The sequence below is a fragment of the Vicia villosa genome, linkage group LG3 (assembly GCF_029867415.1).
Source record: "Vicia villosa cultivar HV-30 ecotype Madison, WI linkage group LG3, Vvil1.0, whole genome shotgun sequence".
Taxonomy (NCBI): domain Eukaryota; kingdom Viridiplantae; phylum Streptophyta; class Magnoliopsida; order Fabales; family Fabaceae; genus Vicia; species Vicia villosa.
In genome coordinates, this window is record NC_081182.1 from 170,531,605 (window position 1) to 170,603,693 (window position 72,089).

Consider the following 72,089-nt stretch of genomic DNA (forward strand, 5'->3'; position numbering starts at 1 on the left):
TATTTACAGGCAAGAGAAAGAACAACATCTATAAGATTGATCTTTCAGATCTTGAGAAGCAGAAGGTGACTTGCCTTATGTCTGTTTCTGAAGAGCAATGGGTCTGGCACAGAAGATTAGGACATGCTAGTTTGAGAAAGATTTCTCAGATTAACAAACTAAATCTGGTCAGAGGACTCCCAAATCTGAAATATAAATCAGATGCTCTTTGTGAAGCATGTCAGAAGGGCAAGTTCTCCAAACCTGCATTCAAATCTAAGAATGTTGTCTCTTCATCAAGGCCGTTAGAACTTCTGCATATTGATCTGTTTGGACCAGTTAAAACAACATCTATCAGAGGGAAGAAATATGGATTAGTCATCATAGATGATTATAGCCGCTAGACATGGGTAAAGTTCTTAAAACACAAGGATGAGTCTCATTCAGTGTTCTTTGAATTCTGCACTCAGATCCAATCTGAGAAGGAATGCAAAATCATAAAGGTCAGAAGTGATCATGGTGGCGAATTTGAGAACAGATTCTTTGAGGAGTTCTTCAAAGAAAATGGTATTGCCCATGATTTCTCTTGCCCTAGAACTCCACAGCAAAATGGAGTTGTAGAGCGAAAGAATAGGACTCTGCAAGAAATGGCCAGAACCATGATCAATGAGACCAATATATCTAAGCACTTCTGGGCAGAAGCAATAAACACTGCATGTTATATTCAGAATAGAATCTCTATAAGACCTATTCTAAATAAGACTCCTTATGAATTGTGGAAGAACAGAAAGCCCAACATTTCATATTTTCATCCTTTTGGATGTGTGTGTTTTATTCTGAATACTAAAGATCATCTTGGTAAGTTTGATTCTAAGGCACAAAAATGTTTTCTTCTTGGATTTTCTGAACGCTCTAAAGGCTACAGAGTATACAATACTAAAACATTGGTTGTAGAAGAATCAATCAATATCAGGTTTGATGATAAGCTTGGTCTTGAAAAACCAAAGCAGTTTGAGAATTTTGCAGATATAGATATTGACATATCAGAAGCTGTAGAACCAAGAAGCAAAGCTCCAGAAGCTGAAAGTCTCAGAAGCAATGGATTAGAAGATCAAGTTGCTGCATCTTTAGAGAATCTCAGGATTTCTGAAGAGCCAACAGTCAGAAGATCATCTAGACTTTCATCAGCTCACTCAGAAGATGTGATCCTTGGAAAGAAAAATGATCCCATCAGAACTAAATCATTTCTAAAGAATGACAATTAGAAGCAGTGATCAGAATCAGAAGGTGTAAAGTCTATTCAGAACGACACAACTGTCATCAAGTAATTTCTGATGGTGAACACGTGTCTGTACGGTTAGTAAAAAGCGTGAAGAATCTGATGGGACGCCGTCCTAGGTAACTGTGTTAAATCATTTCATTTACCATGATCTCTCACCTAACGTCACTCATCATTTAATGCAATTGATTTCTTTTGATTCTGTAACTGTTCATTCTCAAAATTTTATTGCATTCTTTTTCAAATCCGTCTCTATAAATACATTTCAAATCATAACGTTTATCTTTTTCGCTCCCATTCTCTCTTTCTTCGTGCATGCACTTTTGCAATCTTTTCAGTCTCTTCTCAAACCCTAAGCGCAAACCCAGAAAGTGTTCTTCAAATTTCTGTTCTGTTTCAATGGCCGCTTCATCATCTCACAATGTTGGCTCATCTGTCCCTCTTCATCTTCAAGAAGAAGAAAATCAGCAAATCACTCCGGTTGTTGCCTGCTCCATTCCTAAGAAGGACTTGGAAGTTATTTGTGAACTCATGGTAGATTTTGATAGCATCGAAGAACATGAATATCATCTTAAAGAAGATATCATCTTTCAAGGATGGACTTCATTGTTTGCTGAGTTCTATGGACCGGTCTACCCAGATCATGTTAAGGAGTTTTGGGTGCATGCAGTTGTTGCTCCTAAATCCATCTTGTCTTTCGTCCATGGGAAGTTTGTAGTAGTGACTGAGAACAACTTAAGAATGATGTTTGATCTGAGAAACCCTGAGGGTGCTTTTGAAATTGATCAAAGGGCTGATTGGGATGTTGTGTTGTCTACTCTCTACACTGATGTAAATAAGACAAAGAATGTCAAGGACATGAAAGACCTCTACAAAATCTGGACCAAGATTCTTCTGGGGTGTTTCTATCACAGGAAAGGAACACATGCTGCTGATTTTGTCAATAATGAGCAGAAATACATTCTGTATTGCATTGCCACTAAGAAGAAGGTTGATGTTATCTACATTATCTTCAATCACATGTGGAATGCTGTGAGGGATTCCAGAAATGCCTTCAGAGTGAAAAATTGTACTATTATTCCTTTTGGAAGAATCATTACAAACCTTGTGGTTCACTCCAAGATTGTTGAGAACCTGGAAACTGAAGGTACTACCAAAGACCTTGTTGTTACCACTGGGAGTTGTTTGAATGCTCTCACCTTGAGAAAGATGAAGGTGATTGATTCTATCATCAAAACTCCTCAACCTCTTTCTGGAACAAGAAGCATAAGAGACCCTGTTCTAGCTGACTTTGAAACCTTCTTCAGAAGTGAAGTACCAGGAGTCAGAACTAGGTATTTGAAGTCACTGGAAGAAGATGAAGGAGTAAAAGATCAAGAAAAAGGTGCTCCTGTTAAAGTAGGCCGCAAGAAAACTTCTAGGGCTGCTGCCTCAGAAGATGTTTCAGAAGCTGCTCCTCAAGCTGCTGAAAAGAAGGAAAGAAGGACCAAAAGAAAATTTGATCATCCTTCTGATAATCAGGTGAAGGTAGTTCAGAACGTAGCTGCTGCTACTGTTAAAGAGGTTGTTCCAGAAGAAGTTATTGCTGAAGTTGTTAAGGTTGTTTCAGTTGAATTTGAAAAGAATAAGAAGGAGGTTGCTGATAAGAAGAAGAAGAAGAATTCGAATAAAAATGCTGAAAATGTTAAAGTGGTTGAGAAGAAGAAAATCAAAAAAAGGAAGCTGATAATTAATGACTCCGATGAAGACGAGGCTGTTCAAGAAGCTGTGAATCAGCAAGTAGAAATCTTGCAAAGGCCAACAACTCAAGCAGTTGAAGGTCAGAATGCTGTTGAAAATAAGAAGGAAGCTCTGGAATCTGCCAGAAGGAGAGAAATCTCTCGTGGTAAAGCAAAAATTGTTGAAGAGCAGAAGAGTAAGAAGCAGAAGAAGCTTGAGGCTGTGTTCGAAGCTGTTCAGAAGGTATCCAAAGGTATACGTCTCTCTGAACCTGATTCTATTCCTGCTTTACATTCAGAAGTTGCACCAATAGCTGTTGCCCTAACCCCTGAACCAGATAAAGCCCCATCAGAATCACCCATCAAAGTTCATGTTCTCACACCTCCCACTTCTCCTGTAACCAAAATCCTTACTCCTCCTCCTTCACCCATTCCAGATGCTCCCATTCCTTCTCCTCCACCCTCAGCTAACCTTGCTTCTGATAAGGTCCTTGATAATCCTGTTTTGGACATACCACCCCTACAAACTCTCTTTCCACCACACACAAATATATCCATTTCTCAACCTCCTCCCCATGCCAACTATGAACCCATCCCTTCCACCTCTCAAAACAACCCATGTGTTTCTGATCTTCCAGACTCTGCATCACTTGAGCAATTGCTCCGTGATTGCAACTACACTCCCAAGCCTCGTCCTGAAGCTGAAATGGTAGTGTTAGATTCTGACAATGAAGCAGAATCCTCTTATAGGTTGGATAGAGAGCCTCAACCCTATTCTGTCCCTGACCCTGTCTCTTCAAGAACCAAAATAAAATCCCGCCGTTTATACCCTATTGGTGTAATTTTTGAAATGGTAAAGAGGAATCTCCAAAGAATCTTCGATACTATCAGAATCGCTGAAAGTTCTGGCCTAAATGACGTTGCTATGCAAAAGTTCTGGAGAATCTTATGCAGAAAAGCAGATGCTTATTTTATAGAAATTCAGGAAGCTTGTGTAGAAGCTTCTCCACGGCCTCGTGGAATTCTGAGAAGTTATGAAGACTTCTGGTTTGCTCGTCTCTAAGGGAGATATATCTTTGAGGAGAAAAGGTTTGTGGATGAATTGGAAGAACCAAGAATTGATGCTGCAATGGAAGCTAACCCTTGTAGGGAAATTGTGGTCTGGAAACCTCAATATCCTGTTCTGCTGGGAGACTTCAGGACTCTATTTGAATTTCTGAGGGAAAACCCTTCTGTAGAAGACCCAAGCTTGGTCATTCCAGAAGTTGTTGACCCACCAGAAGTTGAAGGTCCTTTGCTCCTAGGAATCTTGCTGCCATTCTTCAGGCACTTGAGAATGGAGATTCTGAGGTTCCTGTTGCAGAGTATGGAGATGCTTCTATGCAAGAAGCAGATGCTGATCATGTTGCTGAAACAATTTCTGTTGAGGAAAATCCTGCAAAAGATCTAACTATGGAAGCTGTGGATCACAATGCCATTCCTGTGAATAGAAGTTGTGAAGCTTCTTCTGATGAATCTTCCCGTCTTGCAAGGACTTTGGCAGTTATTCAGAAGAACCAGGATGATCAGAGATCAATCAACGCTGAGTTTCGTGCTTTCATGGAAAGGCAGAATGAGAGCAACAGTGGGATTCATGATATGCTGGCCAAGATCATGTCGAAGCTAGGGTCATCTTAGATTGAGTCTTAGTTGTTTTTTCTCTTTTGCTTTGCTGCATCTGTTTTTGCATCTTCTTTTGCCCTTCCTCTTGTACTTCTGAACCTCTGTTTCTATGAGCTTAATGACAATTATCCTTTTTTTTCTTCTATGTGTTTGTCTTGTTTTTGTTTCATCTAAATCTTTTATGTTTTTGATGTTATGACAAAAAGGGGGAGAAAAATGAGATAAATGATCTGATTTATTTTATCAGTTGCTGGGAGAAAGGCTCCACATTTCTAACAGAACTTGCAAAGTTCTATGCTTTTGAGTGTTGTCTTGCAGGAATTGAAGATCCTCTTTAAAACTCAACATGAGAAGCAAAGAGATGAGGAAAAGCAATTCTATAAAGAATCAAGCTCTTGGAAATTGAAGCAAGCTGAGTGCTATAAAGCTTCAAGACCTGAAGCAAGAAGGAAGAATGTTCTGATATTTTGATGATAGAATATTCTCTTCATTCTTATTCTTTATATGTTCTGATGCATGTTTTTAGTTACAAAATATGCTCTGAAACATTTTGTGTGTGTGTTCTGATACTTAATATAAAATTATGAAACACATTATATGATCTGATTCATTCATGCTGACTGTTGTCGTTTAGTTTGTTCTGTAACATTTCAGGATGTAGAGATGCTCTGATGATGATCTGGTACATTCAACAATGTTTTGATACAATCTAACATGCAATGATTCAAGAAGAAATTCAAGCTCTGAAGCTGTCCAATGGAAGCAAGAATCAGAAGCTATGAATATTCTGAAGATCTAGGAAATTCAAGTTCTGAAGCTGTCCTATGGAAGCAAGAATCAGAAGCTGTGAATGTTCTGAAGATCTAAGCATATGTGAACGTCTCTACTGAAATACTCAGGGAAGTCTTTTATTTATAAAATTCTTCTAGTATTTATTTCAGGGGGAGATTATTTATCTCAAGGGGAGATTGTTAATCTCAGGGGGAGACATATTCACACATTGTCTATATGCTTATGCTATAGCTGTGTAATTGTCCTTAGCCGTCTGTCCTTTCTGATCACAAATTCATATCATTTATGTATGTTTTTGTCATCATCAAAAAGGGGGAGATTGTTAGAACAAGATTTGTTCTGATCAATATTCTTAGTTTTGATGATAACAAGGATATGAATTTTGTATGAGATAACGTGGTACTCTAATACTATGCAATTTCCGTTTCAGGAATTATACAAAGAGTATGCACAAAATCAACGCAAGAAGCACTGACTCAGAAGGTTCAGCATGCAACATCAGAACGTGGTCTGGCAAGACATCAGAAGATGGTCAAGCAGAATCAGAACATGGGTCTATGGAAGCATCAGAAGAACTTGAGATCAGAAGCAGAAGCACTGAAGTTCTCATGGTATCACGCTCAGAAGCACTTCAAGGTCAGAAGACAAGAAGATGCTCTGCACCAAGATGTTTGACTCTGATGATATTCAAACGTTATTTACACAAACATCATATAAGAAGCAAGTACTAGACTGGCAGGCTACGCTGACTGACAAAAGGAACGTTAGAAGCTATTAAAGGCAACGTCAGTAGATACAGCGGAAACAAGGCTCGAGGTAGTTGACAAAAGAGTGAAACATTAAATGCAATGCTGTACGAATTACGCAAAGCATTAAATGCTCCCAACGATCATCTTCTCAAGTGCCTATAAATATGAAGTTCTGATGAGAAGCAAGGTTACGAATTACGAACTCTGAACCAAAACTTGCACAAACGCTGTTCAAATCAAAAGCTCTCAAACTTCATCATCAAGCTCACTACATTGCTGTTGTAATATCTTAGTGAGATTTAAGCTTAAACTTAAGAGAAAATCACAGTTGTAATAATAGCTTTATAAGAAGCATTGTAACTCTTAAAAGAATTTGTTTACATTAAGTTGTAAGTTCTAGAGTGATCAGGTTGTTGATCAGTATACTCTAGCAAGTCTTAGAAGTTGTCTAAGCAGTTTGTTCCTAGAGTGATCAGGTTGTGATCAGGATACTCTAGAAGACTTAGAGTGTTTCTAAGTGGAAAACCATTGTAATCAAGTGTGATTAGTGAATTAAATCCTCAGGTGAGTTAAATCACTCCAAGGGGGTGGACTGGAGTAGTTTAGTTAACAACGAACCAGGATAAAAATCTTTGTGCAAATAGTTTTTATCTTACAAGTTTCAAAGCTACACTTATTCAAACCCCCCCCCCCCCCCTTTCTAAGTGTTTTTCTATCCTTCAGTTACGTGAAGGGAAGGTGTTAGAACCCCTCACATCCATTGTACTTGATGGGATTCACGCTTGTTGTCTAATCTATGTGTGTGTAAAAGAAACTATGTCTAAAGCTAAGCTAGGATGCATGTAAAAAGAAAGAGAAAATAATGTAGAGAAAAGAGAGAGTTGTGCTCGTTTGGGCCCTACCCCAATGTCTACATATCCTTTTCGGGAATCACAGCGCCGTAGTTTGGCTAACTAGTTTTGTTTGTTTTGTGTTTTTTAGGTGAACAGTAACATTCACATCCTACTGTAGCTTGACCTTTGGAGGCTTATGCAAGGGAGGTAGGAAGGAAATAAAATGTCTTAAGCGCTGTGAGGCAGAAGAAAAAAGAAATAGTTTGGTTTGTGTTTTAACATGCATGGAAAGATAACCTAAAGCGCAAGGTAAATCTCTACATATGTTAGCATGAAAAGGGAACTCTACGCTAGGCCTAGAAATCTTACATGGAAAACGCAAAATTATAGAAAACAATCGAGCACCACTCAATAAGCAAACAACTAACCATGGTCTGGGTACCAAGGTAGTGACCTAGGAATAGGGGGTGCTTTAGCCAAGGGGTCATATCAACCGAAGCAAAAAATAAAAAAATAAAAAGGGGGAGCCTTATCCAAGAGGGTGTAACAACTGAGGCAAACAAGCTTTCATGGGAGGAATAAAGGGATCAATCACTTGTGCGTGCGTGCACAAAGCAGCAATGTCGGTCGATGCAAGCTAGACAAGGCATGGGGATCCGATTGCAATATCCTTTTCCACTTGGCAAACTCAATAGCAAAATCGGGGGACGAGTTCAAAAGCATTAGCGTGTAACGCGAGCTAACTGAACGATTCGATGAACTGATGGGGGTCAATTGTGGACCCTTCCTACTTGCCTTCTGTCGTCCTCGGTTTTTTCTCGTGAGATACGAACTGACTCTTCTTTTATTTTTAGTTTTGAAAATCAGAGAGTCGCCACCGAATTTTATTTTATCCAATTAAGGAAAGGTTTATAAAAGAAACAGAAAAAGACCTTTAAGAGATTTTGGGTTCGGAGGTAGGTTATACAAAGGGAAGGTATTAGCACCCCTTTGTATCCATGGTTATCCATGGGCTCTTAATTGCTTAGCTCACTTGTTTGGTTCATTTGTCTTGTTTTGAAATGCTTGTATGTGGTCTTAAAATACCTTTGTAAATTATATTTGTAATGATCCTTGTGCGGATGTATACAAAGTGTTTTATCTTTCGAAAGATGTTTTGAAAAAAAGATCTTTAATTTCGTAATGATCCTTGTTTGGATATATACAAAGTATTGTCTTTTTTGAAAGTTTTGTTTTGAAAAACCGTGATATGTGAAACATTTGTTGTTTTGATTTGAGCAAGCAATTAGGAGATCTACCCTAAATTTATAAGGTCCTTTCCCATTTTTTTTAGAAAATTCTCCTTTGACCGGATGTAAACAAAAGTTTGAATTTGTACTTGAAACAGTAGAATTTGATTTTGAAAAGAGTAACAGAGTGATTACCCTAAGAGGTGCAAGTGTGATCGTGTTCTGATTCAGATATTTTTTGTCTTTTTGAATTTAGTGATCTAGCGCTTCAGTTATTATCTTTGACATACACGCAGTTTTATATGTATAGAAATTAAAGTGCGGGAATTTACTTTCCGCATTTTACATTCCCGCAGTTTTACATTCTACGCTATTACATGGCTTCGGGAGGGGGATTACAATAATAATCGGGAGCACGAAAACTAAAACCCTAAGCTAAATTATTACATTACTTGTGCGAGAATTAAATCTAAGCTATTACAAATTATTTACTGGATTTTGAATAAAGCAAACAAATTACGTTGAAAATAAAATCGAGGAATGGAAAGGGTGGATGATAAAGGAAAAATAAAGTTTTGAAAATAAGATAAAAATCCTAAGTCTAAGTTTATTTTAAACATAAGTTATTTTTTTTTATGTTTTTAACTAAATTAAAAGTCTAATTTAACCTAATTAAAAGACTAAATGATAGAAAAAAAAATCTAACCTAATTTAATTAAATCTAAATTAAGTCTAAACTAGTTGTCAATTAATTTTAAACTAAAACTATTTTTTTTTGTAATTTTTGGAATTGATTTTAAGGTTATACTAAGTTAATTAAACTAATTAATAATACTAAATACATTAACCTAATAAAATAATAATATTTATTTTATGTTCAGAAATTAAGTGATAAAATATAAAACCTAAGTCTAGAAGAAAAATAATTTTGAGTGATTTTGATTGGTTGATATTTAATTAAAAGTAAAAAAAAACTAATTAATTAAGATGGCAGGGGGTGTATTAAGCAGTTTGGAAATTGAACTGAAATCAATTGTTTTTGCGTTTGGGCCTTTAAAACGTGGGGTGTGAAGAGCAGACGCGTGCAGGCCCAGTCCAACAAGCAAATTTATTTTCAGATTTTTAAACATGTGGGCCCCATAACTTAAACCAGAGCCAATCACATTATGTCTTTTTGCCACGCGTGCCTTCAGTGCTTTGACTGGCCAATGAGAAGACTGGAAGGAGCCACGTGAGCGAGTCAATCCCCCTTGGACTTGTTGACCGCCGGAACAGTGTTTCCGGTCTTCTTCTCCGGCTAGGGCATCCCTCCACCTGCAAAAATAGGTCAAATAAATACCAAAGAAGGACCCTACCCCCCTAAATCGAGGTCTGGGAATCCGCTGGTGGTGTTAGTTTGTCTTGAAACGGCATGGTTCAAGAGATTCGAAGAAGAATATGAACACACGGTTGGCAATGGCAACCTATGTTCTGGACGTTAGAGCTCTCATGCTAGGGTTCAAACCTGACCTAATGATCATTATAAACTCAACCATAACCGTTAGACATGATAACAACGCATAAATGGAGAGTTTGAATTCAATGAAAGTTTACCAAATCGGAGAGTGAGGGAGCTCGAGTTTCAGGTCCTTATGAACTTGGCTATTGATCCAAACTTACTCAAACAAGTCCCAGGAGATGATTTACGGACTTGGTTTGCTTTGAAACTAGCTGTAAAATCAAACACGAAAATTAAAGTTTCTTTGTGATTTTTTTGAAATATGGAGTGACTTTGTGCTATGCTCTTGATGGATCTTTGTGTGTGTGTTGTTGCTGAAGTGTTCTACTTCATTTATAGGCCATGGAAGTGCTGCAAACTTAAGCTATCAAGCATTGATTGCTTTTTGAACTTTTGATTTTTTAATATTAAAAATCTTGAATTCTTTGGCCATGGCTTTGAATTTCTTCCTCCCTCTTTCTCTAGGCCTGCCATGTACTTCCATGCTGCAGAGTTGAATCAATTTTGATGGCTTTAGCTTAAGAACCAAGCATTGTATCATTATCTTACACCATTTCTTTTTTAATTTAACTTTATATGTAATAAAATTAAACTAAAAAAGAAATAAAAATGTTATGGGCCTTAGTTTAGTCGTGGGAGGCCCATAGCATCATTAGAATCATGTTTGGATCATGAAAACTTGGTCTCTTTTGGAAAAAAACATTTTTGATCAATGTTGGTTTCATGCATTTTCCCAAAAAATAGCCAACTTCAACAAGGCATAAATCCCTTAATTTTGATCATATGAAGGAGTTCTTGTACTTTTTAGAAACCTCAAGATGTCCTCTACAAGCTACTTTGGAAACTTTTTTTCACTTGGAGAAGTTATCTTGATGTTATGGCCTTTGACAAAAAACCACTTTTTGTTGACTTTGAAAATGACCTGTAATGTCTGAGCTCATATTTTTCAAATGGTGAATCCAATGACCATGGGATCAATTGCATTTAAAAGATAATTGAATTTCCTTCAAAACAAGCTTTGGTTGGAATTTTTTGAATGAACGAGGAGAGATTTATGGCCGGTCAAAGTTTAGTTGACTTTTTAGAAGAAAACCCTAATTTTGAAACTTAGGGTTTTGTTGATTTCTGATCTTTTCTTTATGAATTATGATCAACCATTGATCAAATGATGAATATTTTGACAAAATATGGATGTTGACAAAAAATTTCATTTTTGACTGTCTGTTGACTTTTCGGTCAAACTGGTCGTCTGTTGACTGTTTGAGCTGCTGACTGTGCGTCTGAGCGAATTGAAGTTTGAAAATTTGTCTGGTGGTACTTTGAGACATATGGAGGTCCATGAAATCCCCTTGAGGTCTCAAAAAACTTGTTCTCCTGAAAAAAACAAAAACCCTAGTTAGGGACCGTTTGTGTAGGAGACAGTTAAGCGTACCTGATTTTTGTGCAGTGCCGAGTCTCTGCTGATCATGTGATTATCAGAAGACTTCTAGAACAAAAACCTTGGAATTTTGAAATGCAAAATATTGATTTGATTGATGGTACAAAACACGGAGAATCGTGCTGTTAGCGGGTTTGACTGTCAACTGGCTGTCCGGGCATTAACGTAACAGTTAAAGTGAAAATTCAACAGTTAAAGTTAATTTTTTCTTTTTGTTTTTTGTTGTGTTAATGGTGAAAATTTATTTACATGAGTTGTTAGAAAAACACAAAACATAATAAATAAATAAATAAAATATACTGTACGCGAACAAAATTACCGATAATTATCTTGAAAAATATTTAATGCACAGAAAAATAAATATTTAACTAGCAATAAACACACATAATATTATCTTGATAATTAAACGACAGTACGACAGATAGTACGACATTTAATACTGACAGTACAAATATTACATAATATAATGAATAGTACGACAAATAAAATAAACAGTACATTATTCGAAAGCGAAAGATACGAAAAACTTTAAAAATGATGATTAAAAACTCATGCTATAAATAGCAACATATAAATGAACAGAAGTGTAAGCAACCCAGGTCCGCATTTTTCAGGACTATGCAGACAGAAAAAGGACATGATCACCACCAAGACAGTGATGACCATAAGAAAACACGTATCCATCTACTTTGCCATTTTTGTCGGGGAAGAAGAGAAAATAATTATGAGGTAAAAGTTTGAGAAAATGAGTTGAAATTTGATGTGAGAATTTATGGAAAAAATGAGAGGTATTTATAGAGTGAAAAGAAGGATAGAGACGTTGGGGAATGAAGGGATTCCGTACAAAAAGGAAAATTTGAGTGGTAGTAGGATTTGAAAGAAAGTGTATGGTAGGATTTGAAAAGAGAGATGTATAGAATAAAGTTAGGATTTGATTTGAAAGAAAGAGATTTGAAAAGAAAGGAAGAGATTTTGAAAATAATAGAAGAGATTTTGAAAATAATAATATAAGAGATTTTGAAAATAATAATAGAAGAGATTTTGAAAATTATAATATAGTACAAAAATTAGTGGGAAACAAAAACTAATAATAATTTACTTGTTACCAGTACAGTCTGAATCCCGGACTCTGCGCCTGCAAAATTTAATTCTGTACCAATTGCGTCAGTACTATTTATCTGCAAATAAATCTCAAATAAACAGCGTGTGTGAAGTGATAAACAGTACTTGGCGTTTGTGTAAGAATAAATTCAACAGCGAACCAAAATACCGTATAAGAAAAATTCTAAAAACCGAGTATTCATAAAATCAGGATATTTATGAAATAAAATCCAAGATTATATGAAACTCCCAATTTTTTAGACAGAAGTCTGTTGCCTCCTTTCTGAAAAAGATGCGGGCGAATTTTGGGGTATAATAGTTGCCCCTATTCAATCTTCTTAAACCTGAGGAGACTGATTGGAATATGAAGGTAGAAGATGATTGAATATTTAGATGCCCTAAAAATTTGCACTTACCTCCACCGGAAGTGATGTTGGAAATTGCATTTTAATGTTGTCTGAGAAATGTTGTTGGCAGATCGAAACATTACCTGAGATGGGCTTTCAGATGCCATCTAGCGAATATGTTGATGGTTTGTTCATCAGAATGAATCCATTGATTATATCTTGATGAAGGATTTGAAAACCTCTGCGTTGACCGTTTCAGAACCGTCTGAGGTTACCACTTTAAGTCTTGGAGGCTGATTGTTACAGAACTGTCCAAAGTTTTTCCGCTTTAGATTTTGAAAGTTGATCTATGTGGAACCGTCTGAGGTATCAGCTTTAGATCTTTGAAGGTTGATCGTTGTGGAACCGTCTGAGGTATCCGCTTTGGATCTTGAAGATTGACTGCTTTAAGGAACCGTCTAAGGTATCGACTTAGATCTGAAGGTAGATTATTAAGGAACCGTCCAAGGTATCGACTTAGATCTGTGTTGCTTGTTTTGAGTTGATAGGTGATTTGAAAAGAGAGATCTCTTCAGAATGAATCTTTGGCTCGATTATATCTGAGAGGAATGTTCGTCTGAATAGAATCCAAGAGAACACTGCATGTGATTGAGAATAACTTTGCTGAGGATATTCGTCCACCTGAAAAAATCAAGTTAGTAACATGCAATGTCATGATGCATGTAATGTATATGTTGAGACTCTCAATCTAAATGAGAACCGTGCATGTTATGTATGTGTTTGTCACGAAACATTATATGCTATGTATGAATATGCGTATGATGTATGATGTATGCAATTTAGAGCATATCAAACTTCTGGTTGGGAAAATAAATCCCTGCTTGCTATTTTGGAAACGAAGGCATTGTGATTGTTGATGATCTTTGCTATCTTGTTCGAGTACACTCAGCTGGGGAACTTCCTTACGGACCAGGGTGTTATGTTGAGGGATCTTTGATTACCGCTTGGGGATGAAGGTAACTTGAAGGTTCTGATTTTGATGTACACTGAATGGGAATAAGAAAGATGCGTAATCCTCCGATGCACTATTTGACCAAGCCTCGGTGTGGAGGATCATACCTTCTGGGGATAGTGTCCTTGTGCAGCCCTGCTGGGGAATAAGGTTTCTCGAATCACTTTGTTGGAGAGAAAAATCTCATTGGGGAATTTGCTGAGAAATGCATCTCTGTTGGGGAACTTTTTTCTGATGTTGGTTTCGGGATGATGTCCAGATGATTGGGACATTACCTGAGTGCTATTCCTGTTTTTTTATAAACATCCATCATATTCAAATGCATATGTTCATTCAAAATTGTCATTGGGACGCTTACGTATTCAAAACAGAAAAAATAGAAACTTTGACTTTAAGCATGAGCTGTATTGATTTTGAAAGAGAGCCATAATAGGCGGATTAGTACAAGGAGACAAAAATCCTAGTAGTAGGAAATTGTCATAAAACTTTGAAAAGTACTTATAAAGGGAAATAGCTATGTGAAAATAATCCAGTCAAGTTTCAACTCTGCTATTGCCAATCTGTCTTTGAGTATCTCATCCCTCACTTGTTGGAAGAAAGTGATTGGACTGATTGGTGCCTTTGATGTGTTGAACCTTGAAGGTGAGTAGGTAGCCAAACGGGACATAGTGGTACGCTTTATTCCCTAACTTTTGCCTAGGCTGCCTTTGCAGGTTTTCAGCCTACCGGGATAATTATTATTATTTTTTTAGTCTCTAACTTTTTCCTGGATCGCCCTTTCAGGTTTTCAATCCAGCGAGACGCTCATTTTTTTTGCCTAAGTCGCCCTTTCAGGTTTTCAACTTAGCGAGCTTTTCTTTAAGCGAAGTACTTTTTGATTATGTTTGCATTTACAGGGTGTGGGAAATCTTCGCCATCCATAGTGGTAAGCAACATGGCTCTGCCGGAGAATACCTTCTTGATTACAAATGGTCCCTCATAAGTGGGAGTCCACTTGCCCCTGGGGTCACCTTGTGGTAAAATGATGCGTTTGATAACCAAATCACCGGTTTGATATGCCTGACTTTTGACTTTCTTGTTGAAGGCTTTGATCATACGCTTTTGGTACAACTGACCATGAGAAATAGTTGCGAGCCTCTTCTCATCAATCAAGTTTATCTGGTCCAACTGAGTCTGAATCCAATCGTCTTCGTCTAGATCAACCTCTTTCATAATCCTTAGGGAAGGAATCTGAATTTCAATTGGAAGAACTGCCTCCATACCATAAACTAAGGAGAATGGAGTTGCCCCTGTTGAAGTACGCGCTGATGTGCGATAACCATGAAGAGCAAAAGGTAACATCTCATGCCAGTCTTTGTAATTTACCGTCATTTTCTGGATGATCTTCTTGATATTCTTGTTGGCAGCTTCCACCGCGCCATTCATCTTTGGTCGATATGGAGAGGAATTATGATGTTTGATCTGGAATTGCATGCAGAGTTCAGTAATCATCCTGTTGTTTAAATTTGTGCCATTGTTTGTGATGATCCTTTCAGGGATGCCATACGGAAAAATAAGATTATGCTTGATAAACCGGGCCACAACATTCTTGGTGACTGAAGCAAACGAAGCTGCTTCTACCCACTTTGTGAAGTAGTCAATAGCGACTAGGATGAAGCGATGTCCGTTGGAAGCAGTAGGCTTGATTTCTCCAATCATATCGATTCCCTACATTGCAAAAGGCCAAGGAGCCGTCAGAACATTTAATGGGATTGGAGGTACATGTACTTTGTCGGCATATATCTGGCATTTGTGACAAGTTCTGGAGTGATGATGGCAGTCTGTCTCCATGGTAGACCAGTAATAACCTGCTCTCAGAATCTTTTTAGCCATTGTATGTCCACTTGAATGAGTACCAAAGGCACCATCGTGTATGTCTTCCATAATCTGTTCTGCTTCCTTCTTGTTCACACAACGAAGCAAAGTCGAGTCATGATGCGTTTGTACAGGATTCCATTACTTAGAAAGAATTTGGCAGCAAATCTCCTTAGAAACTTTCTATCGTTAATGGATGCCCCTTCAGGGTACTCCTAAGCTTCGAGATATCTTTTTACTTCATGGAACCATGGTTTTTCTTCCACTCCTTCGGTATCAATCTCATTGCAATATGCTGGTTCATCCTGTCTGTAAATGGTGATCATTGGTGCCTCATTGTCCCACCTGACTTTGAACATAGATGACATGGTAGCTAGGGCATCAGCTAGTTGATTTTCTTCGCGTGGGATGTGTTCAAAAGTGATTTCTTCAAAGTAAGGAATCAAACTTAGCACATATTCTTTGTATGGAATTAAATTCGGGTGCTTCGTGTCCCATTCCTCTTTGACTTGATAAATTACAAGGGCCGAGTCCCCGTAGACCTCCAGGAACTTGATTCTTAGATTGATTGCAGCTTTGAGACCCAGAATACATGCTTCATACTCGGCTATATTGTTAGTGCAGTTGAAACATAATCTGGCAGTGAATGGTGTATGTCCTCCTGTAGGAGAAATGATCACAGCTCCGATGCCATTGCCAAGCGCATTAGATGCTCCATCAAAAACCATAGTCCATCGGGATCCTGGCTCGGGTCCTTCCTCTGGTCCTGGTTGTTTGTAGTCATTAACTAGCATAATATCTTCATCTGGGAAGTCAAAATTCAACGCTTGATAATCATCCACTGCTTGATGAGCCAGATGATCAGCTACCACACTTCCTTTGATCGCTTTTTGTGAAGTGTACTGGATGTCATACTCTGTTAAGATCATTTGCCATCTTGCTATTCTTCCGGAGAGAGCAGGTTTTTCGAACACATACTTGATAGGATCCATTTTGGAGATCAGGAAAGTGGTATGGTTTAGCATATACTGTCTTAGTCGGCGAGCCGCCCATGCTAAGGCACAACAAGTTTTATCGAGTAGTGAGTATCTTGTTTCACAATTGGTAAAATTTTTGCTAAGATAGTAGGTTGGATGCTCTTTTCGGCCAGACTCGTCATGTTGCCCCAGTACACACCCCATTGGATCTTCTAACACTGTTAGGTACATTATCAGAGGTCTTCCTTCAACTGGTGGTAACAAGATTGGTGGTTTTTGAAGATATTCTTTTATCTTATCAAAAGCTAGTTGGCATTTGTCGTTCCATCTTTCCACTTGATCTTTCTTCAACAATTTGAAGATCGGCACACAAGTAGTAGTCATATGGGCAATAAATCTGGCGATGTAGTTCAGACGCCCCAAGAATCCTCTGACTTGTTTCTCGGTACGGGGTATGGGCATTTCTTGAATGGCTTTGACCTTGGCAGGATCAACTTCAATACCCTTGCTGTTGACGATGAAACCTAATAGTTTACCGGATCTTACTCCAAAGGTACACTTGTTCGGATTCAGTCGCAACCTGTACTTCTTGAGTCTGTCAAACAGCTTGTGCAGATGACCCAGATGTTCTTCTTCGTTGTTGGACTTTGCAATCATATCATCGACATAAACTTCTATTTCTTGATGAATCATATCATGGAACAGAGCTACCATTGCACGCTGATATGTTGCTCCTGCGTTCTTTAAACCAAAGGGCATCACTTTGTAACAAAAGGTTCCCCATGGTGTTGTGAAAGTTGTTTTTTCCATGTCTTCGGGCGCCATCTTGATTTGATTGTACCCTGAGAATCCATCCATAAAGGAGAATACTTTGCATTGTGCAGTATTGTCAACCAGTACATCGATGTGAGGTAAAGGGAAATCATCTTTGGGGCTTGCTCGATTCAGATCTCTGTAGTCTACACACATTCTGACCTTCCCGTCTTTTTTAGGCACAGGCACAATGTTAGCTATCCATGGAGGATAACTCACAACTTTCAGAAATCCAGTGTTGAATTGCTTCTCAACCTCGTCTTTGATCTTCTTGGACATATCGGGCCTACTTCTTCGCAGCTTCTGCTTAACTGGGGTACTACCTTCTTTGATCGGCAGGCGATGGACCACAATATCCGTGTCGAGACCAGGCATATCTTCATAGGACCAAGCGAATATCTCAACGTAGTCTTGTAACATTTGAATCAGTCTTTGCTTGACACTGTCTTCTAGATCAGCCGCTATCTTGACTTCTTTCTTTTCTTCATCACTGCCTATGTTGATAACTTCAATTGGCTCTTCATGCGGCTGTATAGTCTTTTCTTCTTGTTCTAATAGCCTTGCAAGTTCCCTAGGTACTTCACAATCTTCCTCACTTTCGTCCTCAGTTTGGTAGATCGGATTTTCAAAGTCATGACTGGCAATAGCAGAATCGTTATCAACAGGATCCAGAGTGAATGTGAATCTGCATTTATTATGTGGGTGTGTGTAAGAACACATAGCTATTTGAAAATGAATAAAGTAAAGAAAGAAACAAAAAGGATCACAAAATTTGAATATGCAAACGTCCCATGATTTTATTGAATGAACATGATCATGGTATGACAAACCCTTATAAAAAGGACCAGTGTGCTTCGGGTAAGGCACCTGGCTTTTAAGTTCATGGTTCGATAGTACATGAACCATTTTTATATTTGAACATATAAACAACGAAAACAGGAAATTGCATTTACTCCTGATCAAAGGAGATCACATCTTCGGCTTCCCAGTTGTTCAATCCATTGTTGTGAGTAGGGAATATCCAGCTGCTCCAGTTGCAACTGTCTTCTTCGTCTTCCACAGCATTGACTTCTTTGGTGGTGAAATGAGCTGTTGATCCTTCAGGATGAGCAAGATACTCTATTGGATACGAGAGCCCAGGCTGAGATACCTCTATTGGCTGAGCGAGATACCCGATAAGATCGTCCCATCCAGTTGGGATGATGTCTTTGAGGGAGACTTATGCATTCTGGGGAGACGTGTACTGCATCAGAAAATCATTCTCGTTATTTGGTGTCTCCCAGAATTCTTCAGGAGCGACAGGGCTTGTGAGTGTCATATTATCTTTGAAATGGTTGTCCCATCCAGTTGGGGTGATGTCTTCAATAGTGATCTGCGAGCTCAGGGGGGCGGAATACTTCACCATAAAGTCATACTTGCCACTTGGTTCTCCCAGTGTATCCCAGACTTCTTTTGGACTAGGTGGACTTTGGTATTGCTCAGTAATGGAACTTGTGAAACTTTTGCAATCTTCAAACTGATCACCCCATCCAGTTGGGGCAATGTCTTCAATGGCAATAAAAGAACTCTGAGGTGCAGTGTACTTTACTAGAAAATCATACCTGCCGCTTGGTTCCCCCAAAGTATCCCAAACTTCCCCTGAAATATGTGGAACTTCATTTGGATATTGCTGAATAATATGGTTCAAGATCATTCCATCGTCTCCAATAGCATTCACTCCTTGGCTGATGAAATGTGACATTAATCCTCCAGAACGAGGACTTTGATCGTTCTTTTGAGTTCCATTAGTATAGCCCAGACCTAGCTTATCGAACTTGTAAGGCACATCAAGGAGTTGTCCCCATACTGTGCAACCACCTTCTTCGATCACAGCTTTAGCATCTTTGAGAGAAGCCATAGTTGGAGTTATTTTTGTAGCAGGAGTAGCAGAAATATGTTTGGCAGCAGAGATAGCTGGAGGGACCACCTCAAAAGATTGGCAGGGGGTTTCGATGAATTCGCCGTCCATCTCAACATACTTGGAGTTACTCAGGTGGCTAACCACATATTCTTCTTCGCCATAAACTGTGACGACCTTGCCTTTTACCGGATACTTTAACTTCTGATGCAGGGTAGAAGTTACAGCACTTGCCCCATGTATCCAAGGGCGTCCTGGTAAACAGGAGTATGCTGGATGAATTTCCATCACGTAAAAGGTAGAATCAAAGACCTGAGAGCCCACTCTGATTGGGAGCTTAATTTCTCCGTATACTGTTCTTGTTGACCCGTCGAAGGCTCTTACCACAACATCGCTTAGTTGTAACACAACTCCTTCGAAGTCAAGTTTTTCCAGTACTGCTTTTGGTAACACGTTCAAAAAGGAACCGTTGTCTACCAGCACATGAGACAGAGTGGTGTCGTTACATTCAATAGAGATGTGTAGGGCTTTATTGTGATTTTTCCCAGCAGGGGTTAAATCAGCATCAGAGAAACCGAGACCGTTATTCATTGTTAGATTGGCAACACAATTTTCAAATTGATCGACTGAAATCTCCTGTGGTACATGTGCAGCTTTTAGGAACTTCATCAGGGCCTTGGCATGAGCTTCTGAATACTTTAGCAGAGACAGCATTGAAATCTTTGAAGCAGTGTGCCCCAGTTGTTCGACAATATTGTAATCACTTTTGCAGATGATTTTCAATATTTCCTCCATTTCTTGCCTCGATGGGTCTTCAACAGTGACTTCCACCGGTATTTGAACTGGTTCAACTAGTGGTTCTTTACCTCGAGCGTTGATATCTTGATTAGGAATTGGGACCTGGACTGGATTAGTAGCAATATCTGGAGTAATTTCTGGTGAAAAGATCCTTCCACTTCTCGTAATTTTACTAGTACCCACAATATTATCAACAGTTGGAGTAGTAAAATTCATGGTCTCTTCAGTCAAGGTGTCTTGCTTAACTCCATGGACATAAACATTAGTATCATAACTCCACAGGACAGCTTTGTCTGAGGAGTATGGAAATGGAGTCGGACTGGTGATGATTACAGATGCCACTTTGGGTGTAGCATAAATTTTGAAAGGAACTTTGGTAGGGATTTTCAATGGTATGTTAGAAACCACTGAGACGTCCCCTACTCTCATCCCATTTGAAAAAACTTCGCATAAATCGTCCATAGAAGGGAGCCTCTCAAACATAATGATACGACGATCCATCCACTTTTGAATTCCTATTTTCAGATTCTCACAACCATTGGGTAGGTGTGCACAATAAAAGCAATCAGGGTCACAACCTGGAAAGAAACCAGCTCGTATTAGCTTTCTTTTGACTTCAAGGAGCGGAGTTGACAATTCTCTCACATCATAGATATAAACAGTGTCTATGATAGCATTAACGGTCTTGTCGTGCTTTGGAATAGGTGCAGTGATGACATTTAGAGTCTCTGGAGGATCGAATTCAATTTCCCCAGCATCTATCATGTCTTGTATTTTATTTTTCAGGGCCCAACAGTGATCTGCGTCATGTCCTGGACAGTTAGAATGGTATGCACATGTTGCATCGGGGCGATAACTCGGAGAAGAAGTGTTGACATTCTTTGGAGGGTCTTTTAATGTGACCAAATTTGCTTTTAACAAGTGCTGCAATGCTTGAGAGATTAGCATATTGATTCTGGTGAAATTTCTTCTTGGTGCATCTGGTCGACGCGTATACTTTGGCGGTTGATCTTTTTGAGGTGCAGATGCAGAGATCAGAACAGCCCCTACAGATTGGTGATGCTCACTTTTGCGACTTTTCTGACTGTGCATTGTATTGACTTTATTTCTCCCACTGATGGGCCTCTTTGTAGTACCAGAGGAGGAGCCTATTTGAATTTTTCCACTTTGAATGCCGCTTTCGACACGCTCTCCAGTTAATATCAGGTCAGTGATACCTGACGACGAGCTTCCCAGTAAATGACTGTAGAAAGGGCCAGTTAAAGTACCCATGAACATGTCGACCAGCTCGCGATCAGATAAGGGTGGTTGAACTCTTCCAGCTAAATCTCTCCACTTTTGTGCATACTCTTTGAAACTTTCTTTTGGTGCCATAGTCATGCCCCGTAGTTGAGTACGGGTTGGTGCAAGGTCAGCGTTGTATTGATACTGTTCGTAGAAAGCAGCAGCCAGATCTTCCCAAGTGTGAACTTTTGCACTTTCCAGTTGGTAGTACCACTCAAATTGTGTACCTGACAGACTTTCATGGAAGAAATGAATCCACAATTTGTTATCTGCCGTATGAGGTAGTATCTTCCTCACATAGGACCTTAGATGCAGCTTTGGGCAAGAGACTCCATCATACTTTGCAAAGACAGGAACTTTGAACTTTGGAGGGATAACAATATCTGAGACGAGTCCAAGATCATTGAAGTCTAAACCAGGTATTTTTTGTATCTCCATAGATTTCATGCGTGCTTCCAAGAGCTGGTATTTGTTATCACCCTGTTCGTCTTCGGAATGATAATCTTCTTCGTTAGAAGAAAGGGAGTGTTTGGCAGAACCCTGGTTGCTGTGATTGTCTCCTTGATCACCTTCACCGACTATTTCAGGGATTGGCGCCTTTTTGGACCTTCTGACAGGGATTTTGACTTTCCTCGCAAGGTGACTTAAGCCTACAGATCCTTTGGGCTTCTTTTTCTTCTTGATCATCAGGGCTTTCAGTTCTTGTTGCCCCTTTGCTAGCTCCAGAATTGCTATCTGAACTTGGGCGTTCCGTGCTTCGAGATTCTTGATGCTTGTTTCGGAATCCATCCCTTCTAACTGAAATAAACAGCGAGGAGATGAGAAACCTGTCATGTGAATCTGTTATGCAATGTTTATGAATGAAATGTATATGCAATGTTTTCAAGGATCATAGAATTTAAATTTGTTAAAAAGAAACAAACATTTATTAGTCAAACAATTTATTTCTTTTTTTTCTTTTGTCTTTCTGTTTTTCTTTTTTTTCTTTGCCTCTTTCGGGCTTAAAAGATAAAATAAGGAAAAAAAAGGATTCTTCAAGCCTCCCATGGACGCTTTCTCTTTGCACCCAGGAACGTGTTGATCTGCTGTTCTTCCTGGAGTTGTCTGGTGAGCTCCAATACTTTCCTCTCATAGTCTTAACAGTGTGCTTGAAGGTGTATCTTTCTTCTCTTAGTTGAACCCAAGATTTTTGCAGCTCTTCCAGGTCAGTTGGCATGTCCGGATGTAGAATAACTCGAAGTTCGTCCCCTTCGGCTTCTGGCTCAATAGTCACAGGTAGAATAGCGGGATATGGCATGATGAACTTCTGAGCACGAGCACACACCCATTTGAGGTAAGGCTCCATGGGAATAGAGTTCTATTGTTCTAAAGTCTTGCTTTCTACTTTGTAGACACTGCCTCACGCATGTAAAAACCTTCGTCGATATCTTTGGCAATCATCTTCGTAGTCGAACACAATGCCACGGATAATCATGTCATGAGGACCATTTCTTCGTGCATATCCGAATTGGCGCAAAGCTAAAGAGGGATTGTAAGTGATACTTCCCCTGATGCCAAGGAGTGGCACATTAGGGTACTCCCCACAATGGTCAATGAGAGTGATGTCTCTTTGAAAGACGTTGTTCCACCGGATATCTGAATGAGACAAAGACATAATCCTGCGAGACCATTGCATCCTTTGTTCGTTTCTCAACACTGATCGGGGAAGGTGTAATGTAAACCATCTAGCCAGTAGTGGTACACAGCACATAAGAGTTCCTCGTTTCTTCATAGTACGAGTGTGTAAAGAATGTAGTATGTCTCCCAGCAAAGTAGGTACCGGATTGCGGGTTAAGAAAATGTTGATAATGTGTACACTTATGAATTGGTCGGGATTAGGGAATAAAACCAACCCATAAATCAAAAGAGCAACAACTTCTTCAAAAGCTAGGTAACTTCTGTTTTTTAGTAGTAATCGAGCCTTTTCCATTAAGAACTTAGCGAGCAAACCCTTGACTCCACTCTTTGTTTCCCAATTGGACTCGATTTCTAACTTTCGTAAATGTAAGGCAGCAGCAATTATTTCAGGTTTTGGAATCTTTTCTAAACCAGTGAAAGGTAATTGATCTCGAACAGGTAACCCAATCAATTCAGAGAACTCTTCTAAGGTGGGTACAAGTTGGTAATCAGGAAATGTAAAACAATGATGTTCGGGATCAAAGAATTGGAACAGGACCCGTATCATGTCTTCTTCAAATTTTGAGGTAACCAAATGGAGTAGGTTGTTGAAAGTATTTTTGGGTAAATATTTTTGGTATATATCGTATCCACAGAGATTGGTTTAATATTACTGCCGTTCTATAGTTGTTTATTTTGAGTGAGAAAATTAGTTGGGTTTGTTTGTTTATTCTCAAGTTGCATATAACAAAATAATAATTGAGTGATAAAAAGCTTAAAGATGATTAACAATGGTAGACGAATATGTTGAGTTATAGGGTTCATCAACCTATTCCTATACAACTTATTAATTAATCCTTATTCAAACAATCATTTGAACCATTATCTTCACTTATCCTCAAATATGATTCCATGTCTGCAAATCAAATTAGATAAACTTTTACCTGTATGAGATTCGATCTCTCCAAATATCAATATGGATAATAGTAATTAAGAACGATAATTATGAAAACCCAATCACAATTCCATCTCTGCAAATTGGGATTGAATCAATATAGTAACCTAGGGCAAAAGTTAGAATCCTTTCTTTCGATCAAAGACTCCACAATGATTTAAGATAAAAACAAGGTTTCTTATTGATAATAAATTCAAACAATTGTTCATAAGAATTAATCAACGGTATTGTATATTCATAAGGTAACTACTACCTTAAACTCAACAAGAATGGTTTAGCTCTCCATAGACATGAAGAACAAGCAAGTTTTCATGGATAGATTCATCTTCATCAAGGGAATGTTTTCAATTGATGTTGAATTCTCCGTCGGATGTTGTTTGCTGTTCTGGATTAGGATTGCTCTCTTAATTTCGTTCACCAAGGATTCCTTCTTATGAGGCCTAGGGCTTCTATTTATAATAATTTAACTTTGTAACGCAGCCACCGCGCCTCGGCACGCATTGGCGCGGCGCGAACTCAAGGCAGAGAGTCTGGCGCGTCTCGCCCATTTATTGGCGCGGCTCGCCCTTTAATTCTTCTTTATTCTTTGTGATTCTTCCTCTCTAAAGCTCCACGCCTGCGTGTTTCTTAGTCTTTGCCTCTTAGCTTCAATATCTGCACAAATAACACCCAAAGTGATGCAAGTTGTTCTAAGATTAGCATCGAACCTCAAAAGTTCAATTCTAACTATAAAATCTGTAAAATTCACAAGATCTATTCATTTTTGGCTCAAAAGGTAGTTAATTTAACACATGAAATTACCATTAATTCACTCCTAACAAACTCTCCCCAACTTAGAGTTTTGTTTGTCCCTAAACAAAATTACTTACCTCAACAAAGCATACCAACAATCATGCACAAGTTTTTCAAAAAGGTTTTTCAAGTGGTTCAATTCAGCAACCAAATCGGATACTCCTCGTCTCCCTGCAAACTTAGAACATATACATGAAACAGATTTTGAAAGAAAATTACCTCCAGAAGTTCAAAACATTACACAATTGCAATTGAATCAGCACTAATCACTCACATCAAAAAGTATGATGAATAATATAGGGGTTAAACACTCATCCAAACAATTAAATCAACAAAAATCCATATCATACGTTCACCATGTTGTTTGCATCAAGTCCTGTGGAATCTGAGAATCAGAAGGTCTTTCCAGGGTTGTAATGTGGTTTAAGATCCAAAGAAAAGAAGACAAACGAGGGTTGTTCCTATTTTAGGGAAGCATCCGAATCATAAATCCTTTCCTTTTCCTTCATACCTTCAACTTTTTCACCCCTTCTTCTTTTTCATTCGTAGCTCGATGTTTCTCTTTTTATTTTCAACAATTATTTTCTCTTTTTTTTTTCGAGCTACGAATTTTTTGCGTTCTTTGCAAATTACCACCTATAGACTTACTTTTCTTTTGATTATGACTCTCCCCAACATGGAGATCAACCTGTATTTAGATTATATGAATGCTCCCCTACTTCTATGAAGGTCAAAGAGAAAACACATCACCAAATTTTATGGTTGACGGTCCAAAACAAAACTTTTTATTGAGATCAAAACTCTCAAAGATGGAATCGGCTCAAAGAAACTCTCAGATTCAAACAAATGCCTAAATCACTTCCACAGATTTCCACAAACAATGCGACAGATGGTTTAGCATGATACAAACAAGTTGAAATAATTGATGGTCTCCTGCATATAGTAAACAATGGAAAGCTTTCCTCACAATGGTTAAGGCTAAGCCGATCCAACAGAAATAGTGTACCATAAAGAACTTCTGCCAAGTATTACTAACAACCTACGTTTCATGCACACAGTAGAAGTTTGAGTTTGAAAATTCATACCTGACTCGTTACTTATTGAAAAAGAAAGTGAAAACTGAAATTTTTGAACATTCACTCACTACCACTTTCATAAATGTTGCTCCATTATTGATATTTTCATTGTTTCACTCGAGCTTTTCATTATGTTGTAGAAAATACTCATTCTAAACTGGGGATAAAACAAACAAATAATAAACAAAAAAAATGCAAAAGAGTAAATCCACCCCCAAACTTGAACTAAACATTGACCTCAATGTTTCGTAACAAGCCCGAGAGGGTTGACTCACAGAGGGTATTGCAATATCAATTGCTTCTTCCTAGCTTTCACCAGAAAGGTTCCCTTATTATTTCCTGAAATAAAAATAAACAAAACAAAATAAAACATTAGAAGCGTGGTTTGCCTCCCACGAAGCGCTTCGTTTAACGTCGCATGGCTCGACGATTCATGGTTGAATCATCAACCATTGTCTCGTTTTCTTGGCACTTTTCTTACCAATGTGAAGCCCCAAAAGTATTTCATGTTTGCTTGTTTGGTTTCTTCATCCTTAATTCTTACCACTTCAACTCGCGAGCTCTCTTCCTTCATTTGTTTTTTCCTCTCCTCAAGAGAGACAACCTCCTTATCCGTTAATTTCTTCTTCTGTGAGAACCTATCCTTGATGAATTTGACACATTTTGGCTTTAACTCTAAACCTTCTAAAAATGGGATGGTGATTTGCAAACGGCTAAACATTTCCATTGGCCGAAAGTAATGATTCTCATTCCCTTCTTTATTAAGAACTTGTAGAGGAAGTAATTCCAATGAGAGTTTCTGCTCCTTTGCATTACTACTCTTCTTCAACTCTAAGTTCATCATATTCTCTTTTGAAAAAGTTTCAACTTTTGAAGTTTCTAACTTATTCACGACTTCTTTAATTATATCCTCCTTTTTTGTTCCTTCGACTAACACATCATCTACTTTTTTAGGAGGTCTTGGATAAGGTAGCTTCATTGAGGGCTCATACTCAACTTCTATATTTTTCTTGATGTTTATATGCTCTATATTATCTTTTTCGACAACATCTTCCTTGTCATCAACTTCCTCCTCCACTCTCTTCTTTCCAACATCCTCACCAATCACTTTTACACTCCTTATAGAAGTAGTATTGCAAGTTTCTACACAAGTCGTAGGGTTTTGAAAAGTTGGGATTTGACTTACGTTTTGCTCGGTTAAGAATTGGGTAAGTTGAACATCTCGCGTTTCCCGGTTTTGTTGAATGGATAAAGAGAGTTGCATGAATTGATTCATGGTTTCCTCTAACTCAGTGGGTCCTCTTTGATAACCTTGATTATAATGTGAAAGCCCTTGTTTATTTGTCATTGACATTTGTATGAACTGATTCATGGTCTCTTCCAACTTAGATTGTCCTCCTTGTTGTTGTGGCGACAGTTGAGTGTAAGGTTGAAAGGCTTGTTGCTGATATTCATGGTTAGCCATATGATACTCCATCGTATCTTCCGGTGTGCCCCATCCGCTATCATAAAACTCATTAACTTGAGGTGTGAACTGTGACACACTTTGAAGGAGGTACTCCATTTGTTGGAATAGGATCTCGTTATGAACATGAATCCCGGCATTTATGTTTGGGTCAAACATTCCGACAAACAAAAATCTACAAAACTAGCAAACAAGTGAAATAACAAGATAAAAAAAATAAAAAATAAAAAATCAAATTTAAAAGACTATTGCAATAACAAAATCTAAAATAAAGTAACTAACTAAAATTCTAAAATAAAGGAACTAAACTAAAAATCTAAAATAAAGGAATTAAACTAAAATTCTAAAATAAAGGAACTAAACTAAAAATCTAAAATTAAGTAACTAAACAAAAAAAAAATCTAAAATTAAGTAAATAAACAAAAAATCTAAAATTAAGTAAATAACTCAAAATAATACGACTATTGCAATGCGTGCAATATTGACACCAATCCCCGGCAACGGCGCCAATTTGTTGAAAATATTTTTGGGTAAATATTTTCGGTATATATCGTATCCACAGAGATTGGTTTAATATTACTGCCGTTCTATAGTTGTTTATTTTGAGTGAGAAAATTAGTTGGGTTTGTTTGTTTATTCTCAAGTTGCATATAACAAAATAATAATTGAGTGATAAAAAGCTTAAAGATGATTAACAATGGTAGACGAATATGTTGAGTTCTAGGGTTCATCAACCTATTCCTATACAACTTATTAATTAATCCTTATTCAAACAATCATTTGAACCATTATCTTCACTTATCCTCAAATATGATTCCATGTCTGCAAATCAAATTAGATAATCTTTTACCCGTATGAGATTCGATCTCTCCAAATATCAATATCGATAATAGTAATTAAGAACGATAATTATGAAAACCCAATCACAATTCCATCTCTGCAAATTGGGATTGAATCAATATAGTAACCTAGGGCAAAAGTTAGAATCCTTTCTTTCGATCAAAGACTCCACAATGATTTAAGATAAAAACAAGGTTTCTTATTGATAATAAATTCAAACAATTGTTCATAAGAATTAATCAACGGTATTGTATATTCATAAGTTAACTACTACCTTAAACTCAATAAGAATGGTTTAGCTCTCCATAGACATGAAGAACAAGCAAGTTTTCATGGATAGATTCATCTTCATCAAGGGAATGTCTTCAATTGATGTTGAATTCTCCGTCAGATGTTGTTTGCTGTTCTGGATTAGGATTGCTCTCTTAATTTCGTTCACCAAGGATTCCTTCTTATGAGGCCTAGGGCTTCTATTTATAATAATTTAACTTTGTAACGCAGCCACCGCGCCTCTGCACGCAATGGCGCGGCGCGAACTCAAGGCAGAGAGAGTCTGGCGCGTCTCGCCCATTTATTGGCGCGGCTCGCCCTTTAATTCTTCTTTCTTCTTTGTGATTCTTCCTCTCTAGAGCTCCACGCCTGCGTGTTTCTTAGTCTTTGCCTCTTAGCTTCAATATCTGCACAAATAACACCCAAAGTGATGCAAGTTGTTCTAAGATTAGCATCGAACCTCGAAAGTTCAATTCTAACTATAAAATCCGTAAAATTCACAAGATCTATTCATTTTTGGCTCAAAAGGTAGTTAATTTAACACATGAAATTACCATTAATTCACTCCTAACATAGGTGACCGTGCTTTTCAGTGAATTGAGCATTTCTGGGAAATTCTGATATTAAGTCCTTAAGTTCAAATGGTACTATTAAGATGTTGATCCGGATATAATCTCTGGTAGCGGGAGCCATTACCTGCAACAACAGAACAAAGGTAAACTCTTTGATCCTTGAAATGATTAGTGAGAAAATGATATGTTTATGATGCTTATGATGTCATGATGTCGAACATGTGGCACACACAAACAAATCACACAATAGCCTTAGGTTTAAAGGCTTGCACGAGGTTTATATGTGATACCCTCCCCACTGAAGTTAAGTTGGTTTAAACCTGTCTTAAAATAGTATTCGGGTTCTATGATCCTTGGAGACAACATCTCAATACGGTGCTCGGACGGCCGATCAAAACATTCCTCGAGGATAACCAACTTCGATCAATTTCAAAGCTAGTCACTTAATAGGCCACAAGTCAAGTTCAACTAAAAGTTCTAAGACAAATTAGTGTTTAATGACATTTCGGAAGCCTAACATACTCCTTGATCGTTTTCAAGGGATATCAGTACATACCAAAGTGTCGCACTAACGGTGACAACCAGATCAACCATATCGGTACATGCCGTACAATTTCCTTGGTCTATTGTCACATACTTAAGGTATCTCGAGATTCGGGTTAGAATCTTTCACACAAGTAAATACCCAAACAAACCTTTGAAAAATAGAACAATCAAGACAAGCAATTTAAAACATCGAAGTGATCTAAACTCTAAGGTAACCCCTTTTGAAAACATTTTTTTTTTGAAATCCCCAGCAGAGTCGCCAGTTATGTCGTCCTCGGTTTTTTCTCGTGAGATACGAACTGACTCTTCTTTTATTTTTAGTTTTGAAAATCAGAGAGTCGCCACCGACTTTTATTTTATCCAATTAAGGAAAGGTTTATAAAAGAAACAGAAAAAGACCTTTAAGAGATTTTGGATTCGGGGTAGGTTATACAAAGGGAAGGTATTAGCACCCCTTTGTATCCATGGTTATCCATGGGCTCTTAATTGCTTAGCTCACTTGTTTGGATCATTTGTCTTGTTTTGAAATGCTTGTATGTGGTCTTAAAATACCTTTGTAAATTATCTTTGTAATGATCCTTGTGCGGATGTATACAAAGTGTTTTATCTTTCGAAAGATGTTTTGAAAAAAAGATCTTTAACTTCGTAATGATCCTTGTTTGGATATATACAAAGTATTGTCTTTTTTGAAAGTTTTGTTTTGAAAAACCGTGATATGTGAAACATTTGTTGTTTTGATTTGAGCAAGCAATTAGGAGATCTACCCTAAATTTATAAGGTCCTTTCCCATTTTTTTTAGAAGATTCTCCTTTGACCGGATGTAAACAAAAGTTTGAATTTGTACTTGAAACAGTAGAATTTGATTTTGAAAAGAGTAACAGAGGGATTACCCTAAGAGGTGCAAGTGTGATCGTGTTCTAATTCAGATATTTTTTGTCTTTTTGAATTTAGTGATCTAGCGCTTCAGTTATTATCTTTGACATACACGCAGTTTTATATGTACAGAAATTAAAGTGCGGGAATGTAAAATGCGGAAAGTAAATCTACGCTATTACATGGCTTCGGGAGGGGGATTACAATAATAATCGGGAGCACGAAAACTAAAACCCTAAGCTAAATTATTACATTACTTGTGCGAGAATTAAATCTAAGCTATTACAAATTATTTACAGGATTTTGAATAAAGCAAACAGATTACGTTGAAAATAAAATCGAGGAATGGAAAGGGTGGATGATAAAGGAAAAATAAAGTTTTGAAAATAAGATAAAAATCCTAAGTCTAAGTTTATTTTAAACCTAAGTTTTTTTTTTTTATGTTTTTAACTAAATTAAAAGTCTAATTTAACCTAATTAAAAGACTAAATGATAGAAAAAAAAATCTAACCTAATTTAATTAAATCTAAATTAAGTCTAAACTAGTTGTCAATTAATTTTAAACTAAAACTATTTTTTTTGTAATTTTTGGAATTGATTTTAAGGTTATACTAAGTTAATTAAACTAATTAATTATACTAAATAAATTAACCTAATAAAATAATAATATATTTTTTTATGTTCAGAAATTAAGTGATAAAATATAAAACCTAAATCTAGAAGAAAAATAATTTTGAGTGATTTTGATTGATTGATATTTAATTAAAAGTAAAAAAAAAAACTAATTAATTAAGATGGCAGGGGGTGTATTAAGCAGTTTGGAAATTGAACTGAAATCAATTGTTTTTGTGTTTGGGCCTTTAAAACGTGGGGTGTGAAGAGCAGACGCGTGCAGGCCCAGTCCAACAAGCAAATTTATTTTCAGATTTTTAAACATGTGGGCCCCATAACTTAAACCAGAGCTAATCACATTATGTCTTTTTGCCACGTGTGCCTTCAGTGCTTTGACTGGCCAATGAGAAGACTGGAAGGAGCCACGTGAGCGAGTCAATCCCCCCTTGGACTTGTTGACCGCCGGAACAGTGTTTCCGGTCTTCTTCTCCGGCCAGGGCATCCCTCCACCTGCAAAAATAGGTCATATAAATCGAGGTCTGGGAATCCGCTGGTGGTGTTAGTTTGTCTTGAAACGGCCTGGTTCAAGAGATTCGAAGAAGAATATGAACACACGGTTGGCAATGGCAACCTATGTTCTGGACGTTAGAGCTCTCATGCTAGGGTTCAAACCTGACCTAATGATCATTATAAACTCAACCATAACCGTTAGACATGATAACAACGCATAAATGGAGAGTTTGAATTCAATGAAAGTTTACCAAATCGGAGAGTGAGGGAGATCGAGTTTCAGGTCCTTATGAACTTGGCTATTGATCCAAACTTACTCAAACAAGTCCCAGGAGATGATTTATGGACTTGGTTTGCTTTGAAACTAGCTGTAAAATCAAACACGAAAATTAAAGTTTCTTTGTGATTTTTTTGAAATATGGAGTGAGTTTGTGCTATGCTCTTGATGGATCTTTGTGTGTGTGTTGTTTCTGAAGTGTTCTACTTCATTTATAGGCCATGGAAGTGCTACAAACTTAAGCTATCAAGCATTGATTACTTTTTGAAATTTTGATTTTTTAATATTAAAAATCTTGAATTCTTTGGCCATGGCTTTGAATTTCTTCCTCCCTCTTTCTCTAGGCCTGCCATGTACTTCCATGCTGCAGAGTTGAATCAATTTTGATGGCTTTAGCTTAAGAACCAAGCATTGTATCATTATCTTACACCATTTCTTTTTTAATTTAACTTTATATGTAATAAAATTAAACTAAAAAAGAAATAAAAATGTTATGGGCCTTAGGTTGGTCGTGGGAGGCCCTTAGCATCATTAGAATCATGTTTGGATCATGAAAACTTGGCCTCTTTTGGAAAAAAAACATTTTTGATCAATGTTGGTTTCATGCATTTTCCCAGAAAATAGCCAACTTCAACAAGGCATAAATCCCTCAATTTTGATCATATGAAGGAGTTCTTGTACTTTTTAGAAACCTAAAGATGTCCTCTACAAGCTACTTTGGAAACTTTTTTTCATTTGGAGAAGTTATCTTGATGTTATGGCCTTTGACAAAAAACCACTTTTTATTGACTTTGAAAATGACCTGTAATGTCTGAGCTCATATTTTTCAAATGGTGAATCCAATGACCATGGGATCAATTGCATTTGAAAGATAATTGAATTTACTTCAAAAAAAGCTTTGGTTGGAATTTTTTGAATGAACGGGGAGAGAGTTATGGCCGGTCAAAGTTCAGTTGACTTTTTAGGAGAAAACCCTAGTTTTGAAACTTAGGGTTTTGTTGATTTCTGATCTTTTCTTGATGAATTATGATCAACCATTGGTCAAATGATGAATCTTTTGACAAAATATGGATGTTGACAAAAAATTTCATTTTTGACTGTCTGTTGACTTTTCGGTCAAACTGGTCGTTTGTTGACTGTTTGAGCTGCTGACTGTGCGTCTGAGCGAATTGAAGTTTGAAAATTTCTCTGGTGGTACTTTGAGACATATGGAGGTCCATGAAATCCACTTGAGGTCTCAAAAAACTTGTTCTCCTGAAGAAAACAAAAACCCTAGTTAGGGACTGTTTGTGTAGGAGACAGTTAAGCGTACCTGATATTTGTGCAGTGCCGAGTCTCTGCTGATCATGTGATTATCAGAAGACTTCTAGAACAAAAATCTTGGAATTTTGAAATGCAAAAGATTGATTTGATTGATGGTACAAAACACGGAGAATCGTGCTGTGAGCGGGTTTGACTGTCAACTGGCTGTCCGGGCATTAACGTAACAGTTAAAGTGAAAATTCAACAGTTAAAGTTAATTTTTTCTTTTTGTTTTTTGTTGTGTTAATGGTGAAAATTTATTTACATGAGTTGTTAGAAAAACACAAAACATAATAAATAAATAAAATATACTGTACGCGAACAAAATTACCGATAATTATCTTGAAAAATATTTAATGCATAGAAAAATAAATATCTAACTAGCAATAAACACACATAATATCATCTTGATAATTAAACGACAGTACGACAAATAGTACGACATTTAATACTGACAGTACAAATATTACATAATATAATGAACAGTACGACAAATAAAATAAACAGTACATTATTCGAAAGCGAAAGATACGACAAACTTTAAAAATGACGATAAAAAACCCATGCTATAAATAGCAACATGTAAATGAACGGAAGTGTAAGCAACCCAGGTCCGCATTTTTCAGGACTATGCTGACAGAAAAATGACATGATCACCACCAAGATAGTGATGACCATAAGAAAACACGTATCCATCCACTTTGCCATTTTTGCCGGGGAAAAAGAGAAAATAATTATGAGGTAGAAGTTTGAGAAAATGAGTTGAAATTTGATGTGAGAATTTATGGAAAAAATGAGAGGTATTTATAAAGTGAAAAGAAGGATAGAGACGTTGGGGAATGAAGGGATTCCGTACAAAAAGGAAAATTTGAGTGGTAGTAGGATTTGAAAGAAAGTGTATGGTAGGATTTGAAAAGAGAGATTTATAGAATAAAGTTAGGATTTGATTTGAAAGAAAGAGATTTGCAAATAAAGGAAGAGATTTTGAAAATAATAGATGAGATTTTGAAAATAATAATATAAGAGATTTTGAAAATAATAATAGAAGAGATTTTGAAAATAATAATATAGTACAAAAATTAGTGGGAAACAAAAACTAATAATAATTTACTTGTTACCAGTACAGTCTGAATCCCGGACTCTGCGCCTGCAAAATTTAATTCTTTACCAATTGCGTCAGTACTATTTATCTGCAAATAAATCTCAAATAAACAGCGTGTGTGAAGTGATAAACAGTACTTGGCGTTTGTGTAAGAATAAATTCAACAGCGAACCAAAATACCGTATAAGAAAAATTCTAAAAACCGAGTATTCATAAAATCAGGATATTTATGAAATAAAATCCAAGATTATATGAAACTCCCAATTTTTTAGACAGAAGTCTGTTGCCTTCTTTCTAAAAAAGATGCGGGCAAATTTTGGGGTATAACACCTTCCAAATAGGACTTAATGATGTTTCCTTTGATGAGGTCTTATTGCACCATTGACTCCTGCAAGCACAAAAGTAAACACATAAAAATAGAGGAAGAACAACCAAAGAACAACAACCTCTGGATAAGGAGTAGAAGGTCCTGAAACCATTTGGTGTACATGAGGAAGAAGATAGCTTGAACTCCTCCCTCAACCCCAGGACCTTTTCTTGTCACATAGGGAGAAATATTTCTCTCAAGTGGTGGCATAAGAGAACCATGGAGAATAAGAGAACACATGAGCACACCCTTTCTCCCCCTTTTTTAGCCACAAATGGACAAAGAAGGCCTTCACAAAACTAGAAAAAATCAATATGCACCGTCCAAAATAACTTTGAACGCCTTTATTGTCTATGGACTGTTTTTTTTAGAAGAAATAGTCCCAATATATGCGCATGAATAGTTAAACACTTTCTAGAGTCCCTTCTGACATGTGTTTGATCAAACTGTCCATAATATTCACTTGTTACTCTGAAGGAAAACATGTCTTGAACAAAGTCTTGACATCCATTCAAACATTGTCTGCTTGCTCTTGTATTCTCAACTCATTCCAAAAACTACTTCATACAAAATACCAAAAATGGTTCACAAAAATAACCACCTATTCTGAAGCATAATCCAAATGTATAACAATGGATTCTATGAATACTCATTTTGTCCAACACAAAACAATATATCAAGACATCATAACATCACATGTGTGACATGAAAAAAATTCACCAAGTCCTTCCAAATTCTGGAGAGAAAAATAAATTCTCTTAGACAAAAATATTATCTTCCTGTGAAATCTTGATTCAAACACCCAACTTCACATGACTAGAACCAACCGTGCCTTGTCCAGAGCACCAATAACTACATCCAGTAGCCTTATGTCACGACAAGTTCTCTGACATCACAACCTCATTAGAGGTATAAAAACTCCACAAGCTTGAACAACACACAAGCTTTAAAAGAATCTGCACCCTTGCAGCAACAGTCCAAAGAAAATTAAATTTACTCCCTTTGTCATGGATAACTAGTGCTTTTGTTGATCAAAACCACTTGAACACCAAATGAAAACACATGAAAGACTTCATACTCTCATAGTGAAGATTTACAGCTTCTCACACTAGCCGAACACCTTTAGACATTGTAGAGTCAATCCTGAGTCAGATACTCTCACTCTTAGAGGGCACAATAAAATCTTACGACTTCTTCACTTTTACAGATCCTCACAACATGTCATGATTCTTAGGGGGGAATGATATCATGCACTCTACTCCAAAAATCTCAGTTTTCTTAAAAGCTTTACTCAAATCCAGACTAACCCAGTAACTCCAAAGGTTACTTGCTGCAGAAGAAAACACCTCAAAAAATATATCAGATCACACTATGTGACAACATTCCTCGGTCATTTCATTCACCAGTAATTTTTGATACTAGTGAAGTATTCAATGCAGTAGTCATGCATTTTCCAAGCACACTACTGTAGACAAGATCAGAGTATGCACATTCTAATCCATATGGTCAGAAAATGCCTCTTCTAACAATACATCCAGCCCCAAGTATCTTTTCAGGATAATGAACACAAATGATGTTCCAACATCATTTAGGACATCTGTTTCTTATCACTAAACCTAACCATTTGATTCTTGATTCATCAGCCAAAGAACTCAATATGCAGAGAAGTCCTTCAAGAAGCTCTTAAAACATACATTCTGTAGTTTATTCAGGTTATCACATACACCTGAACACCATGGAGTGAAATAAACTCTCACACACTTTCTGAAGCAAAGAATTCAGAAAGAAGATTTGCATCCACATATCAGATAAGTACCCAGCTCCCGACAAGGTCTTTACCACCAGTCACATGCACATCTTCTGCAGATCAGACTAATATCCAGCTCCCGACAAGGTATTTGTCATTAGAGGAAAGTTTCCTCATAACAAACAACCGATGATGCTTCCCTACCATAATTGTTAGCACAATTGGTCTGACTTCCTCCTTTTGTATACCACTAGTACACAATGATTCTTCATCATGCCAAATAGTCATACAACAAATCACTTCAGCGATTGGGCACACCATGCCAGATTAGGTCAGAGGCCTGAACTTAGAATCCACCATGAGCAAAACAACCTTCCTTGGTTGAAGGAGAAATTAACTGAAATGATCTCCCAACATTAGTTCAGACATCAGCCTAAAACATATGGACTTAACCATTTATCATGGATTTGGAGACAATACCCATGGAAGTCCATTCACAACTCTTTCAAGGGACACAAGAGAAATACATTAGCAGCTCATCAACCTTCAAGATCAGACCATAGGAATATGCAGTAACATGTACACCTAAAGAATCTTCTTCTTACAAACATAATATCCAGACCTCCTGTGTGATTTTGAGGTGTTAGATTCCATCCTTCTGCACCTAAAGAGGAGATTCCCTCTAACAGGTATCAGGAGCAGACTATAACAAACATGGCATCGACTGATCATCAAACAGACTGTTCAGAATAAGTTTGCTTCTCCCAATTCTTCAAGACACAAGGATGCCCTTCAATCCTTGTAAAAACAAATGTTCCATCATGTGAGGACACCATATAATTGAACCCCAACTTAAGGAGGACCTTTCTATCCAGATAACATGGAAGACTGATAAAACTTAATTTCTTAAGAACCATGATCCTTTGGTCCCTAATAAGAAAAAAAACTACCAACTCCTCCATACTACAAACAAGAATCTGAAATGCTCATCCTAGGTGATTTGGATGGCATTTCATCACTGCAGGCACCAATCAACCACTTGTCTCAGGTTGACACATCTCCATTATAGACAACCCCTTCGATGCATCTTCCAATTCATCAGAACAAGAGTTCCATGATCTCATAGACTTGATAGGTGATATCAAGTTTGAGTAAACAACCTCCATCCTGTTTGAGAGAAATACTAGTCATTATATTGAGAAAAATAAATTCTCAATACAATGATATCAAGACATTATATCTAACATCTCTTCAAGAATCTCCAACTCTAGATTAAGGATCCTTCTTCACCAACTTCTAGGAGCACCTTGAGAACAATATATTCTCCTCCTTTAATAACAATACAACTTATGGTTAGCGCACACCCACACAATACTTTCTCTGTTACAACACAAACAAAAGTTGTTCCAATTGAACAATATCACACAACTTGCTACTTTGATCTATCAGATGGCACAAAGAATCTTCTTTACATATGAGTCTTACCTCCATATGCAAGGACCTTGGCTGAGATAACAAATCTCTACTGGACACTAAATCCCATCCTTTACACTCCTAATTTCTTAGATAATAAATAAATTAAAGCAAGACATAAGCAATAGGTTGATCATCAGTCAACCAAACCACTTATCTAAGACCGCCATTGATCATCTTTCCTTCAGGTTCTTATCAACCCTATTGATAAGTTCCTTTATGAATGGACTTTAGATGAACCTCAAGTATCTTTGGCAACTTCAACAAGGTGGTTGAAAAAGTCTTCTGCTTATCACAACATTATAAGATACACCTTTAGAGAAGAACAAACCTTTCTACAACGTCATTAGGAGTTTTCTATCAGATGCAGCGGAACAAACAAAAACTCATCAACAACCTTCAGGCACAACTTTACCATCCTTGCAAAGAAACACCATAATCTAGGTGTTAACAATACAACATAGGTTTGAAAATAATTCAAACCCAAAACAGCAACTCTCCACCAAGGCTACAAGCCTGATAACAACTGACAGGAACATGACACACCCTGTCACACAAAATCAATGATCCTTCTCAAGGGATCATTCAAACAACAGTATAAATTGTCCACGTTCATACACCTTCTCAGTAAAACATCTTTTCTTGCCCAAAGTACTAGTTCTTACAACTTCTTACTTAATCCATACGCAATGCAACTTCTTACTTAATCCCTACGCAATGCAACTTCTACCTAGAAACCTCCTAGATATGAGAAACTCTTCTCACTTCCAATCACCGCAGTGATGTCTCACAATAACAATCCTCGTTACTGATATTGACGACTATTTACCAAAATATTTAATTACAAGTAACACAAGATTAAAAATAACTTAATCTTTGAAAACTTTTTTTTTAATAAGCAATTGATTATAAAGCTCGCACTAGGGGTGCAACCCTTACAAAGATACGCTAAATAGCGATCAAGAACAATACTCACTCTTGCTTCACAGCTTCGAGGAGAACAATAATAGAGACTTAAAACTTTATAACACAGTCTAACTCACAACCCGAGTGGATCACACAAACTAATTCTCCTAGAGAGTGACATAATGACTAAGCCCTAATGCTTCTACATCTTGGACCCACACTCTTTTAGGTTACAAATCTGCATAAACTTCTGGATAAAAATAGGTCTTCAATCATAACTTTCCTAATTTATCTCATTAATTAAAATGTGCATATTCTTCTTGATTCTGACTTGAATCTTCCAGACCTTTAAAATCAGCGCCACATAGGACTGCATAATATTTCCAAAATATTTTGCACCTGTTAAATCTTGAACCGAACCAATAGCTCAGCTCAAACAGTCACGATGTCGAATGAATCTGCATATGACATCTTATCCGACATGTTGCTATAGATGGTGAAACATTTCATCTCAACATATTTCTTCATAAGATAAGACTTCTTGCTCAATTTGTTCTTTTTTGCAAGTTAACTCATCCTATTTAACATATTGGTGCTATACTTAATTTACTAAAATTAATGTCAATCAACAAAATAAAGAACTAACACGCTACTCACCAAAGATGACACAAATCTCCTCTCTAGTGATGGCCTCTACTAGCAGGCGCGTCTCTATGTATCACTTCTTTGAGTTTTTAAGCTCGTCTGAAAACGGTGACAATAGATATAATATTGACTATTAATGATTTTCTAAAAAATACTTACTTTTGTATTTATTTTGAAAAAAAAATCAAATTTTGAAATAAATAAGTTAATAAGACAAATTTTAACAAATTAATTTTGAAATAAAATCTATATAGGATTTCAATATATTTTGGTCAAACAGACGGGAAGTTAATCAATTAGGTACTTAAACAATTTATATGTTTGAATTAATTTATTTCTCTTTTATTTTTAAGTGTTTCATGGGTTTTTTTACAATAAAAATAATGCTTGCGGAAGGTCAAAGGAAAACCCTAATAGCACATGACACCATATGATGCCATATAAATAGTATATGGAAGAATGTGATGGGTGAGTGTGCGTTTCTGAAATTTTTTCTGATCTTTTAAACAATGTTCCGTACGTGTCGTACTAATTGTAATCGCAGTAATCCCGTTCCATCACACTCCTGGGACAGGGTTCTGATAGGTGAATACGAAAAAGAACGTAGTAGAAGAATCCTACACGGAAGTCGACCTTGTTGTTATGATCATTGGTTACGGATACGGGGAAGGGATCGTGGGAGCAGACTGTATCTTGGGCGCTTTTATATAAACCCTCTCACGGGGGAGAAGAAATCACCATCTCAACCGGTAACTTCTTCTTCTTCTGATATCAATGAGACTGCGTCTATGTTAAACCACCACTCTAATTCTGATTCCTCCGATGCGGAGGTTGTTAATTCTGATTCTAAGTGTTTGAGCTCCATTACTACTGATGGTATTGTTAAGGCGGTGGTGAAGCCTTCAAAACATAGAACAAACAAAAGTCGTTTTTTAAAGAAGAAGAAGAAGAAACAACAAGTGTTTCCATCCACTGCACCCAAGATAGTTTTTCTGTCATATTTTAATTATTAGTATCTTAGAATGTAGAGCCATTTACAAGTCTTATTTTATCCATATGGAAATATAGGTTGAATCTCTGAGTTTAGAGTTTTTTCTTTTTTAAATCTATAAGTTTGCGTAGTAACGCATTTTGTTAGGCTCTTGTTCTCTGGTAACCATTTAGTATATAATATGTGGGTGTGTTTCTCATTATATTGTGTTCATGATTGAAGGGTTTTCGTTGGGTTTTTTATAGGTTTTCTCTGCCAGAGGCAAGTAGTCCTATTTGAGGCATACTGGTCATACAAAAAAATTAGTAACTCCTTTTGCATATCTACGTATTCTCTTAACATAAGTTTAGTGTGATTCTATATATTCTAAAAGAATAACTGAATAATATAATAGGCATAGAGGTTGTAAGACTAAGAAGAAACTTATTTGGAAGGTGGTCGTATATCGGGAAAATTACTCATTTTAATTGGAGGTATGAACACTGGCCAAACATTGTTCCCATCAGAAATTAAACTCGGTATTTCCCAAGTATCGTTCTTTGTAGGAGCTCCTTTATCACTGGAGCCTAAGTGCTTGGTTTGTTTAATCTATAATTTTTTGACTAATATTATATTAGTAATCAAATTGCTTTTAATCTAAGGGCATATGTTTTAGTGTAATAAATAATTTTCCATTGATAGTCTTGAGTTATTAGTCTAGTTTTATTTCTTAAGTTCACAGAACAAGTTACAAAATACGAGGCGAAACCTCAGAAGAAAAATTACCCACCAATTGAAACCTAATTTAAGTAAAACAAAGAGTTTTTGTCAAACTCATAAAAGTTATAATTGGTATGGAGAATATTCCCAATAAAATACCACCTCCAAATGAGCGTGTCATGGGAATTCCATATTGTCATACATGTTTACCCAGAAAAATGGTAAACAAGCGCTAGTTTCCTTTTTAAAGGTTACTTTTGCGGAATCAACTAGAATACTCCAGGACTAATTGCTTTATTTTGTTATATTATGTGTATCTGATTTGTATTAAATGCAACAATAACTTTAAAATAAAAGTAAACACTGAAATTAATGGCTTTAAAGTAAATCAAAGCAATAAAAAAGTAGTAAATGTGCACTGAAAGATGAGATATAACGTAAAATGATTGCATTAATTAAACTGGTACGCATACGTACATTCCAAAGTTGCACTCGTCACTCATTTTTGCAAAGAGATTTGAGTTTACTTGTGTTTATGTAGAAAATGCGGGCCCCTAACTATTCCTATGGAACTTGCTTAAATAGTAAAAATAAAATAACTACTACTAACGGTCGACTGGTTATCAGTCAACACGTGTCTTCGACATGCAAGATCTTCAATTGTGAGACATCCACGCGTACGTCCTGTAAGAACTGCCAGAAAACTGCTTGAAACTGCCTCTTAACTTCTAATACCTCTCGACTTCCACTTCAGTTTCTGCAGCAAAATTCTTAAGTCTTCGCATACTTTTGGTCGAACGCTGAAGCCTCTGGTAATCTTTCTAGTCGAACAGCTTCGACTACTAAGCATTACTTAGTCGAACCGCTTCGACCCAAATGGCAATGTAGATATTTAATTGAGGCCCAATTACCAATTTAGGGCCTTTTTACCAAATTGAGGTCCAATTACCAATTTTGAGCCCCAGTTGCCCATTTATTGGTAAGTCGAAATCCTAGGGTAACAAATTGCCCCCCAAGCGACTTCTTTCGACTGACTTTAGGAAAGAGAAAAGATGGCGTTTCAGTTCTTTCTTGGGTTTCGACTTTTGTTAATTCCCATTACGCCATGATTACATTTCATTTTCCCAGGCACTAATTATTACCTAAACACTAGGTTAGTGGGCTATAACTGCTCCCACTTTCTGAATCCAGTTTTCAAAGCGTTTCTTTGACATGACTTTTGATTTTACAACTTCTTTTTTCACGATTTCTAGTGACGTCACCACCAGCTTATATATATGTACAACTTCTTTCTCCTTTTTCTTTCTTTCTCCTCGTTTTACTTCTCTTCTCATACGTTTCAGAAAGAATCATCTCTTTTCCTTTAACCTTTACCCATTTTCTTCTCCTTCTTTCATACACAACAATGGCAGCTACAACCACCAACACCACTGTGTACGCTACGGGTGCGAACCCTTTAGGGTTTATCATGTCCCGTGAAGAAGAAGAACAGGGATTAGATTTCATTCCTCAACCCAACCTTTCTGAAGCCAAAGCCATCATTTGGCAGAACCAGATGTTAATCCCTTTTCAGATTACTGATAAATTAATGGCTTTCTCAGGGCCATTACCGGACCACCGTTACCACCCAGAGCAAACCACTGGTTTCTTTCCTTGCTTCCAAACCACCATGCCTGTAGCTTTCGACAAACCACGTCCCCTCGATTTGAAGTTTATGGATCCTTCGCTTAGGGTGTTTCGTTCGACTCCAGCTCCTGGCAACAAGGAATACTTGGCTTGGCTTAACAAAGTGCAAGCGAAAAAACAACAAAGATGGGAGGAATTGGGCATCTTCGACGTCATACAATTATCCAGGACTGGTCATAGAGTTTGTCCTCCCATGCTACTTGCTTCAATCTTCTTCTGGGAAGGTTCGACTAACACCTTCCACTTTCCTTGTGGAATGATGACTCCCACTCTCTTCGACGTGGCTGCCATCACAGGACTTTCGCCATTGGGTGAGATCTTCGACCCAACTCTTCCCACAGAAATGAATTTCAACTTCACAAATGCTACCATCACCAAGTATATGCAAGATCATTTTGATAAATCGACAGAAGAAGTTTCTGACGAAGAGCATGTTGCTTTCCTCACCTACTGGCTATCATACTATCTGTTTTGTCCAGGATCAGTTCAGATTGCTAAAGCTTACATACCTTTGGCTATTCAAATTCATGAAGGTCGAAGGGTCTCTTTAGGTAAGCTTATTCTTGCTTATCTTTACCATACTTTAAGCATAGCATCTCTAAGGATCAAACGTCTTCATGAAACCCCAAAGCAGCTATCTCTGTCGGGACCTTATTGGCTTTTACAACATTGGTTGAATGCCACCTTTGAGTCACATGTTGGCTATACTGTCTCTCGTTCTATTCTGGAGGTCATGTATGATAGGAGGGTCGAAGGTGTCAAACTCGATTTTCAAACTCCTCAAGATGAGTCTAACAGGCCTAACCTTCTCAAATATGTGAGATTGTTTTCGGAATGTAAAACATTCATATCTTCTATGGCTTCTTTCTAAAAAAGATGTTTTGGGCCAACTTGGTTTAAGGCTATTTTCCCTGGAAATACTCCAACCCTTCGAGCTCAATTAAATGCTATTTGGGCTGCTTTTCTGACTCCAACGCTTCTCTCTCACCGTATTGAGTCGACAGGCAAGTGCTATGGGTTTGTAAGTTATCAACCAAATTGGGTCTCTCGACAATTTGGTTTGAGCCAGATGCTACCCAAAAGCCTGTATTCCCATGACAAAGACATTTGTTATTCTGGTCGACCGTTCACGGCTCGTCAACATCTTGACTGTTTAAAGTTTCACAACAAACAATCTCTGGAACACCCAACATTTACCTTCCAAAACTCCTATTTCACCACTAAAGAATTTAGTGAGTGGTGGTCTGAATACTACCAGCTTTTTGACGGAGATTCTTTTGTCAAGAAACTGAATACTGCATTCGACAAGTTGGAGAATCAACTCACGATAAATAAGTTTTTTTTTTTCGTTTGCTTTCGTTTCCTTATTATTAATAGCAATGTTCTAATTTCAAACATTAGACCTTTCAGGGCCTGACTCAGAGGAAACTACCTCGCAGTTCGAATAAACTTGCTTTTCAGCAATCTTTCAATTTCTATTTTGATTTTTTCCATAACCTCTGGCGCAAATCTTCTAGGAAGCTGCTTGATAGGTTTCTTCCCTGGGTTTAGTGGTAGTCGATGCTCCACCACATGTCGACTTAAACCAGACATTTCATTGTAATCCCATGCAAAACAATCTTTGTATTCTTTCAAAAGTCGAATCAACTTGGTCTTTAGGTCACTTGTAAGCCTTGTACTTACATAAGTAGGCCTTTTAATGACTCCATCACCTAAGTCAATTTCCTCAAGAGGATCTTGAGCTTGCATCCTTTTTACCGATCCTGATGGATCCATTTCGAAACCTAAAGGTTCGTCATCGTATATCCCGTCAAGTCGTTCGACTTGGTGATCGACTTCTTGATTGTTTTCATTTTTTACTATCATGGCCTCAATCGTCATATTTTTCTCTAGTTCGGCTTCTAAAGCCGCTCTTTCTTTGTTTTCGGCCAAATAAGTCGTTATTCGAGCCAGGTATTCTGACTCAATGGTCATCGTCTTTGATTGTTGTCCTCTGCTCTGGAGGACTTTCATGGTTCAATGGTTCATTAGGATCTTCTTTATTCCAAATGAAACCATAATTTGGGTCTAAGTTCAGATACTTAGACACACTTTCATCAGAAGGATATACATCTTCTGCTTTGTAGCAAGGAGCTACATTTGCCAAATGCTGGTCGAAGTGTCTGCGACCACTTTCAGTTTTGTAATAACTTTGGTCAGCTTCAATATTCTCCACTATACCATCTGACCTCCAAATGGCCACACGCTGATGTAAGGTGGAAGGAACTGCCCCAATACCATTGATCCATTCCTGACCCAGGAGCAATTTAAAATTTGCCTGAGATGCGATCACCATGAAGACGGTTGACCTGACAGACGAACCAACAACTAGTTTTACTTGAATTAATCCAAGTATTCTACTTGTCTTGCCCTCATAATTCGACAGTACCATATTATGGGGTCTTAAGTCTTTATCAGACTTTCCCACTTTCTGAAGTGAAGAATAGGGCATTAAGTTTACAGCAGCCCCACCATCGACAAACACTTTGTTTATTGGAACACCATCCACTTTCGCCCTTATGAATAAAGGCTTCAAATGATACATCATTCCTCGACCTGGCCTCTCAAACACAACCTTTTGCTCTTCTACCACTCCTTTTCCCATTACATAGTAACAGACAGGTGTTTCTTCCACATTCTCGTCAGGAAGAAAATCATCTTCGTTCTCAGATACCTCAGATACTCTGTCGAACTCTGCTGGAAGTACAGAGACAATTCCACAGTCGATTAGCAACTCATCTGACTCTATGTCAAAGTTGTCGTCGACCTCTTCGTCCGACAGTGGAGAATATTCAGGCTCTTTCCTCGTATTGAGAGCCGGAGCATCATCATCAACTAGTTCTTTGATGAGTTTCTTTCCTAGGAATATTCCAGCAGCTAATCTTTCATTTGCTATTTTAGCCTGTTCTTCAGTCAACTTCCTGTGAAAAGGTTTTGACTGATAGTGAGAAAATCCTGCCTGCACCATTTTCGAACCTTCTTGTCCATTCTTGTGGCTTCTTTGGTAACGTCTCCACTGCGTTCGAGTCATGGGGTTCTTTCCTTTGTAGTTTGGAGATATGTAATCTTTTCTTTTAGATCCACTATCAGTCCAAGAACCTTCAGCATTGGTTCCATCGCATTGAATCTGCCATTCTGGGCGTTTACCTCTGAAGTTAATGGGTTTCACCCATTTGTCTTCAGGGACATCCGTCTTGGGACGGAAAGTCCTTGGTTTTTCAAACATCTTCCTGTATTCTCCAGCCCTTCGACCACTGTTTTCTCCTGCATACATGAATTGACGATTCTTGCCTCGACGAGGGTCGAACCTCACTTTGTTTGCAGCATCGACATTGAAAACAGCATCACACCTTGGGCATAATCCAACTTGGGAGTTGTTATTGTGGCATCTCTCAAGGAATTTCAAAAGACTTTCTTTTGGTTCAGGATAAACCATGTTCAAAACTTTGCTATCAGTAGCGCCGTTTTGCTTTCTAACGAAACCATCAGTAGTCTCGACCATCATCACATCAGCAAGCTCAGTATAGTGAGCCTCTTCGACTTGCAAAGGATCAGTATCAACTTGCATTAATGACTTTGGCTTTTCTCCAAACTGTAACCTTCATTCTTTCAAAGCTTTTTGCACTAAATCCCTGAAAAGGACACATTGAGAAGTTTTATGACCCAAGAAATTATGAAATTTACAAAATCCTCTTTTTTTCTTTTGTTCAAGAGGAGGATTTTTAAGTCCCGGGGGTACTATGATTTTCCCATCAGAAACCAACAAATCAAATATTTCATCACATTTTGTTATATCAAATGAATACGTTTTACTAGAAAAATTTTCATTTTTACTTTCAACCAGATTTTTATCTTTTGAAGGTTTAAGCAATTTACAGATATATGGTGGCCCTGGCTTTAATTCAGCCACGTTGACATCTCCCTCTTCGTATTCACTGTCGCTATTAGAGTCGAACTCACTTGTAGTAACATAAGCTATTTTTTCTTTCTTATGATATTTACTAGCTCTGGCTTTTTCAGCTTTTAGCCTTTTGACCTGGCGTACTCTATCTGCCAGTTGTGCCATATCTCTCAAATGTTGGGTGTCTAATTTCTTCCTTATGGAATAATCTAACCCACCTGCAGCCATTTCGACTAACTCATGTTCAGGAATTTGTGTAAAACATCTAGCTTTCAGTAACCTAAAACGGTTTAGATAGTCATCGACTGGTTCTGTACCCTTTCGCCTAACTCCAGCTAATTCTTTCAAACTAATTTTCGACTGTCCCATATAAAATTGTTCATGAAACAATCGTTCTAATTGGTTCCATGAGAACAAAGATTGGGAAGATAAGGTCGTGAACCAAGTAAATGCATTTTTCGTTAAAGAACTTGGAAAATACTTCATCTTTAGATTTTCATTGTTTGCTATTTCTCCAGCCTCTGTCTGGAACCTAGCAATATGTTCGACCGTCGACTCGCCAGTCTCACCAGCAAATTTGGTGAATTTTGGGACTTTCCACCCCCTAGGCAATTCTGTTTGCCTTACATATTCTGACAACGGGGAAACGAAATTTGGTCTATGCAAACCTACATTTATTCCATTCTGAACTAAAATTTGTTCAACTACATTAGAGATATTATTGTGTCCAATATTGACATCTTGCTGGATGTTCCTAAGAACCTGGTCAGCATCTTGATGCCTTTGTACTATTCTAGGGATCTCTTGCTCAATTTGATCTCCTTGTCCTATAGGTTCGACCCCTCTCACATTCGACCCTTGAGTAGTCGAAAGGTTTGGTTGTGGGGGCGCTCCAAAGAAATCTGCAATTCTGGCCATTTGTCCTGCCAATATTTCATAACTTTGATTCGTGTTATTTATCATTGGAGTAAAAACAGTTCCCATTTGTTGAGTAAGGGCATTCACCATTTCATGATTACTTTCGTCCATTTGTTGTCGAATTGACAACATTGACGTAGTACTTAAAGATGGCAAAACCTGGTGATTATATCCTATGCCTATAGGTCGACCCCCTGGATTTGATGTGCTTGTATCCATCATGCTGTCAGAATATAATGAAGGATTTGTGTGCAAACCTTGTATCATAGACGCGGGCATTCCAAACTGAGGGTTAAAACCTGGTGGAGGCATCATTCCATGAAACGGCGGTCGTAATGGATTCAACGGTGACCGTACATTCGTTGGTGATGATACCATTATTGCTGCGATCGATCCACCAGTATTTGTTGTTCCCACTGGGGATGAATCTGCGGCATTTTGTGGTGTTGCTCCGGTTAGAACACCTCCTTGATTTCCAAAACGATCAGAATTATTTGTATTAACTTCAGCCATGTTAGTTAATTTCCGACCACTTCTTAATATCATACATAACTATTATACTAACAAATATATAAAACAAACAGCAATTGACGAGTCCCACCGGGTGTGCCAATTTGTTTACCCAGAAAAATGGTAAACAAGCGCTAGTTTCCTTTTTAAAGGTTACTTTTGCGGAATCAACTAGAATACTCCAGGACTAATTGCTTTATTTTGTTATAGTATGTGTATCTGATTTGTATTAAATGCAACAGTAACTTTAAAATAAAAGTAAACACTGAAATTAAAGGCTTTAAAGTAAATCAAAGCAATAAAAAAGCAATAAATGTGCACTGAAAGATGAGATATAACGTAAAATGATTGCATTAATTAAACTGGTACGAATACGTACATTCCAAAGTTGCACTCGTCACTCATTTTTGCACAGAGATTTGAGTTTACTTGTGTTTATGTAGAAAATGCGGGCCCCTAACTATTCCTATGGAACTTGCTTAAATAGTAAAAATAAAATAACTACTACTAACGGTCGACTGGTTATCAGTCAACACGTGTCTTCGACATGCAAGATCTTCAATTGTGAGACCTCCACGCGTCCTGTAAGAACTGCCAGAAAACTGCTTGAAACTGCCTCTTAACTTCTAATACCTCTCGACTTCCACTTCAGTTTCTACAGCAAAATTCTTAAGTCTTCGCATACTTTTGGTCGAACGCTGAAGCCTCTGCTAATCTTTCTAGTCGAACAGCTTCGACTACTAAGCATTACTTAGTCGAACCGCTTCGACCCAAATGGCAATGTAGATATTTAATTGAGGCCCAATTACCAATTTAGGGCCTTTTTACCAAATTGAGGCCCAATTACCAATTTTGAGCCCCAGTTGCCCATTTATTGGTAAGTCGAAATCCTAGGGTAACAATACCCCAAAATTTGCCCTTCTCATTTCTCTTTCAAACTCATACAAGATTCAAGGCTCAAGGGTTAACCTAAGGCACACTCTCCTAATCAAGGGGTCCTCAAATTAGGGTTTTGGATTTGCTAAGGAGAAAGGATGTATCAAGGCCTCAAGTAAGCTTCATATTATCTCTTAGGGTTCAAATCATCTCCATGGCAAGTTTCAAGCCTCAGCTTACAAAATTGGTCAGTCAAATGCTTAAATGGTCAACAAACGACTAGTTTGACCTAAAAGTCAACTATGGTCAAATCACAGTCCAAACTCCTGATTTTTGGTCAACATCAACATCTTGAATTAATATTCATCATTTGATCAAGGGTTGATCATGATTCGTTAAGGGAAGCTCATAAATCAACAAAACCTATAGTTACCAAATTAGGGTTTATAAGCAAAAGTCAATTGTACTTTGACTGGCCATAAGTCTCTCATGCTTTATCAGAAATTCCCTAATCAAAGCTCATTCGCAAGGAAATTAAATTCTCTACAACTTTGATGTTGGGCCCAATGTCAAGAAATGCTTCCGCCTAGGAGATATAAGTCAAAACATTATAGGTCCTTCTAGAAGAACGCAAAAAAGTTGTTTTTTGTCAGGAGCAATATCATCAAGATAAAATCTCCAAATGAAAAATATGTTCCAAATTTGTTTGTAGAGGACATCTTGAGATTTCCAAAAAGTCCTAGAACTCTTCCATATCTTAAATATTGAGGGAGATATGTCTTGTCAAATTTGAACAATTTTGAAGGAAAAATGAGAAACAAAAGGACTTGAAAATGGATTTTCATGCAAATGGACCCAACTTTTTATGACCCAATCTTGTTCCTCAAGTCATCAAGGGCATCCAATCTCAAAGCCACGAATTTATGAAAATTATTTGATTTTTTATTGATTTTTATTCATTAAAAAATGATTTAAATCAAATAAAGGGAATAAAATATAAAAGATTTGTTTTGGTTTTATTTTCCAATCAACTTCAATCACATAAATGCCAAATATTGGTCTAATTTTCGTGCAAGGAAAGATTGGAAAGAGATGGCATAATTTTGGACCAATTTGGAAAGACTCCATAGCCAATTTCAATCAAGCTCCAATCAAATATCAATTATTAGAATTACTTGATTCATCTCCAATATTGTTGACCTAAATCCATATGCTATAAGTACTGAACATTCTCAGATGCAAAAGGGGGGAGAAATCTGCAGAAAACCCCTAACAGAGACACACAAAAACGAGGAATCAAGAGAAGGGGCGGAAGAATTTTGAGTCCGATTTAAGTCAAGCCAGGCGTCGTAGTCGTTTCTTTGAAGCTGCTTGGACATAACTGAATAACAACCATTGATCTGAACACACTCAAACGTATCCTAACGTTCACATTCTTGCCTCAAAAAATTTTAATTCGAGTTCAAGCATACACGCATCATAAATCGAATTTGGATACATGTTTGTGTTTATAATCTTGTTTACAATCTCCCTGTGTCGTTTAATTTGAGTTTTAATGTAGGTTTCAAGAATCACCATGGCTAGGTTTCACGAATTGGGAAATTAGGGTTTTTAATTAGGGATGATTTCAAGCCGAATCAACGAGTCTAATGAATTTGTGAGGCTTCTATAGTTGATCTGGATTACTTGTCATGTGTTTATGGCTAACGATGTGCAGGTTTGAAGGAGATAGTTTTGTAGCTACGGGTGCAAAACCATGGCTAAAGGTTATCCCTGCGCTTTATCCGTAGGTAGAAGTATCTGGTTCAGAAAACTGAAAAAAGGTCGAAGGAGATGGAGACGTGGCTTCGTTTCATTGGTGCGATTCAAATATCATGGGGCGCGCGCGCGTTTTGAAGCTGGATATCTTGGAATTCCCATATATTGTTTGACACACGAGTTGTAAACAACAATGACTAGCAGCACAGGTGGTAACGTCATACTCACCCTACCACATGCAAGACCTGGGATCGATCCCCAGCCAGGTCACTTTTTTTCTTTCTTTCTCACTTATTTTCCTACAATTTCCCTTTCTTTTTGTTTCCTATTTTTTTAATTTAATTTTCTTAATTTCCATTAACTACCACTAGAATTAGGTTCTTATTTGATTAACCATTCAAAAATTAGGATTAACATTTATTTAACAAATTAACTTTGTAATTAGTTTAGGTTATTTAAGTTTTATCTTATTTATGAAATAATAATTTTGATTTAAAATTGAATTGAATTATAATTTAGGTTAGGGTTAATTTATTAATCGTTTCGATCGAATTAATCGATCGCGATGATTAATAAATAATTATTTATTTAATTAAATAATATATTCAAATAGGTTTATTTACTAAGGGTTTTAACCGATTCGATTGGTTTTGATGATTAGTAATCTTCATAAATTCGTTATTTGTTTTAATCAAACCTATTGATTACGATAATTAACGATAATTAATTTCCTTCATATTAATAATCCATTTAAAATACAATCAATTTGTTAATGGTTATAATCAAATCGATCGATTAGGATAATTAACAATCCTTCATTAATTTATTAATCGTTTTAATCAAACTAATTGGTTGTGATGGTTAATAATAAAATAATTCAATTCCCAAAACAATTCAAATAATCTATTAAAACACATTTATTTTCAAATGGTGATAATCGAATCAATCGATTAGAATAATTAGCAATTCTTTTCAAATTATTAATTATGTTGATCAAACTCATTGATCACCGCGGTTAATGAAACACAATATAATTAGGATTGTACGCCATATTAAAACACAATTTCTTTTACAAAATTACAAATTCAAAATACCTTCACACATTCATACTAATTCTAAGGCGTACAACCCTCCCCCGAACTACGTAGACTATGATCCTCCATAAGGAGTGTCATACCCCAAAATTTGCCCACACATTTTTTCCTATTCAAATTCAAATAAAAACACAAAGCTTCAAGACACACTCTCCTAAGCGAAGATCAGAGAATTAGGGTTTGGCTTATTCAAAGGAAAATCAGCAAATCAATGGCTCCAAGGCATCTCATATGGCTCAATATATCTCACATCATCCCCATGACAAGTATCAAGTCTCATCTCAAAGAATTGGTCACTCAATTGTTCAGAAAGTCAACAGTCGACTAGGCTAACCTAAAAGTCAACTGTGGTCAAAGTAAAGTCAGAACTTCTGATTTTTTATCAAGATCCTCATATTGAAGTATCATTCACCATTTGATCAAATTGATCATGGTTCATAAAGGAAAGATCAGAAATCAACAAATCAAAAACTTTCTAAATTAGGGTTTTCATAGGAGAAAGTCAACTGAACTTTGACCAGCCATAACTTTCACATGGAACATCCAAAATTTTCCATCCAAAGCTCATTTTGAATAAAATTGGATTGTCTACAAAATTTTCTCTCACATGCCAAGTCTATAAATGCTTCATTTGAGAGATATGGACTAAAACATTATAGGTCTTTTTCAAAAATCAACAAAAAGACACTTTTTTCAAAAGAACATAAAAGGAGCATGGAAAATCATTTTGATATGAGACCAAAGATACTGGTTAGAGGACTCTCTAAGGTTTCTAAAAAGTCCTAGAACAATTCCATACCTCAAAAATTGAGAGAGATAGACCTTGTCAAAGTTTGTCGAGTTTAAGAAGAAAAATGTGAAGTAAAAGGCTTCAAAATGGATTTCTTTGCAAAGAGGCCCAACTTTTTATGGCCCAATCTTGATCCTCAAGTTATCTAAAGCATCAAGTCCAATCATCACGAATTATTGAATAATATTTGATTTTATTGAAATTTTTTATCATTTAAAAGATGATTAAAATCAAATAATCAAGAGATTTTGGAAGGGATACAATTTGGCTTTAATTTCCAAACAAATCCAATCAAATATTCATCATATTTTACATTCAATTTCGTGCAAATTGGAATTGGGATGATTGAATCAATCTTGGATCAAAATTAGAAAGTCTCATGAATTATATTTTTTCAAATTTCCAATTATTGATTTAAGTGGATTCAATCCAATTTCCTTGACCTAATTTAGTCCACTATATATTCACAAACACTCTCATGCACAAGGGGTCGAAAATATTGCTAAAGAAACCCTAGCCAAGTTCTTCAACTTTTGCAAAGATTAGGGCAAAATCAAAGTCAATTTTTCAGGTGCTTCCAATCGAAACAAAGGATATATTCACTCTCTGGAGGTTCCCAGCCACGCTTCCAGATCATTACCCAGGTTCATAGCTTCACAGAACCGCCTCAGCCACGTTGCACCGGTTTGTATGACTTCTCAACTTCAAAACTCGTAATTCTTGCATCATGGTTTGATTATATGCACATATTTTGGTTCATGATGATGATTGGGATGAGTTAGGCTCGTTGTTCGCAAGCTTTAGCGCAGGAACGAGTATCCACCATGATTAGGGCACGAAGAAGATGATCTTCGGATCTCCACATACACGCGTTTTCAGACCAAACAAATATGACCATTGGACTCGCAGCGCATCGATTAGTGGATCTGGACTTCTTTTTTTTGTTGTTTCGTTGATTTCACGCAGGTTTGAAGAACAACCCGTCGGAGAAGACGGTTGTTTCAGCCTCTCACGGTGGAGATGACAGGTTCGTCGCCGGCGTGGCACGTGTGACGATTCGGATGGCTGGTCAAAACTTCAGATTCTCTCACCATACATTATTGGCCAGTCAAAAATAACCCCCTCTCTCTCACGCTCATTGGCTAGCCTCACAAACTCAGGGCCCACTTTGACTGGTTTGCTTTGAATAAACCATTTAATGATTATTAATATATTTATTGTTTCTTGATTAATTCAATAACAGCAATCAGAATTGGCACAGTTGGCATCGTATGGAAGATGGAATCCTCATACACCTGGGTTCGATCCAGCTGTTTACATTTTTTTTTAGTTTCTTAACGTACAGATCCGGTGTTCCATCCTGTGCGTGGATTACGGTACGTCCTCGCCCCTCAACCACTTGATCTCCTGGAAGCATGATCTAACGCTTCTGAAAGCGCAGCCTCACCATGGACATTCACAGGCCTACCACACCTAATCAAAGCTGAGTATTTCTAAATTTTTTTATTTTAATTATACAACATTATTTTTTATTTGGTTTATATATTTCTTTCTTTCCAAATTCATTTTGATAAAAATCATTCTAATTTTATTTTTCTTAAAAATTATTTATTATTACTAATAGTATTACTAAATTTAGATGATTAAATAAATTAATCTATTTGTTTAACTATTTAATTAAAAATTTTTAATTGATTAAGTTATTAGGATTAGATAATTAAATCAGAAAATATATTTACCGATTTAATTAATTAGGTTGAAAACCAATAATTAATTAGTTCGATTTTATTTATTCTATTAATGACGGTTAACTTGCGCTCTAATTAAGGTTTGCGAGAATAAGTCATACACTGAAAAATATTTCTTTTTCTGTGTCCTTTTTAGGGTTGACTTTTCAAATGCTTTCCAATTACGCGCCACGCCTTTTACGAAGCTAAGTCCCGACTTTTATTTTCTTTTATTTTATTATTTAAATCTTTATTTGCATTATAATATTGTTATAGTGTTAAAAACCTTGAAAGTCAATGGACTATTTTACACTCACGTACCTGGCCTATCTTGCCTCTATGCCTTTTCAGGATTTAACCTCGAGGCTACCACGAGACTGCCAACCATATCAGATCAAATCAAAAGCTAAGTCTTCTCCATGTTTTTATTTTCTTTTTGCCTTTTTATTTAATTAGGGTAGCCCTGATTGTCGGTGAATTACTCACCCCCTTCGCGTTTATTTTTCCTTTTCCAATTTTCAGGGTCAGTCAGTCAGAGCTCGAGTGTTCGGTAACCCTGAAATTCATTTTTTTTATTTTCTTATTATTATTATTACTTATGCCAAACCCTATTACGGATCCGCTGGTTTCTTTTTCCCCTTCCCCATATCTCTTTAACTATTATTATTGTTTATATTTGTCGTGGTTAGTAATTTTAGGGAGTGATAACTTTGAATCGAATCTAGAATCACTTAACTATAAGATAAATATCTGAAACTGATCACGTGATTGGTGCACGCACGCACACTTCTGGGGTAACCTCTCTGTTGCCTGTTGCCTGTTGTCTGTTGCCTGTTGCCTTGTTGCCTTGTGTTTCTTTGTAGAATAGCCAGTCCCTCGAATACGAGGATACCTCAGCCATGTTGCCTCGATTAAAGATCATGGTCCCTAATGATGCTGCCTTCGATATACATGATCTCGACCCTCGTAAGCTGCCTTCGAAAAGGTTGAGGTATCCTCTGGCTGCCTACGAAAAAGGCTATTCTGATCCTTCCCCTTAGACTACCTGCCTCTCTATGGCATGGGTCAGTCTTATGGCGAACGATAATGCGATGACCCTTCAACCTCCAAACGAAAGGCTTCCTGCCCTCTCATGGTATGGATAGACCCTTTCATCCTGAAAGGCTAAAAGAAACCTATCATCTAAGTTTAAGGTAATTGCTCTTAATTGCCTTGCTCTGGCTAAAACTGTTTTTTTCATATTCTTTCTCATAAATCTCCAAAAGGGCTACGCTCATTTACGAGCTAAAGTCCCTACTCTTTTCTTTTACTTTTCTGAAAAACAAAGAGCAAAGCAATTAAGAGCCCATGGAAAACCATGGATGCAAAGGGTGCCTTACACCTTCCCATTGCATAATTACCCCCCGAACTCAAAATCTTTCAAAGGTCTTTCCTGTTCTTTTAGCCTTTCCTAAATTGGATAAAATAAAAGTCGGTGGCGACTCTTGCTATCCGCGACATTTCGATAAGTCAGTTCACCGTATTACAGAACTGGCGACTCTGCTGGGGATTTTTTCGAATAAAAGAGTGGTTACCTTAAAAGTTTAGGATTCACTTTAAATGTTTTCTATTTTTTGCTTTGTTTGTTTTATTTTTCTGGGGCGTTTTGGGAATTAAATGAAGGACGAATCCTATTCCCGGATTCAAGAACACTTAAGATTAGGAGTGGCATAGTCATGGCGACCTCTTTCACATATGTGGGAGATGAGTCAATATGAAGTTCACACTTGAGTTAGGACTCCATAGCATATGCACACCTTTCTCAAATGAGGGGGGTCTATGTATGTGTCTGTGGGTGCGCCGGAGCTCAAGGACCTTTAGTTACCCTTAACCCATCCTGGCCTTTAGGAACGTAGTAGGGGGACTACTCTTGACAAATATTGAGAACTAGTCGCTACCCGATGCTACAATTCAGATAGGTCCTTTCTCAAAGTATCATTGCATGGTGTGAATACATCATGTCCGAGGGTGCTTTAGAAGGGCTGACAATTCTGGATAACTTATAGAACATGTTGCTGAAATCTCCTTATCCATAGAGATACCCTTGGGAAAGACACCTGATCAGACCCCATGCAAACCTTAAGCCAAAAATTGTGTGACTTGTGTGACTTGCGTGAACTTGCCTGTGTTTGCTACTAACCTTCGTTTCCTTGCAGGTTTTGTTAAAAGGACTTGTTCGCCCTTACTGTCTCACGCTTTGCCTAATGAATTGCATTCGCATAACATCATGACATCATGACATCATAAGCATAACATGATTTAACTAACCCTTTCAAGGATCTTAGGAATTTAGGGCGCACAATTTCAGGTGCCTTTGTCAAAGACTGAATTCCTATCAAGGGGCAAGAGGATTTATTTTCCTCTGGCCACATACCTTCCAATTCAGAGACTCGATACCTATCAAGGGGCAAGAGGATTTATCTTCCTCTAGCCATATACTTTCAAATTCAGGAGATATCCCGAATCAGAGGCGATGACCCACTCGATATGGTGAGCTTGATTCTCAAAGAAATGTTAGAACAAGATTTGTTCTGATCAATTATCTTAGTTTTGATGATAACAATAATATGAATTTTGCTTAAGATAATATGGTACTCTAATCCAATGCAATTTCCCTTTCAGGAAATATATAAAGAGTACGCATAATTCAGCGCTCAGAAGCTTTGTTTCAAAGGGTTCAGCATGCAACATCAGAACATGGTCTGGCAAGACATCAGAAGATGGTCGAAGCAGAATCAGAACATGGGTCTATGGAAGCATCAGAAGAACATGAGATCAGAAGCACTGAAGCTCAGAAGATGGTATCACGCTCAGAAGCACTTCAAGGTCAGAAGATCAGAAGATGCTATGCACCAAGCTGTTTGACTCTGATGATATTCAAACGTTGTATTCACAAACATCAGATCAGAAGGAAGTACAAGTGGCAAGCTACGCTGACTGACAAAAGGAACGTTAAAAGCTACTAAAGGCTACGTCAGTAGACACAGCGTGAACAAGGCTCGAGGTAGTTGACAAAAGCGTATAACATTAAATGCGATGCTGTACGGAACACGCAAAGCATTAAATGCATTCAACGGTCATCTTCTCCAACGCCTATAAATATGAAGTTCTGATGAGAAGCAAGGTTAACGATCCTGAACAAGATTATTCAAAAACACTTGCTGAAACGCTGTTCAAATCTAAACTCAGAATCTTCATCTTCATCAAAGCTCACTACATTGCTGTTGTAATATATTAGTGAGATTAAGCTTAAACGATTAAGAGAAATATCACAGTTGTGATTATCGCTTGTAAGAAGCATTTGTAAACTCTTGAATTGATTACATTAAGTTGTAAGGAACTAGAGTGATCGTGTTGATCAGAATACTCTAGGAAGTCTTAGGAGTGAACTAAGCAGATTGTAACTAGAGTGATCGTGTTGATCAGTAGACTCTAGAAAAGTCTTAGAGGGTATCTAAGCAGTTGTTCCTGGAGTGATCAGTGTGTGATCAGAAGACTCTGGAAGACTTAGTTGCGGACTAAGTGGAAAACCATTGTAATCCGTGCGATTAGTGGATTAAATCCTCAGTTGAGGTAAATCATCTCTGCGGGGGTGGACTGGAGTAGTTTAGTTAACAACGAACCAGGATAAAAATAACTGTGCAATTTATTTTTATCTGTCAAGTTTTTAAAGCTACACTTATTCAAACCCCCCCTTTCTAAGTGTTTTTCTATCCTTCAATTGGCATCAGAGCGCCGGTTCTAAGGTGCAAGCACTTAACCGTGTTTAGAAAAGATTCAGGAAGAGAAAAAGGCTTCAGTAAAAGATGGTTGATGAAAGTGAAAAGACTACATCTACATCTGGCTCTGCTGAGCAATACAACGGTAACAATGGTTATACTAGACCGCCGGTATTTGATGGTGAAAACTTTGAATACTGGAAAGATAAACTGGAAAGTTACTTTCTGGGTCTAGATGGTGATCTATGGGATCTTCTGATGGATGGTTACAAACATCCTGTAAATGCCAGAGGCGTAAAGCTAACATGGCAAGAAATGGATGATGATCAGAAAAAGCTTTTCAGGAATCATCATAAATGCAGAACTGTTTTGCTGAATGCTATCTCTCATGCTGAGTATGAGAAGATATCTAACAGGGAAACGGCCTATGACATATATGAGTCCTTGAAAATGACTCATGAAGGAAATGCTCAAGTCAAGGAGACTAAAGCTCTAGCTTTAATCCAGAAGTATGAAGCCTTCAAGATGGAGGATGATGAAGACATTGAAAAGATGTTTTCAAGATTTCAAACTCTTACTGCTGGATTGAGAGTTCTTGACAAGGGATACACCAAGGCTGATCACGTAAAGAAGATCATCAGAAGCTTACCCAGAAGATGGGGTCCTATGGTGACTGCATTCAAGATTGCAAAGAATCTGAATGAAGTTTCTCTGGAAGAGCTCATCAGTGCCTTGAGGAGTCATGAAATAGAGCTGGACGCAAATGAGCCTCAAAAGAAAGGTAAGTCTATTGCATTAAAATCCAATATCAAGAAATGCACTAACGCTTTTCAGGCTAGAGAAGAAGATCCTGAAGATTCAGACTCTGAAGATGAGCAGGCTAACTGTGCGCTGATGGCGACAGAAGATGACGGATCAGAATCTACATCAGAATCAGATTCTGAAGAGGTATTTTCTGAACTTACTAGAGATGAGTTAGTTTCCGGTCTAACTGAACTTCTGGAACTCAAGTCTCAGATTAGTCTCAAATACAAAAAGCTGAAAAAGCAATTTGAATTTGAAACAAAGAAGCTTGAGTTGGAGAATTCTGAATTAAAAGAAAAACTTTTAAAATTATCCAATAATGTTGGATCTCCTTCTGATTCAGAAAAATCCACTCCTAGTCTAAACCATATTCTGAAAGAATATGATTTAAGTTTCAGGAAGTTCTTATCTAGAAGTATTGGCAGAAGTCAGCTAGCTTCTATGATATATGCTGTGTCTGGAAACAAAAGAGTAGGCATTGGTTTTGAGGGTGAAACCCCATACAAACTTGAACCTGTTAATGAAATGAAAATAACATACAAGCCATTGTATGATCAGTTCAAGTATGGCCACTCCCATGATATTAGGCACACTTCACATGCTCAAAGTTTTCACATAACACACACCAAAAAGCATGTGACACAACCTAGGAAATATCATGAAACTCACATTAAGAATTATCATGCTGTTCCTCCTATTGCTTACAATGTTAAACCCAAGTTCAATCAGAACTTGAGAAAATCTAACAAGAAAGGACCCAAGAAAATGTGGGTACCTAAGGATAAGATTATTCCTATTGCAGATATCCTTGACTGCAAAAAGGACAAAGCACAACATGTCATGGTACCTGGACTCTGGATGCTCGCGACACATGACAGGAAAAAGGTCTATGTTCCAAGACCTGGTGCTTAAGTCTGGAGGAGAAGTCAAGTTTGGAGGAGATCAGAAGGGCAAGATAATTGGCTCTGGAACTATAAAGTCTGGTAACTCTCCTTCCATTTCTAATGTACTTCTTGTGGAAGGATTAACACATAACCTCTTATCTATCAGTCAATTGAGTGACAATGGTTATGATATAATCTTTAATCAAGAGTCTTGCAAGGTTGTAAATCAGAAGGATGGCTCAATCCTATTTACAGGCAAGAGGAAGAACAACATTTATAAGACAGATCTGCAAGATCTTATGAGTCAGAAGGTGACTTGTCTTATGTCTGTTTCTGAAGAGCAGTGGGTCTGGCACAGAAGATTAGGTCATGCTAGTTTGAGAAAAATTTCTCAGATTAACAAACTGAATCTGGTCAGAGGACTCCCTAATCTGAAATTCAAATCAGATGCTCTTTGTGAAGCATGTCAGAAGGGCAAGTTCTCCAAACCTGCATTCAAGTCCAAGAATGTTGTTTCTACCTCAAGGCCATTAGAACTCTTGCACATTGATCTGTTTGGCCCAGTCAAAACAGCATCTGTCAGAGGGAAGAAGTATGGATTAGTCATCGTAGATGATTATAGTCGCTGGACATGGGTAAAATTCTTGAAACACAAGGATGAGACTCATTCAGTGTTCTTTGATTTCTGCATTCAGATTCAATCTGAAAAAGAGTGTAAAATCATAAAGGTCAGAAGTGATCATGGTGGTGAATTTGAGAACAGATCCTTTGAAGAGTTCTTCAAAGAAAATGGTATTGCCCATGATTTCTCTTGTCCTAGAACTCCACAGCAAAATGGGGTTGTAGAACGAAAGAATAGGACTCTGCAAGAAATGGCCAGAACCATGATCAATGAAACCAATATGGCTAAGCATTTCTGGGCAGAAGCAATAAACACTGCATGCTATATTCAGAATAGAATCTCTATCAGACCTATTCTAAATAAGACTCCTTATGAATTGTGGAAGAATAAAAAGCCCAACATTTCATATTTCCATCCTTTTGGATGTGTATGCTTTATTCTGAACACTAAAGATCATCTTGGTAAGTTTGATTCCAAAGCTCAAAAATGTTTCCTTCTTGGATATTCTGAACGCTCAAAAGGCTACAGAGTATACAATACTGAAACATTGATTGTAGAAGAATCAATCAATATCAGGTTTGATGATAAGCTTGGTTCTGAAAAACCAAAGCAGTTTGATAATTTTGCAGATTTTGATATTGATATATCAGAAGTTGTTGAGCCAAGAAGCAACGCATCAGAAGCAGAGCTCCTCAGAAGCAAAGAACCAGAAGATCAAGTATCAGCTTCTCTGGAGGATCTAAGCATTTCTGAAGAACCATCTGTCAGAAGATCATCCAGACTCATCTCTGGTCATTCAGAAGATGTCATTCTTGGAAAGAAGGATGATCCAATCAGAACAAGAGCATTCCTTAAGAACAATGCAGACTGTCAATTAGGTCTTGTATCTTTGATCGAGCCAACTTCTGTTGATCATGCTCTAGAAGATCCAGACTGGATAATTGCTATGCAAGAAGAACTGAATCAGTTTACAAGGAATGATGTTTGGGATCTTGTTCCTAGACCAGATGGATTCAATATAATTGGTACAAAATGGGTCTTCAGAAACAAGCTCAGAATGAGAAGATGAAAAATTCTTACGTATGAGTATCCTTTGATATGAAATTGTTTTAAGAAGTTCTGATAGAAATCAATTAGAAATTGTGATTCTGTTATTACTAACGTTTCAGTGTCTAAGTTGATTCAGAATCTCTACAAAAGCAAAACAGCTGTAACTGGCTATCCAGATGGTAAACACGTGTTCACTATTCCTGGACAAGCGTGCGTGCAGTTGAGGGGACGTCTACTTAGGTAACTGTGCAAATCACGTCTTTTGTCATTATTATCTCTCCTCATGTCACGTAACATTAAATGCTTTTCATCATTTACTCTCTTTCAGTTTTCTTTTTATACTCTTCAAACGTTTCTTTTCCCTCTCATATTTCTCTCTCTCTGCATTCGGTTTCTTTTTCGTCTCTCTCTCTTTTCATATCATAAACCCTAGCAGTTTCCAATATCTGAAAATTCATCATGAATCCATCGTCAAGCTCTGGGAATCAAGACATTGATAGGAAACAAAAGAGAAAGGCATCTGCTGAACCAGAAACCAAACCTAAAAGAGTTAGGATCTCCTATGATCCTCTCAAAGTGTATCAACCCCTTGACGGTTCCCCTCAATCACCCCCCTCTTCAAAGACCTCCACCACCTCTTCCTCCTCATTCATCCTCTCGGAACCACCTTCTTCACCATCTGATATCTCCTCTCCTTCAACCCTTCCATCAGATATTTCTTCATCTCTCTCATACCCTTTTCCCACCAGAACACCTAATCCCTATAGTATTGTTCTTCCCGACTCAAGGTTCACTGTCAACCCTCCAACCCCTACCACTCAAACATATCTGGAGCTTTTACATGCTGATGTAAATGGCTGGTTGGAGATTCTAGGTGCTGCTCACCTTAATCATCTGGATGAGTATGCTACAAACAACCTTTGGAATACCTTTCGTCAGGATTTTCTGGATAAGGCTACAGACACTCAGAGAAGGATTATGTCTGAAGCTCCTGGTGTTCGTGGTCTCCGGTTGGAAGTTGGTGAGAGCAGCCATCACCATCTCATCAGGAACAGAAATGTTCTTGAAAGGAAGATACCAGCAGATGAGGTGGAAGAAGAAAATCTCTGCAGAGACATCGTGGTGTGGAGACCATGGTTTCCTGTGCTGACTGGAGATTTTCAGTGGCTGTTCAACTGGTTCAGAATGAACCCTTCTGAAAAAGCACCTCACATGGTCTTTCCAGTAGTGGTTTATCGTGCTGAAGTTGCTGGTCCTACTCCTCCAACAAACCTAGCAGCTATTCTTCAAGCATTGGAAGATGGAACTTCTGAGCTGCCTGAACCAGAATATGCTAAGGCTACTTCTGAGTCAGACTCAGATGAGGAAATGGAAGATGCACAAGCTGAAGATCTTCCAGAAGATCACCCTGCTGAGATTGCTGTCCCTCTGGGCAGAAATACTGGTGCTTCTTCTTCTGGTGAAACCTCAGCTCTGATGGAGACCTTGGAAACTCTTCATCAGAATCAAGCTATGCTGGCTTCTCGTTTGGACGCGCAAGAAGCAGCCAATGCTGAGTTTCGTTCCTTCATGACAAGGCAAGCTACAAGCACTGACGGGATTCATGATGTTCTGGCGCGGATTTTGCGTAGGCTAGGATCTTAGTCTTTTGGTCTTTGTAGTTTCCTCTCCTTGTTGCATCTGTTTTCCTGCATTCCTTTCTTGTAATCCTTTTTAGTTATCAATGAAAAAGTTTCTTTGCTTTTACATTCCAGTTTTTTTTTATGTGTCATTTTAAGCATCTGAATTGTTTTGAAATATTCTTTTTGATGTTATGACAAAAAGGGGGAGAAAGATAAATGATAAATGATTTGATTAAATCTATCAGTTGCTGGGTAAAGCTCCCACACATTCACTAACAAGAACTGCAAGTTCTATATGGTTTAAAGTGTTTTGCAGGTATACTGAAGAGAATCTTCAAAGCAAACACAAGAAGCAAAACCATGGAAACTGAAGCAAGCTGAGTGCTGTCAAGCTTCAGAAATCAGAAGCAAGAAAGAAGAATGAATCAGAAGCACTGATAATAGAATTTGATCTATATTTGTCTATTTATTCTGACAAAATTCTATTTGCTCTGATACATATAATGTTATTGCTCTGATACATTATTTGCTCTGATACATTATTTCAGCCTATATGGCTCTGATTCACATAATGTGTTCAAACATACATTTTATGTTCTAACTCGTTCATGCTGACTTTTGTCGTTTAGTTTTTGTTCTGTAACATTTCAGGATGTAGAGATGCTCAGATGATGCTCTGGTACATTCAACAATGTTCTGATACAAATCTAGCATGAAGTGATGTTGGTAGAAATTCAAAGCTCTGAAGCTATCCGAGGGAAGCAGAAATCAGAAGCTGCGAATGTTCTAAAGATCCAGAAAACTCAAGTTCTGAAGCTGTCCTGAATGGAAGCAGAAATCAGAAGCTGTGAATGTTCAGAAGATCAAAGAAATTCAAGTTCTGAAGCTGTCCTGAATGGAAGCAGAAATCAGAAGCTGTGAATGTTCAGAAGATCAAAGAAATTCAAGTTCTGAAGCTGTCCTAGATGGAAGCAGGAATCAGAAGCTGTGAGTGTTCTAGGGATCTAAGGAAATTCTAGTTCTGAAGCTGTCCAATGGAAGCAGAAGTCAGAAGCTATGAATTCTCTGAAGACAAGAAGCTTATATGATCGTCTCTACCGAAATAATCAGGGAAGTCTTTTATTAAAGTTCTTCGAGTATTTATTTCAGGGGGAGATTATTTATCTCAGGGGGAAATTGTTAATCTCAGGGGGAGACATATTCATATGCTTATGCTATAGCTGTGTAATTTGTCTTTTGCCTTCTATTCTTTCTGATCGCAAATTCATATCATTTATATATGTTTTTGTCATCATCAAAAAGGGGGAGATTGTTAGAACAAGATTTGTTCTGATCAATTATCTTAGTTTTGATGATAACAATAATATGAATTTTGCTTAAGATAATATGGTACTCTAATCCAATGCAATTTCCCTTTCAGGAAATATATAAAGAGTACGCATAATTCAGCGCTCAGAAGCTTTGTCTCAAAGGGTTCAGCATGCAACATCAGAACATGGTCTGGCAAGACATCAGAAGATGGTCGAAGCAGAATCAGAACATGGGTCTATGGAAGCATCAGAAAAACATGAGATCAGAAGCACTGAAGCTCAGAAGATGGTATCACGCTCAGAAGCACTTCAAGGTCAGAAGATCAGAAGATGCTATGCACCAAGCTGTTTGACTCTGATGATATTCAAACGTTGTATTCACAAACATCAGATCAGAAGGAAGTACAAGTGGCAAGCTACGCTGACTGACAAAAGGAACGTTAAAAGCTACTAAAGGCTACGTCAGTAGACACAGCGTGAACAAGGCTCGAGGTAGTTGACAAAAGCGTATAACATTAAATGCGATGCTGTACGGAACACGCAAAGCATTAAATGCATTCAACGGTCATCTTCTCCAACGCCTATAAATATGAAGTTCTGATGAGAAGCAAGGTTAACGATCCTGAACAAGATTATTCAAAAACACTTGCTGAAACGCTGTTCAAATCTAAACTCAGAATCTTCATCTTCATCAAAGCTCACTACATTGCTGTTGTAATATATTAGTGAGATTAAGCTTAAACGATTAAGAGAAATATCACAGTTGTGATTATCGCTTGTAAGAAGCATTTGTAAACTCTTGAATTGATTACATTAAGTTGTAAGGAACTAGAGTGATCGTGTTGATCAGAATACTCTAGGAAGTCTTAGGAGTGAACTAAGCAGATTGTAACTAGAGTGATCGTGTTGATCAGTAGACTCTAGAAAAGTCTTAGAGGGTATCTAAGCAGTTGTTCCTGGAGTGATCAGTGTGTGATCAGAAGACTCTGGAAGACTTAGTTGCGGACTAAGTGGAAAACCATTGTAATCCGTGCGATTAGTGGATTAAATCCTCAGTTGAGGTAAATCATCTCTGCGGGGGTGGACTGGAGTAGTTTAGTTAACAACGAACCAGGATAAAAATAACTGTGCAATTTATTTTTATCTGTCAAGTTTTTAAAGCTACACTTATTCAAACCCCCCCTTTCTAAGTGTTTTTCTATCCTTCAAGAAAGACGTTCAAAGACAAAACATTGCATTTGCATTCATAACATCTCATAACAGGTTTCTTACAATGAGTCTCTCATCCGTCCTCGCTGTTTATTTCAGCATCATGAATGTCGAACAATCAGTTAAAGATCTCCAAGCTCAAAATGCTGAATTCCAAGCCTTGATCCTGAATTTGTCCAAGGGGCAAGATGAGCTGAAATCCCTTCTCACTAAGAAGGAAAAGAAGACCAAGAAACCTAAAGGTGTTCTCAATCTGGGAAGAAGGTTCAAAGGCCCTCTCAAAAAGGTTGAAGAAGCTGAAACTCCCAAAGAGGGTAAGAAGACTCGAGTGAAAAAGCTTATTATTTTTTATTTATAAAAAAGAATGTGGTTTGTGTTTTTGATTTGAAATTTTAATTATTTATTAATTATTAATGTATAGGTGAAGAATGGTTAGGTTTTATGATTTGGAATTTTAAAGTTTTAATTATTTACCTATTGGTGAAGACCGTGTGGCTATGGTTTACAGTAAAATTAAGTTATTAAAATTGTTTTAAAATTTTAATTATTCATGAACTAATATTTATTATTCAATAAGAAATTTTTTGAATAAAAAATAAAATAATTATATAATAATTATTAACATTAATATTATTTTTTATTATTTATATGATTATTTGTTATTAGTGGAAAATTTGGCGGGAAAATTTTGGTGGAAAGAAGTTGTAAGATTATAATTTAGTATGATATGATGATACAATATAAAATTAATAATTAATAATTTAAAAATGTCATTGATTGAATACATTTTAATTAACAGTTAGAGAAAAAGGGTCATGACAGTGTATCAACCAATCACCACCATGTATCCAATTAAAATATTCTTTTATTTAATTTTTTTTAATAACATAGCATATTGATGATTCTCGATTGGATGACAGCGTAAAACTATTTTACACTGTCAGTGCACTACCTTTTAATCAATTAATAATTTATTTTTATTATTATATGTATAATCATGTGTATAAAAATGTACGACATTGATTTGTGATCATTTAATATATATTTTTTAAAATTTTATAATTTTTTTTAATAAGCAATTGATAGATATAAAGCTCGCACTAGGGGTGCAACCCTTAAAAAAACATTAAATAGTGTTTGAACAAGATAAAGGAAGTTTAAACCATTCCTAATAAATAGCTCTAAACTTAGAATATCCATAAGACAACCATCTCCAAGAGAGGAAGATTATATTAGAACAAACCACGTCATAGCAAAAAGCCTCCCCTTAAAGATTATAGCATTCCTCAGGAGCCATATGATATGTAGAGTTGTCAAAATGGCTAGCCCATATGGGCTGACCCGCCAGGCATGAAAAATTATAGGCTCGGGCCTTAAAATTTGAGCCCATATTTTCCAGGGCCTTTTTTGCGAAAATTTTACTTTGTACCCTTACAATTATACCTGTATCCCTACATGAAAAAAAATTGGACCGAAATACCCTCGTATAAATAGTATATATTTTAAAAAATTTCATTTTTTTTTCACGTTTCAAAAAAAAATCAACACACCCAAAAATATATAAACCGGACCACTTTTTTAAAGTCTTCCGGTTTAAAAAAATACATACCAGAACACTTTGAAAAAGAGTTCCGGTAGTTTTCAAAGTATTTAATGTGCAAACCGGAACACTTATTTAAAGTGATCCGGTGGTTATTTTTTTTAAAAAAAAATCCAGATTTTACGCAACGGTTTAAAACCGTTGCCTAAAGTAATTGACAAATTAAAAAAGCGTTGCTTAAAATGTATTGTGACGCTGGTGACACTATAGGCGCCGCTTTTGTTCCCAACTTTAGACAACACTTTTAAAACGTTGCCTAGAGTCTAGAACTTTTTTAAAAAAAATAACCACCGGAACACTTTAAATAAGTGTTCCGGTTTGCACTTTAGCACCCACTTTATTCAACTTTAAAATTATCGGAAGACTTTAACTAAGTGTTCTGGTATGTAACTTGAAAATTTTGACTATCGGAACTCTTTTTTCAAGTGTTCCGGTGTATTTTTTTAAAATCGGAACACTTTGAAAAAGTGTTCCGGTGTATATATTTTTAGGTGTTTCGAATTTGTATTTTGAAATGTGAAAAAAATGAAAAATTTTAAAATATGTATTATTTATACGAGGGTATTTCGGTCTTAATTTTTTATGTGTAGGGGTATAAGTATAATTATTGGGGTAGAAAGTAAAATTTTCCTTTTTGCCCAGCCCTGAAAAACCCGCTATCCATTAGAGCTAGCCCATATGGGCCGTGGGTAGCCCATTAGACCTGCATAATTATAAATTTAAAAAAAAATTAATGTTTATATTATCTTACTCCAAAATAGCATATTGATTTTTCTCACATCACTAAATTTTATCTCTATTTTATTCAATAGTTCTCTTTTAAATATTATACATTATTATAATCAACATTTTTCACCGTATTATAATAGTTTTTCTCTTATAATAAATATTCAAGTATTATTTTATACAATTTAGACATATATTGTATTTAGAAACACACTATGGTATTTATAATACATAATATAGTACTTAAAAATGTATTATGTTAAAATAACATAATTTTTAATTTTATTTATAATAAATATTATGAAATTATTATTTATATTTTTTAAAATAAAAAAACCCATTTAGGATCGGGTAGTCCGAACCCCATCTAGAACCAGGCTCGAGTAGTAAATCTCGAGCTCATATTACACAGAGCCTTTTTGGCCCATCCCTGAAAAGTCTAGGGCCTGTCAGGGCCAACCCGTTTAGGGCCGAATAGCCCATATTAACATCGCTAGCCATATGCACCAAATAATGGCTACCCAAACAATATTAATCTTCAACTTATGATTAGCATTCTTCACTTTATCTTGAATCTATCTATCTATCTGAAGGATAGAAAAACACTTAGAAAGGGGGGGTTTGAATAAGTGTAGTCTTAAAAACTTGAACGATAAAAATAAATTGCAAAGTTTTTTTTATCCTGGTTCGTTGTTAACTAAACTACTCCAGTCCACCCCCGCGGAGTGATTTACCTCACCTGAGGATTTAATCCACTAATCGTAACAGATTACAATGGTTTTCCACTTAGTCCGCGACTAAGTCTTCTAGAGTATCCTGATCACAACCTGATCACTCTAGGAACAAATGCTTAGACACAAGCTAAGACTTTCTTAGAGTATCCTGACCACCACGTGATCACTCTAAATACAACTGCTTAGACACAAGCTAAGACTTCCTAGAGTATCCTGATCAACACTTGATCACTCTAGTTACTTACAAATTAATGTAATCAATTAAGAGTATTACAAATGCTTCTGAAAAGCTATAATCACAACAGTGATATTTCTCTTAACGTTTAAGCTTAATCTCACTAATATATTACAACAGCAATGTAGTGAGCTTTGATGAAGATGAAGTTTCTGAGCTTTGAATTTGAACAGCGTTTCAGCAAGTCTTTCAGAATAATTTCGTTCAGAATTAGTAACCGTGCTTCTCATCAGAACTTCATATTTATAGGCGCTTGAGAAGATGACCGTTGGGAGCATTTAATGCTTTGCGTGTTCCGTACAGCTTTGCATTTAATGTTTCACGCTTTTGTCAACTACCTCGAGCCTTGTTCACGCTGTGTCTACTGACGTTGCCTTTAATAGCTTCCAACGTTCCTTTTGTCAGTCAGCGTAGCCTGCCACCTGTACTTTCTTCTGATCTGATGTTTGTGAATATAATATTTGAATATCATCAGAGTCAAACAGCTTGGTGCATAGCATCTTCTTGTCTTCTGACCTTGAAGTGCTTCTGAGCGTGATACCATGAGAACTTCAGAGCTTCTGCTTCTGATCTCAAGTTCTTCTGATGCTTTCATAGACCCATGTTCTGATTCTGCCTTGACCATCTTCTGATGTCTTGCCAGACCATGTTCTGATGTTGCATGCTGAACCTTCTGAGACAAAGCTTCTGAGCGCTGATTTGTGCATACTCTTTATATATTTCCTGAAATGGAAATTGCAATGTATTAGAGTACCACATTATCTCACACAAAATTCATATCCTTGTTATCATCAAAACTAAGAATATTGATCAGAACAAATCTTGTTCTAACACTATCTATACTATTCTATAATCCTATAACTTCTCCCACATAATTTCCCTCCAAAATCTACAATAATTAATAAATCTATCTATCTATCTATCTATACTATTCTATAATCCTATAACTTCTCCCACATAATTTCCCTCCAAAATCTACAAACTATTCTATAATCCTATAACTTCTCCCACATAATTTCCCTCCAAAATCTACAATAATTAATAAATTAATAAATAATAATAAGAATAAGCTCCCATAATTAATAAATTAATAAACAATAATAATAATAATAATAATAAATTATAATCTTATTATTACTTAGTTAAATAAAATTTTCAATTACTTAATTATGGCTACTTAGTTAAATAAAATTTTCAATTACTTAATTAATTAAAAAAAAATCAAAAAGCTCACACATTTCCTAATTTTAATAACCATTATTAACCGTAAAATGCCAGCCTTTATAGTTCCAATTACTTAACTAAATAGAATAACCACAAGTCCATTACGCACACCACATTCTCAAATTACTTAATTTAATTTTTTAAAAAATTAAAATAACTCCCATAGTATTTCTTCTATCATTTTGAATGTCAATTATGGTTTCAAGTTTTCCATCATATTTAATAAATAATAATATTAATATAGAGAATAGTAAATAATATCTAACTCTGATAACAATATTTGATAAATAATAATATTAATATATAAAATTCTAAATAATATTTTATTTAACCATAATAATAATTAATTTTTTTCCATATACTAACGCAAGTAAAAACCGTTTTAAGTAAAAACGTATTCTGAAACAATTTAAAATGACTTAAACCGTTTTATTTTACTTTGAGATATGCTCATAAATTTTACCTTTCATCTAAATGCTATAATTTTCAATACATAACCTATCTAAGTATGCTTAAATTTCATTTTTATTGAAATTTATTTTATTAAGCTCTAAAATTTTTATTATTTTACCATTTAATTTTTTTCTCCCATTATAAATATATGTGTATGTATGTCGTTTATTTTATGTACGTCGTTTATTTTACCAATTGAACTAGGACAATTGAACTAGGAAGAGGTCTTAGACAAAGGGACCCATTGTATTATTTACTATACACAAACTTTCATTTTATGTTATATAGTTGCTATGCTATTTATTTTTTTTTTCATTTCTCTTATGTGTTTTAATGATACTTTTGTTTTTATCTTTAATTTAATCACTTTTTCGAATAAGCTTTTATCAAGAAAATTATCCTATTATTTATATTGATAAATAATTATTTTTCTTTAATAGTTGTTTAAATTATTAAATTTTTTTTATTATTTTTATGTTTCAAATACAATTTATTTATTATCAATTATTTAAATATATCCGTGCATGGCACGGGTGTACCGACTAGTTACACCAAAATCCAAGAATTCCACCCATTTAACTCCTTCATAATACCCAACCAACCAATCATGTTTTTCCATATCTCTTTCCCCCATGACAATTAAAAAAATGAGATGAGAATATTTTTATAATTATAATAATAATATAATAACAACATTGTGAAGTTTAATTATTATTTACAATGAAAATAGTATATTATAGGTTATATACTAGTTAAGTATAAAACAAAGTAGAACGTTTTTAATCAAGAACTGTCGGGTAGAAACGAAACCCTAACAATTACATAATATAAATAATAGATGGAAGAGAAGGGAAGCTAAAAGTTTGTGTTTGTTTGGTTTGTAACAATGCGGTGCAATTCTCGCGCCTGTGTCAGACCTTTCGGTTTCGGTAGGATAATAAACCCTGCACGAAATGGTTTTCGTACGGAAAATCCCTGGGATCCCTGGCAAATTGGCTTTACTCGACGTGGAAATATGGCAAAACTGATGTCCAAGGCTGTGTCTGTGGTTGTCGACAATTCTGATTCTTCTTCCAAGGCTGAGTCGGAGGTAGCTCTCAATTCTGATTCTTCTTCCAAGACTGAGTCGGAGGTAGCCCTCAATTCTGATTCTGCTGCTGGTGCTGTTAATGCGGCGGTGAAGACTTCAAATTCTTATTCTTATCCTATGGTGAAGTGTTCAACCTCTACTATGCCTGCTGAGAAGCTGAAGCCTTCAAAACGTATAATTAAAAAAAATGGTTTTCTGAAGAACAAACAACGTGTCCATGTCTTTCCATCTACTGCACCCAGGATGTTTTTTTTGTCGTATTTTACTCACTAGTATCTTCAAAGTAAGTCATGATATTGCAACTCAGTATTATATAGAATGTGCTTTTTAGACATAATTTGCATTTTTTTTTAATTTTTAGCTATAGTCATTATATGATGAGGGCTGCTATTCTTACACTGCTAACTCTACACCTTTTCAAATAAAGGTATGTGATTGTTTTTCTGTTTTTAAAAAAAGTAAAAAGAAATTATTAAATATATTAAAAAAACCAAAACCGTATCAAAATACAGAATAAGGTGTCACTTTTGGTG